Source organism: Rutidosis leptorrhynchoides, chromosome 7, assembly GCF_046630445.1.
Source record: "Rutidosis leptorrhynchoides isolate AG116_Rl617_1_P2 chromosome 7, CSIRO_AGI_Rlap_v1, whole genome shotgun sequence".
NCBI lineage: Eukaryota > Viridiplantae > Streptophyta > Magnoliopsida > Asterales > Asteraceae > Rutidosis > Rutidosis leptorrhynchoides.
In genome coordinates, this window is record NC_092339.1 from 7,667,443 (window position 1) to 7,726,691 (window position 59,249).

At 33.5% G+C, this 59,249-nt stretch overlaps 1 protein-coding gene across 1 annotated transcript; it reads right to left on the reverse strand.

Moving 5' to 3' along the window:
* Nucleotides 1–33,034: 33,034 nt before the first annotated feature.
* LOC139858873 (uncharacterized) lies at nt 33,035–34,714 on the reverse strand. Its single transcript, XM_071847710.1, has 4 exons — nt 34,605–34,714; nt 34,137–34,248; nt 33,544–34,006; nt 33,035–33,320 (listed from the first exon to the last, which is right to left on the reverse strand). The coding sequence occupies exons 1-3, from the start codon at nt 34,707–34,709 to the stop codon at nt 33,861–33,863; spliced, it is 363 nt and encodes a 120-aa protein (XP_071703811.1). The 5' UTR covers nt 34,710–34,714; the 3' UTR covers nt 33,035–33,320; nt 33,544–33,860.
* Nucleotides 34,715–59,249: the final 24,535 nt, after the last annotated feature.

The window sequence follows — 59,249 nt, forward strand, 5'->3', positions numbered from 1 at the left end:
AACAATTCTACTCGTATGCACCCGTATTCGTACTCGTACAATACACAGCTTTTAGATGTATGTACTATTGGTATATACACTCCAATGATCAGCTCTTAGCAGCCCATGTGAGTCACCTAACACATGTGGGAACCATCATTTGGCAACTAGCATGAAATATCACATAAAATTACAAAAATATGAGTAATCATTCATGACTTATTTACATGAAAACAAAATTACATATCCTTTATATCTAATCCATACACCAACGACCAAAAACACCTACAAACACTTTCATTCTTCAATTTTCTTCATCTAATTGATCTCTCTCAAGTTCTATCTTCAAGTTCTAAGTGTTCTTCATAAATTCCAAAAGTTCTAGTTTCATAAAATCAAGAATACTTTCAAGTTTGCTAGCTCACTTCCAATCTTGTAAGGTGATCATCCAACCTCAAGAAATCTTTGTTTCTTACAGTAGGTTATCATTCTAATACAAGGTAATAATCATATTCAAACTTTGGTTCAATTTCTATAACTATAACAATCTTATTTCAAGTGATGATCTTACTTGAACTTGTTTTCGTGTCATGATTCTGCTTCAAGAACTTTGAGCCATCCAAGGATCCATTGAAGCTAGATCCATTTTTCTTTTTTCCAGTAGGTTTATCCAAGGAACTTAAGGTAGTAATGATGTTCATAACATCATTCGATTCATACATATAAAGCTATCTTATTCGAAGGTTTAAACTTGTAATCACTAGAACATAGTTTAGTTAATTCTAAACTTGTTCGCAAACAAAAGTTAATCCTTCTAACTTGACTTTTAAAATCAACTAAACACATGTTCTATATCTATATGATATGCTAACTTAATGATTTAAAACCTGGAAACACGAAAAACACCGTAAAACCGGATTTACGCCGTCGTAGTAACACCGCGGGCTGTTTTGGGTTAGTTAATTAAAAACTATGATGAACTTTGATTTTAAAGTTGTTATTCTGAGAAAATGATTTTTATTATGAACATGAAACTATATCCAAAAATTATGATTAAACTCAAAGTGGAAGTATGTTTTCTAAAATGGTCATCTAGACGTCGTTCTTTCGACTGAAATGACTACCTTTACAAAAACGACTTGTAACTTATTTTTCCGACTATAAACCTATACTTTTCTGTTTATATTCATAAAATAGAGTTCAATATGAAACCATAGCAATTTGATTCACTCAAAACGGATTTAAAATGAAGAAGTTATGGGTAAAACAAGATTGGATAATTTTTCTCATTTTAGCTACGTGAAAATTGGTAACAAATCTATTCCAACCATAACTTAATCAACTTGTATTGTATATTATGTAATCTTGAGATACCATAGACACGTATACAATGTTTCGACCTATCATGTCGACACATCTATATATATTTCGGATCAACCATAGACACTCTATATGTGAATGTTGGAGTTAGCTATACAGGGTTGAGGTTGATTCCAAAATATATATAGTTTGAGTTGTGATCAATACTGAGATACGTATACACTGGGTCGTGGATTGATTCAAGATAATATTTATCGATTTATTTCTGTACATCTAACTGTGGACAACTAGTTGTAGGTTACTAACGAGGACAGCTGACTTAATAAAATTAAAACATCAAAATATATTAAAAGTGTTGTAAATATATTTTGAACATACTTTGATATATATGTATATATTGTTATAGGTTCGTGAATCAACCAGTGGCCAAGTCTTACTTCCCGACGAAGTAAAAATCTGTGAAAGTGAGTTATAGTCCCACTTTTAAAATCTAATATTTTTGGGATGAGAATACATGCAGGTTTTATAAATGATTTACAAAATAGACACAAGTACGTGAAACTACATTCTATGGTTGAATTATCGAAATCGAATATGCCCCTTTTTATTAAGTCTGGTAATCTAAGAATTAGGGAACAGACACCTTAATTGACGCGAATCTTAAAGATAGATCTATTGGGCCTAACAAACCCCATCCAAAGTACCGGATGCTTTAGTACTTCGAAATTTATATCATATCCGAAGGGTGTCCCGGAATGATGGGGATATTCTTATATATGCATCTTGTTAATGTCGGTTACCAGGTGTTCACCATATGAATGATTTTTATCTCTATGTATGGGATGTGTATTGAAATATGAAATCTTGTGGTCTATTGTTACGATTTGATATATATAGGTTAAACCTATAACTCACCAACATTTTTGTTGACGTTTAAAGCATGTTTATTCTCAGGTGAATATTAAGAGCTTCCGCTGTTGCATACTAAAATAAGGACAAGATTTGGAGTCCATGTTTGTATGATATTGTGTAAAAACTGCATTCAAGAAACTGATTTCGATGTAACATATTTGTATTGTAAACTATTATGTAATGGTCGTGTGTAAACAGGATATTTTAGATTATCATTATTTGATAATCTACGTAAAGCTTTTTAAACCTTTATTTATGAAATAAAGGTTATGGTTTGTTTTAAAAATGAATGCAGTCTTTGAAAAACGTCTCATATAGAGGTCAAAACCTCGCAACGAAATCAATTAATATGGAGCGTTTTTAATCAATAAGAACGGGACATTTCAAACGTGATTATATTACAGTAAGTCATGCTAAGTTTCTAAATAGAACGTGATGATTCACAGACCATACCGTCATCATGTGCCATGTTACATGACTCTGGTATTCTATTTAACCTCTAAAAATATCAAGAAAATATTTTCTTGATGATTCAGTCTTTTTCGAGGTATACTGGTAATTTGACAGATCAAGATCGTGCCATTACAATTTCCTTCTTAGAACATTAACTATGTTCATATCGAAATTCATATCTACGAATTCTGGACCATTACATACGGTGATTAATGACAAAAAGAGAAAACAAAATAATGAAGCTCTGAAATAGAAATTGGAGTATAAATCACAGCAAATAGCATTAACTGTGGATGACAATGATTATAGAAAACAGAAACAGGGGCTTTAAAATATAAGGGAAGATATAAAGCCCAACAACAACCTGGAAATTACAACCCGTATATATCGATGCATATAGCAACATAAAGACACGGGAGAACTAAAAACACTATAAAACCAAGAGTATAGTAGAAGTAAATAGATTCTTTCGGTGACAAATGAAAAAGAAGAACAACAGATATGAAAGTAAGGAGTATATCAAGAATCAACACTGGATGGAGCATATTGTTGAATACTTTAAAATATGAGTTGAGGGAGAAAGAATAGAAGATGTGAGTTGTAAAGAAACGAAGGAGGTGGATTTATAGTGAAATATCCAACGAAGAAATCGAGATGGATTATCGCATTAAATCGAAGAGGATCATAATTCCCTTAATCGTCGAAAATTCAAATCCTATATAGATTATAAAGATTTTCTTTAATCAGGAAATCAACTGTGATGACGTCAAAAGATAAGGCAAATCTCTATTTTCTCATTTCACTCTTTTACGATAGCTTCACTCATACGCTTCGAGAAATAGAATTATTTTATCCGTATTTCTTAATCATGATAAAACTCTATGTATCAGCTTACATTCATCGTAATAACATTCTTATTGTTAGTCATGACGAACTCGATCAAATTTCGGGGACAAAATTTCTTTAACTGGTAGGTACTGTGACAACCCGGAAATTTCCGACTGAATTTGAATTTTATCTTTACATTATTCCGACACGATAAGAAAAGTTGTTAGGTTGAATCTCAATAATTTTAAACTGTGTTCATACATTCATTTAACTTCGACCAAATACCGACGATTCACGAACCATTATATAAATGGATATGATTATACATATATGTATATATATTATAACTTGAAAATGTTAACAAGTATTAGACATATAATACTTTACATAAACGTATTTGTTTCTGTATATGTTTGATGTATTTATTGACGAAATTGAACGATTATATTAAATGATTGAGTTATCAAGATTCTTTGATTTCGAGTCTCTGTTGAGAAGTCCACTATGATTTAAAAAATCTGTCCTTTTTATCAGTATTCGAAATATTTGGAAATGTGATTTACAAAAAGTGTCATTAATGAAAGTTAGTCAAGAGTTAGTAAAGATTCCCATTTAAATTTCAAAAGCATACTTTACAGTGATTGCCTCGTGACCCTTGGTAAATTAATTATTTAGTTTTCGTATTACTCAAAACATTATTTGATATAATAACTTCTATTATTTAAACGAGTTTAAATTATAAATATAACTAGTTTTTGGAAAAAACTGAATGTTATGCTATTACATAAATATTTCAATTATAATTTATACAAGTTTATATTTTAAATGATATATATATATATATATATATATATACATATATATATATATATATATATATATATATATATATATATATATATATATATATATATATATATATTAAAAAATATAATATTAACTTAGATATAAAACGTTTTGAATTAAATACTTTGATAAATAAAGAGATGTTGATTTATAGAAGCAAATAACCAAAACACACAAATGTATAAATTACACTTCGTGTAATATGATTCATCAATTATTTTAGTCTATATTTGGACAAGGGTACGAGTCACGAAACGTAAAGTGTTAGTTTTCTAAGCGTACGAAAAGCCGTTCGAGAAACCGAAACTGAGACATTAGTTGAGTAACAACGTACGAGCCATTGGAACAAAAATTACATTTTAACAATGCACGTAAATATTATATAATATATAAATAATTATATTAATTATTATATATATATATATATATATAAACGGTGTCGGCAGCCAAAATTAGTGGGATGTGAGCTGGAGAAGGATCCCATGCGATCGCATGGGAATCACACTACCCAGCCATGAAATCGCATGGCAGCTAGGGGCAGGAAAGATCTATAAGTCTCGCTCATTTCCTGATTCAGTTTCATTCCTATCTCTCTCGCATATACACACATATTATTATATTTATTATTATTATTATTATTATTATTATTATTATTATTATTATTATTATTATTATTATTATTATTATTATTATTATTATTATTATTAAGATTAATATTATTATTAATCTTATGGTTAGGAATATTATTATTATTAGTATTATACATAAAATACTACGACGAGGTTCTGCTCGCATGATTTCAAAATGAGTTTTTCGAGAGGGATAGAGCTAAGGAAATTATGGGTTATAGCTATGGAGGTTATGGGTATTATTCGAGGGTATGCTCGTGAGATCAATCTAGTGTTTATCGTCTCCGTTGCGTCTACGTACTTCATGCAATATTGAATCTCAATATTGATACGTGAGCACTCATAACTTAACTTTTAGATATTAATAGTGTATCCCTGACTAGTGCTCGAGTATATATAATTATGCATGCTTGTATGTTTAATTTTGTCATTAGTTAGCTTATGATAAATTATGATTTTGATACATATGCGATTGAGATAAGGTATATATTATGCATGTCGTTGGAAAGCTGGTGAAAAATTAATAACTTTTCATTTAGATATCGAATGGTTTCGATGAACATATTAGAAGTTATAGTCAACTGATTTTTTTTATTATTGTTAAAATGATTATTATTACTATCATCGTTATTATCACCGTTATTATTATTATTATTATCTAATTATTATTATTATTATTATTATTATTATTATTATTATTATTATTATTATTATTATTATTATTATTATTATTAGTAATATTATCATTATTAATATATGTATCATTATTTAAAAATCGTTATTGTTATTATTATTATTGTTATTATCATCAAAAATTATTATTAATATTATTATCATTATTATTATAATTACTAGTATTATTATTAATATTACTATAATACTTATTAGTATCATTATCTTTAAAACTAATATTAGTATTATCTAATTATTATGATTGCGATTATTATCATTATTATGAATGCGATATAAAAGAGGATTAAAAACTATTAAACAAATCGATTAGGAAACAATGAGTATATGTATCATGATGAAATAAAAATATTGTAAGTTATTGATTTAGTTAAAAGTACCGTTTTCATTATTTTTATCATTATTATTATTAAAAGTATTATTAATATTAAAAATATTATTTTTACAAAAATTATTATTTATAGGAATATCATTGTTAATATAAAATATCATTATTATTATCATTTTAGTATTATTATTAATAAAAATTATCATTTTATCATAATATCATTTTTAGTAAATATAAATATTATTATTATTATTAGTAGAATAATAATAATAATTATTACAAAATAATACAACTTTTACTTACTATTGTTATTATTGATATTATTTTATCAAATAAATATGTGATACAAAGATATTTTACTACGTGTAATATAATTACATTAATAATACCTATCATATTATTTTTATGATATTAAATGAACTTTATAAATTTTATTACTTAAGATATATAAAAGTATATTTTTATTATATAAATTTTAATATAAAATTTTATTTATTAATAAATGAATTATACTTTTTTTACTCTAATAAAATCTGTTAAAAATATTTAAATATATAAAATGACTATATTTAAACTATATAATAATCATGTATAGATTTTGGAAGTCATTTTGGTCAAGATGACTTTTGTTGACTTTTGCATATTAGTCTCGAGCATTAGGATTGTGGTACACTATGACTTGACCTAAATTGGTAGACAAATATTGACCAACATATATATATATATATATATATATATATATATATATATATATATATATATATATATATATATATATATAATTATATATAATTAATATAGGTTCGTGAATCCGAGGCCAACCTTGCACTTGTTCAATGCCATCATAAGCATAATTACTACGAAATACAGTATTGTGAGTTCATTTGATTCCCTTTTACTCTTTACATCTTTGGGACTGAGAATACATGCGCTGTTTTTATAACTGTTTTACTAAATGCTTTTGAGATATATTTTTGAACTGAGAATACATGAAATGTTTTTATAATTGTTTGACGAAATAGAAACAAGTACTAAAAACTGCATTCTATGATAGAATTATTTGAATTCAGAGGTTCGACTTCTATAAAGATTGTATTATCGACCATCGGTGAGAAATTTTTGCATTGCACGATGCATTAGCTACCGAAATGGTTCGAATTAGTAGTTACTATCGGTGAGAAATTTTTGCATTGCACGACGCATTAGCTACCGTTTTAGCTACCCTCGGTGAGAAATTTTTGCATTGCACGATGCATTAGCTACCGTTGTAAAATTGTTTACGGTGAGAAATTTTTGCATTGCACGATGAATTAGCTACCGTTGTTGAAATTGTTTACGGTGAGAAATTTTTGCATTGCACGATGCATTAGCTACCGTTGTTGAGATTATTTACGGTGAGAAATTTTTGCATTGCACGATGCATTAGCTACCGTTGTTGTATTTCCCTCGGTGAGAAATTTTTGCATTGCACGATGCATTAGCTACCATTGGTGAAATAGTATTGTATTAACTACCACGGTGAGAAATTTTTGCATTGCACGACGCATTAGCTACCGTTGGTGACTTTGTTTTAAAAGGTTCTGGTGTTCTTCATATGAATAATTTTTACAGCAGTGAGCAGACCTGCACAGATTGTTTTCCAAATATGAGTATCTTGTGGTCTATTATATTATTGGAAATGATTAATTTTGATAAACTAATGAACTCACCAACCTTTTGGTTAACACTTTAAAGCATGTTTATTCTCAGGTATTAAAGAAATCTTCCGCTGTGCATTAGCTCATTTTAAGGATATTACTTGGAGTCATTCATGGCATATTTCAAAAGACGTTGCATTTGAGTTGTTGAGTTCAACAAGATTATTATTAAGTCATTGATAGTTTGATATAATATGAAATGGTATGCATGTCTGTTAACTTTCGATGTAATGAAAGTTTGTCTTTTAAAAACGAATGCAATGTTTGTAAAATGTATCATTTAGAGGTCAAATACCTCGCGATGTAATCAACAATTGTGAATCGTTTATAATGTATATGAACGGGTCCTTTCAGATGACATCCTTATTTACTCAAAGAATGATCAAGAGCACGAAGAACATTTAAGAAAAGTGCTAGAATTGTTGAGGAAGGAGAAACTGTATGCTAAGTTTTCAAAGTGTGCATTTTAGTTGAAAGAAGTTCAATTCCTCGGTCACATAGTGAGCAAAGAAGGTATTCAGGTTGATCCGGCAAAGATTGAAATCGTTGAGAAATGGGAAACCCCGAAAACTCCGAAGCAGATACGCCAATTTTTAGGATTGGCTGGTTACTACAGAAGATTCATCCAAGATTTTTTCAAAATAGCAAAACCCTTGACTGCATTAACGCATAAAGGGAAGAAATTTAAATGAAAGGATGAACAAGAGAAAGCGTTTCAGATATTGAAGAAAAAGCTAACTACGGCACCTATATTGTCATTGCCTGAAGGGAATGATGATTTTGTGATTTATTGTGATGCCTCAAAGCAAGGCCTCGATTGTGTATTAATTCAACGAATGAAGATAATTGCTTATGCGTCCAGATAATTGAAGATTCACGAACAAAATTATACGACTCACGAGTTGGAATTGGGTGCTGTTGTTTTTGCATTAAAAACATGGAGGCACTACTTATATGGGGTCAAAAGTATCATATATACCGATCACAAAAGTCTCCAACATGTATTTGATCAGAAACAACTGAATATGAGACAGCGAAGGTGGATTGAGTTGTTGAATGATTACGACTTTGAGATTCGTTACCACCCGGGAAAGGCGAATGTGGTAGCTGACGCTTTGAGTAGAAAGGACAGAGAACCTATGCGGGTAAAAGCTATGAATATAATTATTCGTACTAACCTTACTACTCAAATAAAGGAGGCGCAACAGGGAGCTTTAAAAGAGAGAAATTTGAAGAATGAAATACCTAAAGGATCGGAGAAACATCTTAATATTCGGGAAGACGGAACCCGATATAGGGATGAAAGAATTTGGGTACCAAATTTTGGAGATGTGAGAGAAATGGTACTTAGTGAAGCACATAAAACCAGATATTCAATACATCCTGGAGCGGGAAAGATGTACCGAGATCTCAAGGAACACTTTTGGTGGCCGGGTATGAAAGCTGATATCGCTACATATGTAGGGGAATGTTTGACTTATTCTAAGGTCAAAGCTAAACATCAGAAACTATCAGGTCTACTTCCACAACCAGAAATCCCGAAATGAAAATGGGAAAACATCACCATGGATTTCATTACTAAATTGCCAAGGACTGCAAGTGGTTATGATAAAATCTGGGTAGTAGTCGATCATCTTACCAAGTCAGCACACTTTCTACCAATGAGAGAAGATGACAAAATGGAAAAGTTAGCACGACTATACTTGAAGGAAGTCGATCTTGTTGTTGTGCATAAACTAGCATGAACTTGAAATGGGTTTGTTTAATCCTTGGTTTTGGTTGATTAAATGTTATTATTATGTTAAATTTCATGTATTAAATGTGTTACTAGCATCATTAGCTTCAATTTGATGTGTAGGTTGACTTGGAAAACTCCATTAACATGATTATTGATTTTGTGATTTTTGGTTAGGGTTTGATGAACTTTAAAATGAACTTTTGATGCTTTGAATGCTATTAAATGTTGTTAGTAAGTGTTTAGTTGTATTGTATGTTTAATTATCTTCGAAACGGCGTATGGTATGTGTAAATTGGATTCCCGAACCATGAAATGCATTTTATGAACTTGAAACTTTGATAATGAACTTTTAACGATCATTCGATGGGGATTTTGTTATTTTAAATGATGGATTTGATTGATGATATGTGTTTAGTTGTATTCCTTGTTAAATTACCTTTCCAACGATATAAGATACGTGTTTTGAGTGTTTACGATTCATAAATTGTGGTTGAAAGAGTTTTAGTTCGTGCAATTGAAAATTTCAGCACTTCAGTTTGCACAAGTGTGCAAGAAATTGCACATTTGTGCAGATTAGTGCATTTCGTGCCCAACTAAAACAAGGAGATTTATGATCCCAGTTTACCCTTAATTGCACAAGTGTGCAAGAAATTGCGCATTTGTGCAGGTTAGTGCTTTTCGTGCTCAGCATTTTTTTTAAACTTTTGTTGCACCGTTTAATTCCCGCTATGCTATACATGTCCGATTAACATGAAACTTATTCCAACATACTTATATATGATTATAAAGCGTAGAAAAATTGTTCGTTGCTCGACCCGGACCCATCGACTTTTGAGTTGACTTTGTCCAAGTTTTACTTTGGTCAAACTTAATCAATACTTTATTTAATTGTTATAGCCTCTCTCTTGTACTCATATCTTGCATGAAACTTGACAACTTGACTCACATGCTATGTAATCGAGTCGTAACGAGCCATAGGATTAATTGAACAACTTTGACCGACCGTATTTACCGGTATTGATACAACCTACTTGTTTAGGTCAAGACTAGCATTCGTTCTTGCACATGTTTACTTTGTGAAGTACCTTTATACTCGTGCACTCGAGGTGAGATCATAGTCCCATCTTTTCAACAACTTTTATATTTTTAAATCATGGGATGAGAAACATATACGTATCATACTTTTATGCTTTGAACACAAGTACGAAAACAAACATTCCACAACGAGTTAGAACAAAAATCCTCAATTCAATTATCACTAGTTGCTCTTGCAGGGTGTAAATGTGAACTTATGTTATGTGATCACATTGGCTTGACGAGCCCTCATTCGGACGGTTCGCTACCGTTAGCGGATAAATATATATTCGGGTATATTGTATGTTCTAACACTACGTAACAGGGTACAAAACAGTTAAGTCTTGATAATTGGGTGCTCGCGAACATACTTTTGGAATGCAAACGATTTGGATAATCAACTATACAAATTCTTGTGGTTCAAAAACAACGTTTACAAATACACCTATGATTTCACCAACGTTTTTCGTTGACAGTTTTCTGTATGTTTCTCAGGTTTATACTTGGCTACTTGATACATGCTTCCGCACACTTTGATTTCTTGCTTGGGGTCAAGCATACATGCATACGCTAGTGATAGCACCTTTAGATTCAAACTTAATGTTTACATGCATACGCTATTGATAGCAACTGTGATTTTCAACTTATTATGTCGTAAGTTATTTCATTTATATTTTACAACTTTTGTGAACTTAACTTGTTGTCGAACCGTTGGGTTACTTAAAACTTTGAAAGTCATGCACGTTTCAAATGAATGCGACATAATTTTGGTCAAACGCGTCTCATTTAAGGACTATGACCACGTAACAGGACCTAAGTTAACGACGCCGTCAATGATGATTTTGTCGGGTCGTTACAGATGGTATCAGAGCGTTGGTTGTAGGGATCTAGGATGTGCATTAGTGTGTCTGACAGAGTCATTAGGACACATTAGTGAGTCTAGACTACAACCGGATAGTTAACCATGGCATTCTGACTTGCATTTGCTATAGATAGCACTTACTTGACTACTTGTGCATTATACTTAAACCTTTCTTAGGTGAATCCCATAGTGGTACCAAACTTTCATCTTACGAATCCGTATCTGCCACTTTCTAGTAACACACATAAATTCATGATTCATACACGTAAGGATGACGACGACTTCGTTAGTTATACTAGTTCATGAACTCTGTCTCCTAGGTTTTTATTCACCACCGTCTCACCTTACTATCCACAAGTACCGTAAAGTTTCCACTATGGCAATCACTAACCACTATCGATGTTACACCAGTGTTCTTCATTATCTACCACTTCTTGTTACTACCATCACTACTCTCGGCGGGTATCTGTAGTGACCCGAACTTTTCCATGATTATATATTATATGAGATTCATATTTACATGATTAAATGTTTCCAATATGTTAAGCAATCAAACTTGTTAAGACTTGATTAATTGAAATGTGTTTCATGTAGACAATTGACCACCCAGTTGATCGGCGATTCACGAACGTTAAAACTTGTAAAAACGACATGACGATACATATATGGATTTATATATATTTAGCAAGATATTTTGATAAGTAAGTATCTCACAAAGTATATTAACAAAGAGTTATATGCATAAAATGGAACTACTGAATTAAAGAAACTCGAAACGATATATATAACGATTATCGTTATAACAACGTTTTAATTAAAATAAATACATGTGTATTGTATTAAGATATGAACACACTATGTTTAACATAATAAAATGATAATTAATTATATCATTAAGTGTATTAACAATGAACTACACAAGTAAGATGAGACTACTAACTTAAGGATTTCGAAACAATATATATATGTAATGACCCGGAATTTTCCGACCAAATTATACTTATGAGATTAATATTTACATAAATTAAACCATACCAACATGATAAGCAATCCAAATTGTTGAGACTTGTGTTTTTGAAAAGAGTTTTACACAACGTTTGACCGTCCAATATGACCGATGATATCACGAACTATATAACATACGATAATTATACGTTTGTGTATATATATATATATTTATATATATTTAACATGATCTAAGGATGGTTTAACATCTCATTGTGTACTAATGACAATGAGTTATAAGTATATTTTGAAACTACTAACTTAAGTTTTCAAAATGATAACTGTACGTAACATTCTTTGATATATATACTTATAATCTATAATGCTTATACATGTATCGTATATATAATGTATTTAATCACTTTTAAGGACTTAAATACATAAAACAATATAAGTATATTCACAAAAGATAGCTATATTTGAATTCTCGTTCCGTTTCCTCAAGATTTCTATACGTATATCTAGGCTATATGTACCCGTATCATACCCAGCTTCTATACGTATTTACTATTGGTATATACACATCAAATCAACATCCTAATCAACATTATTACTGCCCTAGATATGAGGTAACTAGAATTTGTCAAGTAGTATGAATTATTAGTAAGAAAACAAAATTAGGAATCCTTTTCTTTCTTTATAAACTAAAAACGTTTTTATAAATAAACACCATTTCTTCACTCCATTTTCTCATAACTACACCCTCATTTCTCTCTCAAAATACTCCTAACTTCATACTTGATCATCTCCAAGCATTTTTTACATCATTTAGCTTCAATTACAAGCCTTAAACACCATAAGAAAACTCTTTCAAGAACATATCAAAATAACCACCCATTTGAAGAAGTTTACTTCCAACCTTTTGATCTAACTCCACCACTCTTTGATTCCAAGATTATTTCTTATCTTTTGCAGTAACTTTGTCCAAGTAACTTGAGGTAGTAACCTTGTTCATAATCTTATTCAATTCATATTCATATAGCTATCTTATTTTGTGGTATAAAATTTTAACAACAAGAACATAGTTTGAATGATTTCAAACTTGTTCGCAAACTAAATAGATCCTTCTAACTTGACTTTTAAAACACTTCAAGACCTGTAATATATCATAATGATATGCTAACCTAATAAGATATAACTTGGTTTTACAAAGAACATCTTAAAAACTGAATCTACGTCGTCAGAGTGCAACCGGTGGCTGTTTTGGGTTGGATAATTAAAAACTATCTTGAACTTTGAATTGGAAGTTCATGTTCTGGAAAAATGATATTTCTTGTGAATATGTTAACACATAAAAATTTCATGGTTTAACTCAAATTGTAAGTATTTTTAGAAAAATGATCATTAAATGTTGTTTTTATTATGGAAAATGATCACTTTCATAAGTTTCACCAAAGTTTGACCTATAACCTATAATTTCGAATACAAATTAAGGTATTTTCAGTTCATATTCTTAAAATTTGACTCGATCCAAGGAAGTGGCAAGTTGAACTAACAAAAACGGAGTTGTAATGAAGAAACTACGACTAAAACAAGATTGAGTATCCGAAGCTAGTTTAGCTACGAAAATATTTGGAGAAAAAGTAAATTAATCATATCTTTTCTAATTAATATGATATTTTATATATAATTACTTATGATTTGATTTTATATATTTCAGGACCACCCGTAAACAACACGAGAAGATTAATCATAAGACCTCATGATTGTACACAACACGTCATTTGACAACACGGTACTTTATGTACGCAACACGTCATTTGACAACATGGTACCATGGGTCGAGATTAATTCTGATCAATACGAATACGATTGAGTCTTTATTTATTTTATTTAAGCAACTAATTGTGGACCACTAACATCGGACTGCTAACTACGGACTAAGAAAATATTAAAAGTATATATATATGTAACGATTACTTAAAAAGAAAATATGTTGATATATTATATATATGGTTAGGTTCGTGATATCTATCGGAGACCAAGTCGAATTAAATACCTTCAAGGCAAAAGTGAGTTTCATTTGCTCCCTTTTTAATTGCTTTTGCAGTATATATTTTTGGGCTGAGAATACATGCGCTGCTTTTATAAATGTTTACAAAATAGACACAAGTACTTAAAAATATATTCTACGTTGAGTTGTACCACTGGCATATTTCCCTGTAGCTTGGTAACTACTATTTACATGGGTATTGTAAACGCGAATCCTGTTGATAGATCTATCGGGCCTGACAACCCCAACCGGACTGGACGACCAGTATTCAACGGTTGCACAGTACTTCGTTTTGGTGACTACACTTGGTACGATGTAGTGAGATTTCATAATAAAGGGAATATGCGACGTTGATTAAATGTTAAGTATGGTTACCAAGTGCTCAACCACTTAGAATGCTTTACATACACTTACGAGTGTATTATGTTTATGATTATGAAATCTTGTGGTCTATTAATGTATTGAAATGATTGTTATGATAAACCTATGAACTCACCAACCTTTTGGTTGACACTTTAAAGCATGTTTATTCTCAGGTACGAATTAAGTCTTCCGCTGTGCATTTGCTCAATATAAGGACATTACTTGGAGCCGATCATCGCAATGGGACCAAATGTTGATGACTTCATCCAGGTGGATTACGACGGGTCCTTTCAGTTGGTATTAGAGCGGTGGTCGTAGCGAACCAGGTCTTGCATTAGTGTGTCTAACTAGTAGTTGTTAGGATGCATTAATGAGTCTGGACTTCGACCGTGTCTACATGTCAAAAGTTTTGCTTATCATTTCTAGTCGGAAATCATCTGCTTATCATCCTTAGGAAATTACCTGCTTATCATTCATAAGTCTAGACACGTTTTACTGCATTTACTGCATTGATAGTGTATAGACGAATTCTTATCTTAGCATATCTGTTATTGTGAACTTTGACTGATATCTTTTCAAAGATTCTCCGTAATTTACGGGATTTTGGTATTATATATACATATGTAAATTATGTATTGAAGAGTACCAAATCTAACTCCTATAATCAATTCCATACCAAAAATTCATTTTCCCCATTATACAAGATGGATTCCGCATCTAGTTCGAATTCTTCAGATTCCGACAGTTATGCCGATATGGATTTCCATTCGGGCTCCGAAAGCAGCGTCACCGGAATGGATCAACCAATTTCCCATCATCTATTCTGGATGAATTGGGGATGGGTTCGTAATATACTAAATCACTGGAGACAAGAAGAAGGTGATCCATTCCATCCACCAAATTGCCTTCTTGGCGATGAACCTGAAGCACTTACTGGCGAACCTATTCGAAACACCATTTTCTCTCTCATTTCTAGAGTATCTCGTTACGATTATATACTATCCCATATTACAAATCTTGTTCATTCGCTCGCTCCAACCGCCAATCATCCCGGTGTACTAGCAGAAGTTAACGAACTTCGCGCTCGCGAGACGGCTTTGGAGAACATGGTGCGAAGGTTGCAAACACCAGCAGCAGCACCAGCAGCATAATCAGCACCACCATTAATAACATCCACAATACCATAATCACCACTAACAAACAACATCCGCATCACACGTCTCGACATCATAATCTGTCCCACAAACATCAACATCATACGCACCATAGATACCAAGGAGTACCAACAATAATGAACGATGAAGTATTGATCCATAACTTCATTGATATTCTGCGAAGAATATGTGGTCTCAAAAAGTTTTAGAGATTTCTTATTCTAGCTCAAACCGAAAAGCAAATGAGATTAATATCATATTAACTCATTAAATTCATGATTTCATCTGAAGAAAATATATATGTATATATGTTTTCATAAAGATTGTAATTAAAAGTTCTTTTGTACAAAATATTAATGGTGAAATTTTTTTTTTAACGGGTAGGTAATACCCGAGGAATAATTAGATTTCATCTTAATAAGTTACATTGTACATTCGTCGAAGATGATTCAATAGTCATTTACTATCCTACTTACAACCATCGATATACGTATCCGTTCACCGCAGAATAACCATTTTCATTCAATTTCATATTTAGATTTTGACTTCCCAGAATCCAACAAGTGGCATATGAAGAAAACATGTGACAAAATAAAATCTGTTAGAAACAAACAAATTAACCATGAAAAATTTTGTAAAGAATCCACGCTAACTGTTCCAGCTAACTGTTCCTAGCTAACTTATTACATTTTATTTATCGCAGTTTATTTATCACAATTTAATTATCGCACTTTTATTTATCGTCATTTAATTTCTGTAATTATTTTATGCACTTTAAATATCGGGACACGTATACAATGTTTTGACATATCATATCGACGCATCTATATATATTATTTGGAATCACCATAGACACTCTATATGCAGTAATGATCGAGTTCTCTATACAGGGTTGAGGTTGATTCTACAATAATATATATAGTTTGAGTTGTGATCGAGTCTGAGAGGTATACGGGTCACGACACGTATTAATTAATTCGTATATTATATATTAAACTATATATGAATTATTGGACTGTTACTGTGGACTATCGACTGTTGACTAATGACATTGGACAATTAAAATAAATTAAAATATTGATTATAACATATGAAACTAAACATTTCTTCAAGATTGCCACTTGATTTCATCTTAAACCTCATTGTATCTCGACTATTACAATCAGCGTTCAAATCTATCATGATTCTTAAAAACACCTCAATCGAGAGGATAAACCAACCGCACTTCATCTACGGAAGAAAAGATTGATGCATATAGTTATGCACCTGAAAAACCCTCGGAAACTGAGTAAACGTTTGACACGTATCTGTTCTAGTTCCTTTGACATTGTTATTACCGAAGATCGTTTTGCAATCCCTTTCCAAAGTAGCTAATTTTGTCACAGCTCCAGCAAGTCAACTCTGACTTTTCATCCGAAACAACTTTATTATAACCGCGATATATATGCGTACTCTTTATTGTTACTGGGGAACCTTTTATATTCCACAATATTACCATCAGCGATTAATCATTCTAAAAACACAATTCTCCTTAAACTACCTCGGTTTGATAACCGATGACCCAGATCAGTTAACTTTGAAAATGCTGACGAAGCAGCATGTTGTAGATGATCTTAATGGCCAAAAGTTTGATGATAAAGAAAGGAGTGTTAGGAACGCTCGATAGAAAATTTAGTACCGAAAAGCGGATTATGTGAAACTATGAAGAAAGCCGTGGACAAATCACAAAGAATAAGTTTGCCTTCAAAGAATCCAAATGATTCTGTGCCTGCTGAAATCGTTAGCAAACATCTTATTTCTCATTCTAAACCTTCACAGACAAATCTTCTTCATCATCCATTGATATTAGAAATTCTAAGATATTCTCGTATGTTCTATTATAAATATCCTCCATATTTCTGGCGATATTTTCACAACTATTCTTATCTGAGATCATTTATCTCTCCGTAATATCCGCAACATAAAAGAAACTGTGTTAGTTTCTAAATTCTGAAACCTTCGAGTTTAAAATATGAATGTTTTGAAGTAGTGTTGGGAACTGAAGCATGGATTAGTATAATATAATGACACTTGATCAACGTCATTATATTACAGTAAGTCATGCTGAGTTTCTAATGAAGCATGATGATTCACAGTACCATCATCATGTGCCATTTACAAGACTCTTACATTCTATCTAATCTCTAAACATATCAAGAGAATATTTTTCTGGATGACTCGGTCTTCTCCAGGGTATTCTGGTAACTTAACAAATCAAAATCGTTCTATTACCATTTTCTTCTTAGAGCATTAGCTATGTTCATTCTGAATTTCATATCTACGAATTCCAGACCATTACTCGCTTGACTCGAAGTCGGGAAGAGAAAACGAAAGCATGAAGCTCCGAAAAATAATGAAGAATATAAACTTCGATAATAACCCCGAAATTACAAACCGTGAATATCGATACAGATAGCAATATAGAGACACGGGAGAATTAGAAACACTATAAACACAAGAGTATAGTAGAAGTAAATAGATTCTTCTGGTGGTAGATGAAAAAGAAGAATGACAGATATAAAAGTTAGGAGTATATCAAGAATTAGGACTGGATGGAGCATGTTGATGAATGCTTTAAAGTAAGAATCAAGGGAGAAAGAATAGAAGGTGTGAGTCGTGGAAAATAAGGAAACGAAGAGGTGAATTTATAGTGAAATATCCGACAGAGCAATCGAAACAGATTATTGCATATAATCAAAGAAGATCCTGATTTCCTTAATCACCAAAGAACCAAATCTTATTATGTAAGATTCTCTTTAAATCCCTTAAATCCCGGAAATCAATCATAACTATGTCATCGGTTAAGACGAATATATTTTACTCATCTCACTCTTTTACGATAGTCTCATTTATATTCTTCGCATAATAGAATCGTTTTATCTACATTACTCAATGATGATAAAACTCCATTATCACCTTATATTTTTCATGAAAACCTTCTTATTGTTATCCATAACAACCTCTATCAAATTTCGGGGACGAAATTTCTTTAACGGGTAGGTACTGTAATGACCCGGAATTTTCCGACCAAATTATACTTATGAGATTAATATTTACATAAATTAAACCATACCAACATAATAAGCAATCCAAATTGTTGAGACTTGTGTTTTTGAAAAGAGTTTTACACAACGTTTGACCGTCTAATATGACCGATGATATCACGAACTATATAACATACGATAATTATACGTTTGTGTATATATATATATTTATATATATTTAACATGATCTAAGGATGGTTTAACATCTCATTGTATACTAATGACAATGAGTTATAAGTATATTTTGAAACTACTAACTTAAGTTTTCAAAACGATAACTGTACGTAACATTCTTTGATATATATACTTATAATCTATAATGCTTATACATGTATCGTATATATAATGTATTTAATCACTTTTAAGGATTTAAATACATAAAACAATATAAGTATATTCACAAAAGATAGCTATATTTGAATTCTCGTTCCGTTTCCTCAAGATTTCTATACGTATATCTAGGCTATATGTACCCGTATCATACCCAGCTTCTATACGTATTTACTATTGGTATATACACATCAAATCAACATCCTAATCAACATTATTACTGCCCTAGATATGAGGTAACTAGAATTTGTCAAGTAGTATGAATTATTAGTAAGAAAACAAAATTAGGAATCCTTTTCTTTCTTTATAAACTAAAAACGTTTTTATAAATAAACACCATTTCTTCACTCCATTTTCTCATAACTACACCCTCATTTCTCTCTCAAAATACTCCTAACTTCATACTTGATCATCTCCAAGCATTTTTTACATCATTTAGCTTCAATTACAAGCCTTAAACACCATAAGAAAACTCTTTCAAGAACATATCAAAATAACCACCCATTTGAAGAAGTTTACTTCCAACCTTTTGATCTAACTCCACCACTCTTTGATTCCAAGATTATTTCTTATCTTTTGCAGTAACTTTGTCCAAGTAACTTGAGGTAGTAACCTTGTTCATAATCTTATTCAATTCATATTCATATAGCTATCTTATTTTGTGGTATAAAATTTTAACAACAAGAACATAGTTTGAATGATTTCAAACTTGTTCGCAAACTAAATAGATCCTTCTAACTTGACTTTTAAAACACTTCAAGACCTGTAATATATCATAATGATATGCTAACCTAACAAGATATAACTTGGTTTTACAAAGAACGTCTTAAAAACTGAATCTACGTCGTCGGAGTGCAACCGGTGGCTGTTTTGGGTTGGATAATTAAAAACTATCTTGAACTTTGAATTGGAAGTTCATGTTCTGGAAAAATGATATTTCTTGTGAATATGTTAACACATAAAAATTTCATGGTTTAACTCAAATTGTAAGTATTTTTAGAAAAATGATCATTAAATGTTGTTTTTATTATGGAAAATGATCACTTTCATAAGTTTCACCAAAGTTTGACCTATAACCTATGATTTTGAATACAAATTAAGGTATTTTCAGTTCATATTCTTAAAATTTGACTCGATCCAAGGAAGTGGCAAGTTGAACTAACAAAAACGGAGTTGTAATGAAGAAACTACGACTAAAACAAGATTGAGTATCCGAAGCTAGTTTAGCTGCGAAAATATTTGGAGAAAAAGTAAATTAATCATATCTTTTCTAATTAATATGATATTTTATATATAATTACTTATGATTTGATTTTATATATTTCAGGACCACCCGTAAACAACACGAGAAGATTAATCATAAGACCTCATGATTGTACACAACACGTCATTTGACAACACGGTACTTAATGTACGCAACACGTCATTTGACAACATGGTACCATGGGTCGAGATTAATTCTGATCAATACGAATACGATTGAGTCTTTATTTATTTTATTTAAGCAACTAATTGTGGACCACTAACATCGGACTGCTAACTACGGACTAAGAAAATATTAAAAGTATATATATATGTAACGATTACTTAAAAAGAAAATATGTTGATATATTATATATATGGTTAGGTTCGTGATATCTATCGGAGACCAAGTCGAATTAAATACCTTCAAGGCAAAAGTGAGTTTCATTTGCTCCCTTTTTAATTGCTTTTGCAGTATATATTTTTGGGCTGAGAATACATGCGCTGCTTTTATAAATGTTTACAAAATAGACACAAGTACTTAAAAATATATTCTACGTTGAGTTGTACCACTGGCATATTTCCCTGTAGCTTGGTAACTACTATTTACATGGGTATTGTAAATGCGAATCCTGTTGATAGATCTATCGGGCCTGACAACCCCAACCGGACTGGACGACCAGTATTCAACGGTTGCACAGTACTTCGTTTTGGTGATTACACTTGGTACGATGTAGTGAGATTTCATAATAAAGGGAATATGCGACGTTGATTAAATGTTAAGTATGGTTACCAAGTGCTCAACCACTTAGAATGCTTTACATACACTTACGAGTGTATTATGTTTATGATTATGAAATCTTGTGGTCTATTAATGTATTGAAATGATTGTTATGATAAACCTATGAACTCACCAACCTTTTGGTTGACACTTTAAAGCATGTTTATTCTCAGGTACGAATTAAGTCTTCCGCTGTGCATTTGCTCAATATAAGGACATTACTTGGAGCCGATCATCGCAATGGGACCAAATGTTGATGACTTCGTCCAGGTGGATTAGGACGGGTCCTTTCAATATATGTAACGATTATCATTGTAATAGTATTTTAACACACACATATATATATATATATATATATATATATATATATATATATATATATATATATATATATATATATATATATATATATATATATATATATATATATATATATATATATATATATATATATATGTGATATTAAGATATATTCATACACCATATTATTATGTTAACATAACAATTTAACATCTCATTTAAGTATAATAACAATGGATTAATTACAGTTAACAAGATTGTTAACTTAAAGGTTTTGAAACAACACTTACATGTAACGACTAACGATGACTTAACGACTCAGTTAAAATGTATATACATGTAGTGTATTAAGATGTATTAATACACTTTTGGAAGACTTCAAGTCACATATAAAAATACTTGTACTTAACAAAATTAGTTACAATTGCATTCTCATACATTTTCATCAAGAATTCTACTCGTATTCGTTCGGTACTCGTACACTTACAATACCCAGCTTCTAGTTGTATATACTATTAGTATATACACTCAATGATCAGTTCCTTAGCAGCCTTAATGAGTCATAAAACATGTGGGAACCATTCTTTGTAATCTAGTATGAATTATTTAGCAAAATTATAAAAATATTATAAATCATTCATGAATTATTTACAAGAAAACAAACTTACATATCCTTTATATCAAATCCATGAGTCACGACTAAAAACACATACAACCACTTTCATTCTTCAATTTTCTTCAACTAATTGATCTCTCAAGTTCTATCTTCAAGTTCTAAGTGTTCTTCATAAATTCTATAAGTTCTAGTTTCATAAAATCAAGAATACTTTCAAGTTTGCTAGTTCACTTCCAATCTTGCAAATCCATTTCAAGTGATCATCCAACCTCAAGAAATCTTTATTATTTACAGTAGGTTATCTCTCTAATTCAAGGTAATACTCATATTAAAACTTTGATTCAATTTCTATAACTATAACAATCTTAATTCGAGTAGAAATCTTACTTGAACTTGTTTTCGTGTCATGATTCTACTTCAAGAACTTCCAAGCCATCCAAGATCCTTTGAAGCTCTAGATCATTTCTTGTCATTTCCAGTAGGTTTACCTACTATACTTGAGGTAGTGATGATGTTCATAACATCATTCGATTCATATATATATATATATATATATATATATATATATATATATATATATATATATATATATATATATATATATATATATATATATATATATATATATATATATATATATCTTATTCGAAGATTTAAACTTGTAATCACTAGAACATAGTTTAGTTAATTCTAAACTTGTTCGCAAACAAAGTTAATCCTCGGAACTTAACTTTTAAAATCAACTAAACACATGTTCTATATCTATATGATATGCTAACTTAATGATTTAAAACCTAAAAACACGAAGAACACCGTAAAACCGAACATACGCCGTCGTAGTGAAACCGGGGGCTGTTTTGGGTTAGATAATTAAAAACTATGATAAAATTTGATTTAAAAGTTGTTCTTCTGGGAAAATAATTTTTCTTATGAACATGAAACTATATTCAAAAATCATGGTTAAACTCAAAGTTGAAGTATGTTTTTCAAAATGGTCATCAAGATGTCGTTCTTTCGACGGAAATGACTACCTCTTACAATAATGACTTGTAACCTGTATTTCTGACTATAAACTTATACTTTTTCTGTTTAGTTTCATAAATTTCAGTTCATTATGAAACCATAGCAATTTGATTCACTTAAAACGGATTTGTAACGAAGAAATGATGGGTAAAACAAAATTGGATATTTTTGCTTGTTTTAACTACGTGAAATTTGTAACAAATCTATACTAACCATAACTTAACTAACTTATATTGTATTATACATGTATTCTAACATATATTATGTAATCTTGATAGACCATAGACACGTATACAATATTTTGACATATCATATCGACGTCATCTATATATATTATTTGGAATAACCATAGACACTCTATATACGGTAATGTTCAAGATAGATATACAGGGTTGAGGTTGATTCCAAAAATAATGTATATACTTTGAGTTGTGATCGAGTCTGAGACTTGTATACACTGGGTCGTGGATTGATTCGAGATAATATATATTGATTTATTTCTGTACTACTAACTGTGGACAACTAATTGTGGACTCCTAACGTTGGACTATTAACTTAACAAAATTAAATCACAAAAACGTAATAAAAAATGTTGTGAATATATTTCAATCATACTTTGATATATATGTATATATTTGTTTTAGGTTCGTGAATCGACCAGTGGCCAAGTGTTATTTTCCGACGAAGGAAAAATCTGTGAAAGTGAGTTATAGTCCCATTTTTACTATCGAATATTTTTGGGATGAGAATACATGCAGTTTTTATAAATGATTTACAAAATAGACACAAGTACTTGAAAATTACATTCTATGATTGAATTATCTTATTGAATATCATCTCTTTTGCTTGGTAACCTAAGAATTAGTGAACGCCACTAATTGACGCGAATCCTGAAGATAGATCTATTGGGCCTAACAGACCCCATCCAGGTTATGGATGCTTTAGTACTTCGATTTTTATATACAGATGAGTGTTCCTGTATATTTGGGGATATTCTATATGCATTTTGTTAATGTCGGTTACCAGGTGTTCTTCATATGAATGATTTTTATACAGATGAGTGTTCCTGTATGTATTGTGAAAAATGAAATCTTGTGGTCTATTAATATAATTTGATATATAGGTTAAACCTATACTCACCAACATTTTCGTTGACGTTTTAAGCATGTTTATTCTCAGGTGATTATTAAGAGCTTCCGATGTTGCATGCTAAATTAAGGACAAGAATTGGAGTCAAGCATGCTTGTAACATATTTTTTAAAAACTGCATTCGGTGATTTAAATCGATGTGTAATATTATTGTAAACCATTATGTAATGGTCGTGTGTAAAACTGATATATTTTAGATTATCATTACTTGATAATCTACGTCATGCTTTTGAACCTTTATCGATAAAATAAAGGTTATGGTTTGTTTTTAAAATCGAATGCAGTCTTTGAAAAACGTCTCATATAGAGGTCAATACCTCGCAACGAAATCAATTAATATGAAACGTTTATAATCAATATGAACGGGACATTTCAGTATCGTCGTCACTACTTATCACTACGGTTGCGTACTATTCGTTATCATGATTCGTTACTCTTTTCGTACCTAACTACATTATCGGTTGACTTGAACCGCATTGACGTGAACAACCAGTTATACACTTCCCTCGGGAAATGCTTCTTCAGAGTTGCACTAATTCTTTTGATTCAATACGAGTCACGTTAGAGACGTCGTTACACTTTGTTCATTTTAAAACTTCACGATTACACAAACTTAGTTCTATAGAGTGATGTGGGAATGGAGGCATGAGTTAGCGTAATATAACGACACTCGATCAATGTGGTTATATTATGGTAATTCATACCAAAGTTCTAATTACTCGTGATGGTGATTGGACTCGATCAACCTAATCACCACCATGTGCCATGTACATGACTTCATTTTTCTTGTTGGACATCCGAAAACTCCGAGAATATTGATAACAACCATACCAAGGACACACCTTTGATTATTTCCGAACCATATTTATGCTTCCGAATGAATGACAAATTCTTTCGACTTCAAAACATATGTTACACGTGTATACTATCTCTTTTTCACACAGTTTTATCGACGAACTACAATATGCTTGTTATGCTCACATCGAGGCGGAAACTTCTCTCGCATTAAACTCGTACTTCCGTATAAGGAAATCTTTATTCTAAATTCTCAATGGAGAGAGAGACTCTTCACGTTATACTAGTATTCACCACGAGGGTGAATAGTCCTAACGAACGTTTTCGGAAACCGATAAATCTTTCGCGGCGCGAATTGTTCAAATATATCTTAAGGAAATGTACCTCGTTTCGGATCGAGATGCTCGTTTCACTTTTAGACTTACAAAAAGCCTTGGGACCACGTTTAGACATGAGTACAGCGCATCAACCACAAATCGACGAACGAAGCAGATGTATGATTCAAACCTTGGAAACCATGATACGAATTTGTGTTATCAACTTCAAATTTACTTCAGAAAAGTATTTTTCTTTAGCCAAATTCTCTTACTACAATAATTATCATTCGAGTATTAACGCCACACCTTTTCGAAACTTTATATGGCCACAAATATCGTTCTCCTATTTGTTGGGCCGACGTAGGCAACAATCAAACCACCGAACCCGAACCCATTCATGGAATGACCGTTGAGATCGTTCAAATTCAAGAAAGTCTCAAGACGGCCTGTAGTCGCCACTGTGCCAATGTTAGACGTAAACCTCTCAAATTTCCAAGTGGTTGGCCGCGTAATGGTAATAGTCACACCTTGAAAAGGTGTAATCCATTTCGAGAAACGTAGAAAGCTAAATCCCAGATATTTTGATCCTTTGGAAATCTTGGAGCTTATTGGACCCGTTGCTTACCGTTTCGGACTCCCAACTCGATCGAATTCTGTTCATCCTACATTCCATGTATCAAACTTGAAGAAGTGTCTTGCTGAACCCGATGTCGTCGTCCCTCTAGAAGAGCTTATCATTTCGAAATATGAGTATCTTGTGGTCTATTATATTATTGGAAATGATTAATTTTGATAAACTAATGAACTCACCAACCTTTTGGTTGACACTTTAAAGCATGTTTATTCTCAGGTATTAAAAAAGTCTTCCGCTGTGCATTAGCTCATTTTAAGGATATTACTTGGAGTCATTCATGACATATTTCAAAAGACGTTGCATTCGAGTTGTTGGGTCCAACAAGATTATTATTAAGTCATGGATATTTTGATATAATATGAAATGGTATGCATGCCTGTTAACTTTCGATGTAATGAAAGTTTGCCTTTTAAAAATGAATGCAATGTTTGTAAAATGTATCATTTAGAGGTCAAATACCTCGCGATGTAATCAACTATTGTGAATCGTTTATAATGTATATGAACGGGTCCTTTCAGATGACATCCTTATTTACTCAAAGAATGATCAAGAGCACGAAGAACATTTAAGAAAAGTGCTAGAATTGTTGAGGAAGGAGAAACTGTACGCTGAGTTTTAAAAGTGTGCATTTTGGTTGAAAGAAGTTCAATTCCTCGGTCACATAGTGAGCAAAGAAGGTATACAGGTTGATCCGACAAAGATTGAAACCGTTGAGAAATGGGAAACCCCAAAAACTCCGATGCAGATACGCCAATTTTTAGGATTGGCTGGTTACTACAGAAGATTCATCCAAGATTTTTCCAAAATAGCAAAACCCTTGACTGCATTAACGCATAAAGGGAAGAAATTTGAATGGAAGGATGAACAAGAGAAAGTGTTTCGGATATTGAAGAAAAAGCTAACTACGGCACCTATATTGTCATTGCCTGAAGGGAATGATGATTTTGTGATTTATTGTGATGCCTCAAAGCAAGGCCTCTATTGTGTATTAATGCAACGAACGAAGGTAATTGCTTATGCGTCCATACAATTGAAGATTCACGAACAAAATTATACGACTCACGATTTGGAAATGGGCGCTATTGTTTTTGCATTAAAAACATGGAGGCACTACTTATATGGGGTCAAAAGTATCATATATGCCGATCACAAAAGTCTCCAACATATATTTGATCAGAAACAACTGAATATGAGACAGCGAAGGTGGATTGAGTTGTTGAATGATTACGACTTTGAGATTCGTTACCACCCGGGAAAGGCGAATGTGGTAGCCGACGCTTTGAGTAGAAAGGACAGAGAACCTATGAGGGTAAAAACTATGAATATAATTATTCTTACTAACCTTACTACTCAAATAAAGGAGGTGCAACAGGGAGCTTTAAAAGAGAGAAATTTGAAGAATGAAATACCCAAAGGATCGGAGAAACGTCTTAATATTAGGGAAGACGGAACCCGGTATAGGGATGAAAGAATTTGGGTACCAAAGTTTGGAGATGTGAGAGAAATGGTACTTAGTGAAGCACATAAAACCAGATAATCAATACATCCTGGAGCGGGAAAGTGTACCGAGATCTCAAGGAACACTTTTGGTGGCCGGGTATGAAATCTGATATCGCTACATATGTAGGGGAATTTTTGACTTGTTCTAAGGTCAAAGCTGAACATCAGAAACCATCCGGTCTACTTCAACAACTAGAAATCCCGGATGGAAATGGGAAAACATCACCATGGATTTCATTACTAAATTGCCAAGGATTGCAAGTGGTTACGATACAATCTGGGTAGTAGTCGATCGTCTTACCAAGTCAGCACACTTTCTACCAATGAGAGAAGATGACAAAATGGAAAAGTTAGCACGACTATACTTGAAGGAAGTCGATCTTGTTGTTGTGCATAAACTAGCATGAACTTGAAATGGGTTTGTTTAATTCTTGGTTTTGGTTGATTAAATGTTATTATTATGTTAAAGTGCATGTATTAAATGTGTTAATAGCATCATTAGCTTCAATTTGATGTGTAGGTTGACTTGGAAAACTCCATTAACATGATTATTGATTTTGTGATTTTTGGTTAGGGTTTGATGAACTTTAAAATGAACTTTTGATTCTTTGAATGCTATGAAATGTTGTTAGTAAGTGTTTAATTGTATTGTATGTTTAATTATCTTCGAAACGGCGTATCGTATGTGTAAATTGGATTCCCGAACCATGAAATGCATTTTATGAACTTGAAACTTTGATAATGAACTTTTAGCGATCATTCGACGCGGATTTTGTTATTGTAAATTATGTATTTGATTGATTATATGTGTTTATTTGTATTCCTCGTTAAATTACCTTTCCAACGATATAAGATACGTGTTTTGAGTGTTTACGGTTCATAAATTGTGGTTGAAAGAGTTTTGGTTCGTGCACTTGAAAATTTCAGCACTTCAGTTTGCACAAGTGTGCAAGAAATTGCACATTTGTGTAGATTAGTGCAATTCGTGCCCAACTAAAACAATGGGATTTCTGATCCCAGTTTACCCTTATTTTCACAAGTGTGCAAGAAATTGCGCATTTGTGCAGGTTAGTGCTTTTCGTGCTCAGCATTTTTTTTTAACTTTTGCCCCACCGTTTAATTCCCGCTATGCTATACATGTCCGATTAACATGAAACTTGTTCCAACATACTTATATATGATTATAAAGCGTAGAAAAATTGTTCGTTGCTCGACCCGGACCCATCGACTTTTGAGTTGACTTTGTCCAAGTTTGACTTTGGTCAAACTTAACCAATACTTTGTTTAATTGTTATAGCCTCTCTCTTGTACTCATATCTTGCATGAAACTTGACAACTTGACTCACATGCTATGTAATCGAGTCGTAACGAGCCATAGGACTAATTGAACAACTTTGACCGACCGTATTTTACCAGTATTGATACAACCTACTTGTTTAGGTCAAGACTAGCATTCGTTCTTGCACACGTTTACTTTGTGAAATACCTTTATACTCGTGCACTCGAGGTAAGATCATAGTCCCATCTTTTCAACAACTTTTATACTTTTAAATCATGGGATGAGAAACATATACGTATCATACTTTTATGCTTTGAACACAAGTACGAAAACAAACATTCCACAGCAAGTTAGAACAAAAAGCCTCAATTCAATTATCATTAGTTACACTTGCAGGGTGTAAACGTGAACTTATGTTATGTGATCACATGGGCTTGACGAGCCCTCATTCGGACGGTTCGCTACCGTTAGCGGATGAAATATATTTTCGGGTATAGTGTATGTTCTAACACTACGTAACAGGGTACAAAACAGTTAAGTCTTGATAATTGGGTGCTCGCGAACATACTTTTGGAATGCAAAGGATTTGGATAATCAACTATACAAATTCTTGTGGTTCAAAAACGACGTTTACAAATACACCTATGATTTCACCAACGTTTTTCGTTGACAGTTTTCTATATGTTTCTCGGGTTCATACTTGGCTACTTGATACATGCTTCCGCACACTTTGATTTCTTTCTTGGGGTCAAGCATACATGCATACGCTAGTGATAGCACCTTTGTATTCAAACTTAATGTTTACATGCATACGCTATTGATAGCAACTGTGATTTTCAACTTATTATGTCGCAAGTTATTTCATTTATACTTTACAACTTTTGTAAACTTAACTTGTTGTCGAACCGTTGGGTTACTTAAAACTTTGCAAGTCATGCACGTTTCAAATGAATGCGACATAATTTTGGTCAAACACTCATTTAGGGACTATGACCACGTAACGGGACCTAAGTTAACGGCGCCGTCAATGAAGATTTTGTCGGGTCGTTACATAATATATATAGCACCTTGATACAGACGACTTCTGTTTTTCTGCCGGACCACAGTCTTGACTTGAATCGGCAAACAACTGAACCCTTGGGGGGAAGGAACTGACTTTTTCTAACTCGGAATGAATTGCCAATAAAATAACATTATATACCATATAAACCATCTTCTGCACCAAATGAATATACCATATAAATACAATACTAGTCCAATTCTATTAATACAATTTCAAAAACATTAATAGCATAATAAAGCAGCTTTCCATCTTCTTCCTCCTCCTCATCTTTGAAATCAGCATCACATCACACATCAAACAAACTGGAACGACACACATTACATTATTTACAAACAATGACAGCAGGTGCTAATTTTCTTTCATAAAGCCTACATCAAACACCACACGTTGGCGTGGATTACCAATTAGATGATACAACTTCTCCCGTGAACATCATATTTGAATAGCTTTCACCATATACATGTTCTTGGCCTAGTTTCCTCACAATCATTTCAAACAAAGTCACCAAACTCTGTTGTATTTCCATTATATAGCATAAACTGTTATGAAAGGTATTATTTTCTATGTTTCTTACCATATAACTAACGAATTGCTCAATCTGTATTAATATAAGAGTATTTCCATGTTGCTTAATGGCGCCAATACTATACTATTCCTAATAAATCGACACTTAAACTTATGAACCGAGAGGTGTCTCGATTATAATTAAAAACGCATCTAATAACCACAGCAAAAACAGTAATAACTTCACTTCATCTGATCGAAAACAACTTGTGAAGACATGGTTAAAACATTAAATCAATAAAACTCCATGTTTAGGGCATACTCTAAATCATAATCTAACATTTTTTGAAGTAAATCCAATGCATTATTGTGGAACCCATAACTAAAATAGAAAATGAAAAACATCGAAACAGAACAATTCATCAAAAACTTACTTGGTCAGAATTAATAAAACTTGACACCTCCACCACAATCAGCAGTTCAACACCACCTCCACCACGCATAGGACGGTAAAATAACTTCGCAATGTGGTGGCGTCATCACCAAATGTAATATCTCCAGCGAAAAGGTAAAGAAATATGCAGAGGTGATGTATCTCATATGAGCACAACAATGTAGAGAAAAAGGCGGTGTTTTTGCTGTTTTAATGTGCAATTGTTACTTTGAAGGAAGTATACTTAGGGTTTGATGACTGTCATGAAGTATTTAACAGAGGGTGAAGTTGAAAAGCTAGTCTAGAAACTACACAATATCTCCTTTCAAAGAAAGCGTGCTTAATGCGACATGAGAAATCGAGAAGGTTGTCTAGGAAATAGATTAGATACTGACACTAAAATTACAGTATTAATTTTCACAAGTTCCCATCTTTTTTACAGGTTTTCCTAAATATATTAAAAAATTAAAATAATAGATAATAGATATTAAATTAAATTATTTAATTATTTAACCGAATTTAAAGTTGATGACATCATCAAATAATTAAAACTCATTCTAATAATTTAACACTCCACCCATAGTGATGTCCGACATCACCAAATTATATATAAATAAGATTATTACCTCTTATATACTAAAGGAGGTGTCAAACAATGTCGTTTGGGCCTTCTTTAGTTTTACAAACAACGACAACAACCCATTTACAAAAACTAGCCCCAACTATGGTCTTCTATACAATTTTTTCAGTGGTATAAAACGTAAAATTATTATTTTATTAAAAATCTTAAACAAATTCCACCCAAATTTTTAACAGGCCGTATCTTCCCGCTTTCCGCGCGTTAAATTTTTCCGACACCACTGTTTAACTAGAAATAATTTTACGAAAAAAAAAGTAACTAGCTGCGTTCGAAACGGACATCTTCTATAAAACGTTAAACACGTCGACATTTAAAACAGGGCTTAACAAACGGTCCATTATTTGCTTCTGTAAATACATAACGCTACGTTAATTATGAGCACCGAACCCGAAAGGACCCGCCGCAACGCGCGGGCCAATCCGGATCTCGTTATAGTACAAGCATGCAATGTTGTCTGTGTATATTGATGTCTTCATTGTCATTTTAAACATCTGGCTTATTAATAATAATTACTCATCATATACATTTCATTTCACTCTTAAAGCTTTTTATGCTGGTGTATGCGATTACAACGTGAGATTAAGGTTTTTCCATTTTGTTGGATTTTGTTGGTTTATGTTCGTGACTATGCGATCTGGGTGACAAATTACAGTTTAATCGCCTAATTTTATTACTGATTTAACTTTTGGGAGTTTCACGACGTAATCAATGAAAGGTTAGGGTTTCATTCGCTTAGGGTTACTGACTTTTGTTGACGATTCTCGATCAGGGTTACTGGTTTTTGTTCACGATTCCCGATTAGGGTTACTGATTTGTCGATTGTCTACTTGTTACTTATATATACTACTAAAAGAACCCCTTTAAGTGTGGAGTTTGGAACACAGACGAAAACAAATCCATAATTTTTTTGTATATTAACAAATCTATAATTTTTTTGTATATTTCTTTTTTCTTTTGAATGTAATACTTTTTGCTTTTTTTTTTATTATTATTCAAGTGAAACGATAGTCACTTTGTACTACAATTGATAAACAAAATGTCCAATTTTTTTTTTTCAATGATAAGTGTATTCTAATCGTAAATTATTAAAACAATATTTTTAATATATAGACGACAGACGATTTTCCACCAACATCTAAATTATGTGTGGGTAACGTGGTCAACTGAATCCATTTAACTATTACGGAGTAATTCATTAACTATACAATTCTTCATCATCAGCAGGAGCAACAGCGAGCATGGATCAAACAGCAACCATATTCCCCTTGGCCAACAACTTCTTCATATTATGCCACCTCCTCGCTAAGTGTTAACCAAGGTTATAAATAAATAAGTAACAAACAACAGCCACCATTAACCACATTCCCTTGCCCACCTTCTTCGCCTTTTCATTCCTTTGCTCACCTTCCACATATTCATCATCATCATCATCATCAATGTCATATTTATCATCATCATCAATGTCGTCGTCATCATCATCATCATCATCATCATCGTCGTCATCATCATAATTTGTAGCAGCAACTTGCTTCTTCTTCCCCCTAACATCTTTGACATTTATTTCACTTGCTATCTCCCCATTTATATCACTTGTAATAGAGCTGATGATTGCGGAATTAGTGACAGTAGATATGTTGTCAAGTTCATTATGTTTACCAGGTTGTTCCACTCCAACTGTTTTAGATGTTGTTGGAGTATTCGTCTCGAGGCACCGGATCTCCTCTTCTGCCAGTGAAGCACCAGGTAGTATTTCTGAATTTCTGGCAGTATCACAAACATACATATAGTAATCAAAATACATACATACAATGCACGTAAAATACTCTAGTAAAAGTAATAACACACACACACACATACGAGTAATCACAAACAAATAGTAATCAAAATACATACAATGCACGTAAAATACTCTAGTAAAAGTAATAACATACACACACACACACATATACGAGTAATATATATTGATGATGATAAAAACCCAACCTGGATAGGACGTCAGTACTAAGTGTCCAAGCATGAGGTCGAACATGTTTAATGTGGCTGTTGTTATTATTATTAGCAGAAGCAACAAATGTATCAAGCAACCTCGCCCAATAACCGTCGTTCCGTTCCTTTGGAAAGAAGTTGACAACATCAACAGCTATACCCTGTTTTTTTAAACCCTTTCCAAAAGCCTCCGCGTGTTCAATAAGAAGTTGACAAATAGGACTGGCAGGCAATTATTAATTAAGATCAAACATAACATACTATTATTAGCCTTTACGAGTAGATAGATACATAGTAGCAGTCGGGTGAAACATTTAAGCATAACAAACAACAAACACATACCCTCCAAGAAAGAAAATAATCCTTTTTAGGTATTTATCATCAGGATAATTAGAAAGTTCGAACCCGCAACTAATCAGCGCTGACATAAAATTCAACTCACCACCTATTACATATCGAGCTGAGAAACAAACAAGGTGAAACTGAGTCAAATAAAATGATCCTAGCCTACAATTACAACTAGAATCAGTGATATATAAGATATAAAAAACAAGACCACTAGTAGGAAAATTTAAGCATATAAAGCTAACCTCCAAGGTAATATTTAAGCTGACGGAAAATTATATCAAGATCACTAGTAGGTTCAAACGTCTTCATTTTACCACCCATTGCTACTAAGCCTATAACATTCTTCGGATTGGACTGTAAAAAAATAATTGCAACATTTGGTGATATGTCCAAATGCACAATGAGCTATTACCCTAAATTAAAAAATAATAAATATTTTAAAAAGTAAAATAAAAAACCGGAACCAAACAGATATACAGGATGTTTTATACATGAAAAAAACAACTTTATTGTAGTATAACTTATATTATGGCTAACCTGATAAACCATTGGATCCGGATATAATTAACTAGGGCTCTCTTTTATTTAAATTTAACACAAGTCAGATACAGACCAATATATGATTCAGATTGGATGATTCAATGTACAGAGTATCGACTATAATTTGAACATAATCAAAAATATTATGAGGTCATTCATAAAGAATATACCTTGAGTTTAGCACGGCAATACGATCGAACACAATTAAGTTGAAGATTATAGCTATATTCATTGTCCAAATGCTCCATATATTTAGATTTGTCGATACAGATCATAATAGCCTCCTAGAATATCAGCCAACCAGGTTTTATTAGATAAATCTATAGTGGGTTGGTAGGATTTGGGGAGGTGGGTGATGAGTTGCACATGAAGAAACAAACCACCTTAGATAAACATATCTGGCATGATCAAGGAAAAGGTCAGAAATGGTCGCAGAGGTACTTGGTTAGGTATTTACATCTAAAGAAAATAAATGTTCACTCTCTCTGAGTAACTTGAATAAGGAAAACCACCTCCAATATTTGTTATACAAAGAGGTAAAGCTATTGGTTTGTATGTGCTCAAACATATGTGCTAGGGCACCTTGAGACCAAGACCCACAACATGACCAACTCAATTAACATGAACCATAAGAAGGCCAATTGATTGTGGTTTAATGTATCAACTAGCACCTTGAGACCAATTCGCGAAGTTGTTGGTAGTACTATCGAAAGTTGGGACCCCCCTCCCCGTGACCTTCCCAAATCGCATTGATGTTGGCAGTACCATCAAATTCTGAAAACTCCCTGCTTGGAGTGAGAATCGAATCTGGGTTTGCAGTACTCCAAGTTGGATCAAACCTCCATACCACTCAATTTAAACTCAGGTAAATCACTAAGGTGATGAGTTCTCAAAAAAAAAGTGACGATGTTGGAGAGTGGGTTGTCGTAATTAATAAATACACTTATAATGATGATTTTTTTTCAAGTAAATACATATAATATATATTTACGGTGTAATTAAAGAACATCTGTAACACCCCAGCTTAACATGACCACAATATTGTCCGCTTTGCCCGCAGGCGCACGGCTTTTTTTTTTGGCGACCACACACGAGAATCACTTTTCCAGGAGGTCACCCATCCTGGTAGTGTTCTCGCCCGAGCACGCTTAACCACAACGTACTCACACATCTGCTCTGCCTGTGGTCCCAAAACGCGTTGTGCCATTTAAGCGTGAGTATTACCTTATAATCTCATTATCACTCATGTGTGTGGGCAATGTGGGATTTGCCTAGGGTGTTACATTCACCCCCCCCCCCCCCCCACAGGGACTCATCGTCCTCGATGAGGTTTGCCCCACCACCCCCACCAGCACATGAGTGGCTCTGATACTATTCTGTAACACCCCAGCTTAACATGACCACAATATTGTCCGCTTTGCCCGCAGGCGCACGACTTTTTTTTGGCGACCACACACGAGAATCACTTTCCCAGGAGGTCACCCATCTTGGTAGTGTTCTCGCCCGAGCACGCTTAACCACAACGTACTCACACATCTGCTCTGCCTGTGGTCCCAAAACGCGTTGTGCCATTTAAGCTTGAGTATTACCTTATAATCCCATTATCACTCATTGTGTGGGCAATGTGGAATTTACCTAGGGTGTTACAACATCTTAAGTAACTTGATTCATAATTATATTTTATGATTGTATATAATAAATTATATTTATAATTATTATAATTAAAGAGCTTGCTTCTTTCAATTCACTTTAAACCTCTAATGGATGATGAAATTAGGGTTTCGTGTGTGAAATTCGGAGTAAAAACTGCAGCTCTCTTGAAAAATGACATATCTTTTTCCTTTTATAGTGGTGAAAATTCGGGTTGAAACAGCGTCAGGAGCGCCACTTTTCCTTCAGGAGCGGCGCTTTTGGCTTAAAACATGAGCGGCACTTTTGACTTTGGTGCGTCGCTTTTGGCTTGACAGGAGCGTCGCTTTTGGCTTGACAGGAGCGACGCTTTTGGCTTGTAGAATGGCGCTTCTGCTCACTGATGAAAAATGAAGACAATCATGCATGAGAGCGCCGCTTCTCCTTCAGGAGCGGCGCTCCTCCACATGAGTGGCGCTTTTTGAGCTGTTCCCTGCACTTGTCATTTTCTTTGCACTTTTTGAGCATTTCTTGATCAATTTTACACCAAGTTAGGAATTTTGCCTTGAGTCGACACTTTGGCGCAGGAGAACAACTTTTGGGCCCAACGAACATCAAAACCGAATGAAATGAGGGCGATATTGCGTAATAAAAAAATATATATATATATATATATATATATATTGAGCAATATCAGCCTCCCTTCCACCAATAGTTCAGACCCAACATTTACCGCCGCCAAACGGAACTCTCAAACTGTCTGTGTACGGACCAGTGAGATTTCGATACAAGACTTCAGGATCAACTCAACGTTACCAAAGGAACGCACGCACACTGAGAGGTGCGCCCACAGCGTCGTCCATCACATCCGGAATTTATTTCGGCTCCCGTAACAAAGCTACATCTCTGAAAAATCACAGCCTTTATCGCCCAAAGATTCTCAAAACAAATCGTCTCGCCACTCGCAACATCAAAACCGGAACTATCTCATAAAACTGCCGCAACTTAAAAAAATCGTATCTCAAGATCCAACATTCCGATCATCATCAAAGTTTTAATACTCTTAGATGAGTACTTCTGGAACCTACAGTCCAATTTTCACGTCGATCCAACGATAGACGAACCCTCTATGATTTTTCTCTCACTGCAGCTCCAAACCCGAACGACTGCAATTTCAAAAAAAAAAAAATATAATTTCAAATCTAACGGTCTGCTCACTGTCAAATTTTTATCACGACTAGATATGTACGTCTTTTGCTTACACTTAAATTTTCAAGGCGATCCGACGGTTAAAAAACCCGTAGTGATTTTTCTTCTCTCACAGCTCCGTAATTAAACTTTGAACAGAAGCATTCGAAAATTATATCTTGAAATCTAAAAGTCCGATCATCCTCAAATTTTTACGGTAACTTGAACTATGTATCTCGCAACTTCGATAAAAATTTCAAACCGATCGAACGGTTAACGAACCTATCATGATTTTTCTTCTGCAACAGTTTATGAACATCCGAAATTTAGAAAATCTCTAGACCCGTCATTTGTTCACCATACTTTCAATTCGCCATTGTACCCGATCTTCAAACCTTTAGCTCTGATACCACTTGTTAGGAATTCGATAGGCCCTAACAAGACAAGTGATTGATCATAATCACTAACCCACAAACGAAAAACGAATAATTAAAGCGTAACGATAAAATAAGTACAAACGACACAGGTATTTAACGTGGTTATATCCCAACTCCAAAACACAGAGAAGATTTTACTCCACGGGCGCAAGCCAGAGATTTTCTTATATTATTGTGCACACATTATAATGAGGCTAGGGGTTACAATTTATAGGAAGAGTTAAACTTGTCCACCAAGTTAAACTTCTCCTTCAAGCAAAAGACATTCCATAAATATCTATTACTTGCTCCATACTCCATTCCTACCAGAAGACTTAATTAAGGCAACAAAATCCCTACGACTTGTTCACCAAGTCAAGCTCCCTACGACTTGTTCACCAAGTCAAGCGCCTTGTTCATCAAGTTATGTCTTATTCCTTTGATCAAATTCTTCACATCTTCAACAATCTCCCACTTGAAGACTTTGAGCAAACTCTTCACTACTCAACATCCACCTGGGAAGGTAATTGTTTGTGCTGCCTTGTAAGTTATGAGTGGCAGGAGATAAGTATTTTGATCTACTAGTTTGTATATCAATCAAGTCTGCAATTACAATGCCTGATGTAAGTTATGGTTTGTTTCAAGTATGCTAATGTAAGTTATGGGTGGGGGTATTTTGGTTCTGTAGTTAGTATATCCAGTTCCGTTCTTAGACATCTTTAACCAGGACGTTGATTTCAATGATCATTTACATTATGATTTCTATCAATCAATTTGCTCATTGGAAGCTTAGAGGTTTGATACTATCTGACTTCTTTTTTCAAAAACTTTTAAGTTACTGAGAAAAGGCATGATTGAGAATTTTTGTGAGCTTCGTTAGTTAGCCTCTAATTGTATGAATTTTGAAGGATCAATTCAGGATTCACTGTTTAGAAAGGCAGACCATTTGTAATGTAATAGTGGTGGTGACATGACAAGGTTTTGAGGGGATAACTGTAATATGTGATGACGGTGATGGAATGAAGGGAAGTAGTGTGGAAGGTGTTATGGGGCATGCTAGGAATGAAAGTTGGTTCTAATAGTGGAAAAGAATGTAGTAGTAAAAGGAGAAAAATATTAATAAGATAATTCATCATCTTCTATTTTTTTTCCCTGCTTCCAGCACCATTTGTCGAGCACCTTGCCCAACACGCCCCACTTACATGCTTGCTTGGGGTGTGCTCCTAGCATACTTGATTGATAATATGAGTTACGAATCGTCTAGTACATATGTAGAATGTGCTGCTGTTGTGTTACTTTAAAGTCTCCAACACTACGTTATCACTGAAGTACACCATAACTTATATGGATTTTAGGCGACAAAGTAAGATCATTTGAGTGCAAGTAAATAGAATTGGCCAAGGTGTTGTAGATAAAAATGATATGCGTGCGCAGGTGAAAACAAATAGAGTGGCTGATGTTAATTGTGGTTGGAGTTCGGGGTTTGTGTTCTTTATTTTTGTTCATATTTCTATAACCCGTAAGTCCGTAACCCATTACTAGCAAATTTGTGGTGAATTCAGGATGTAAATTCAATGGGATCCTAAAAAACGTTTTCAGAGCTAATTATATTTGAAGGGTATTTAGTGGTTGTTTACCTTAAAAAATCATAGATTTTAGAAATAATGCGGTCCCATACTTATATTTAATGTCGTTCAATACAATTTAATAGTATAACATATAAAAGATTTCTAAAGTAGTTGGGTCATAAAACCCACCACGCAACACGTAGGATCGCCCGTGCAATGTATTAAAATCATAATTTAACATGAAAAGATAGAGTAGATGCTATATAACACATACAACAACAACAACAAAACCCAATACCACATAAGTGGTGTATGAGGAGGTGAGATGTACACAATCCTTCCCCTATCCGAGAATAAAGACATGTCATTTCTCCACTCAGAGTGAAAACACTCTCAAAAGTAGAAAAAGTCATCTCTCTCTCTATTTGACGGATAGAGAAATTGTTTCCGAGTGGACCTCCGGCCAATAAGTAGGAATTTTTTTTTTATATAATATAATAAAATTGAGACGCCGAGAAAATGGTAAAATCAAATATCCATGGGTTTTTTTATCCTACCTGAAAATTATTTTGTGCTCTAAGAGTCAGTCAAGTCACCAATAAATCGACGCTTGCTGTTGACTCAATAACTAGAGCCGTATGCGAAATAACACATGTTAACCAATTTTGATCATTTTGTTAGACAGAAGTCGATAGTAGCCAAGTTCAACCAAATAAGTACCCAAAAAAGCGTTAAGGATACACGTAATTATTATCTTTTGCAACAACTCTACAATTTTGTAGAGCTCGGTTCATGTGAGATCTATTTTTAGTAAGAACTGGTATAAGTCGCCGGATGAGATAACATGTACATGACTGAAAAAACGTGTTTTGGAGTTCATCACATTCACGTCAATTTTCAAAATGGAGGTAACATTGCAAAACATTAAATTCATATATACATTCATTTTGTATGTCGCATAACATAATGTAAGTAATATCGTTGTATCTTAGTCACAAATTTCAATATACTGGGTCAGTGTGTGCAATATTTTTGATTAATGTAAAAATACCATTTTCAAACTAATTAACAGTAAACAAATTCTGCAAATTTACTAGCTGCAAATTTACTAGTGTTGCATAACAAAAAGAGCATATGCATATCCTGAACACTAAAACCAGTAAAGCCAAAGGATAAGGAACACCAAATTCATAACTATATGTCGTGACAGAGGCGTCTTTAGGCAAAAGCAAGGTCGGCAATCGCTTAGGGCCCAAAAATTTTGAATGACTCAAAATTTTGAATATGTATATACTTTTTTCAAGATTTTCAATTTAATTCAATAAAAATTGTCAATCAAAGTTATAATACTATAATTTTATTTACTCAAATAAATTGTAAGTAATAAATAGAAAAAATTAAGTATTAAAAAATTTAACGAGCATGAGGGTCCATTTTTATTTTCGCACAGGGCCATCGAATTGTTGAGACGGCCTGTGTCATGATGCTCAAGTTCCATACTAAGAACAACTTGATATTTACAATACATTAAGTCGAGCCGAGAATAGCCTTTATAACTAGTATAAACTAACCATGTGAATGTGATCACCACCAACACAGTGGGGATACACATGATTAAACATAAAACGATCACCAAATATGTTAGATTCATTGTTTTATTCTTTTAAACCACGAGAAAACTAACGAAGATGACGGCCAACCAAGAAAAAAGAATCAAAAGGCTGCGAGAGCAGTGTGGGAGGGGGTTTTACCGCTCATGTCCTCGGATTGTTGGTTTGAAGAATAATAACTAAAAATCAAGCACAATTGGTCGATTCCAACTAGCAATATTTTCACCACGCACACAAGGTTTTCGATCACATGCCGCTCTGGAATTACTAACCAAAAGCACGCGAAGAATGTACCCAAAACTTAGTCCTCTACAATTACCCTTCATTTTGCAGGAGCTTTTTCAGCTTTATTTGCTCACGTTTTTCTCAGTCATCTCAATCTGACATGCCTTGTTTTACCATTTTCATCAACAGAACCGTTCAGGTACAACTTACTTTAACATTTAACAGGTTCATAGTCGCAAATGCACTAAATATATATGCTGATTATTTCATTGGGTAAGTAAAGCTATCACCTTTAAGTTTGGATTCACTTAGGTATATTAAAAAAAAAAATCATCTTTTTTGCAGATATAAACTTAAGTTTTAATTCTTTTATGGTAAACAAGGTTATTGTTTCTTTGGGTTTGAAAAGTTTTACTCCCATATATTAAACAGGGTGGAAGATTGTGTGCTGATGGACTTGAGAAATGTTATTTTCTTGGTCCTAAAGGATTTTCAGCTGAGCTTTCAAGAAGGACGTGTTGCGAGTATGTAATCAAGTTTATTGATATAGTTTTGTGTAGGTGTCTGTACTTCTGGCCGGGATACTACATGTTTTACTGAGTAGTTTTTATAACATTTAGGGTGTTAGGGTTCGATCACCGAAAAACGACACCGTTTGATATCCATTTTGTATGAGGATTGTAACACAAATTTTTTGTATCAAGTGAAAATAGATAAGACCAGTTCATCTGCTGCGGTATATGAATATTTTAGTGCCAAACTATCGAAAATGAGTTTTTTACTCCGACATGAAAGCAATTGGAACACTTGGTATTTCCAGCCATACGTATCTAAAAAAAAAAAAAAAAAAAAAAAAAAACCTTTAGCCTTGTCCGCCAAAGAGGCAGAGTAACAACAAAATCCGTTTCCTTAGAAGTCTCAAGTAACCTGTTAAAACAAACGATGCAACCATACGTTCCCAACTTATAGACATAAGAAACCAAAACCATATATGCTTAAACACAAAAGGCATTTTATCAACAATAACCCACACAACGCTCAAGACCCTGAACCGCAGAAGAGTTAAGTTGGGGTTTCAAAATACACTCGGTTTTGGTTACCTATGACACTCTACGATCGGATGAAGAAGCACGGGAATTAGGTCATCCCACATATATACCTCGACCGAAAATACCTGAGCCATTAAGCTTGGATACAGCTGCAGGAGCACACACTGGTTTTCGGTTATTTCGGCTTCGTTCCCAAACACGCTACTAAGCATATATCTCTAGTGCATTTTTCAATCCTACCAACAAAAACCGTACACCCATAAACATTGGGCTCCACAGGCGTAGAAACAGACACCAGTATTGCCTTGTAACTGATCTGGCGAATTATTGAGCACAACCTCCATGGCCAGGGCCAACGTTGCCACCATCCTCGGACAAGAAACCATCACCTAATGAAGAAGTAAAAAAAGGAAAGGATGAACAAATAGGACTTGTTATGCAAAGGATCCCCGAATCTAGAAAGGTAGGAAGAAGGTTTAAGGAAACAAGGGTTGAGAATGAATTTATTTAATAGATTTGAAATGGTGGTTGAGAATGAATTTAATACACACACACAAAGACTAGACTGTTGCTTATGGAATCAAAGATATATTGCTGCAAAAACTTTTTGGACCACCTATTTTAAAATTAATTAATGCCATTCAATGTAAGCTTTCAATAATTTCTCAGCTTAGTAAATCATAATTGTGAAAGTCAGTAGTTTTTGAAATTCAGAGCTGCATTAAGTTGAAGTTGTTACTTATTTCAATTCCGAGACAAAATTAGGATGGTTGAGTTCCTGATTCATTCTTAAACCTTAAACTCTATAATTATTGGTTTGAAGAATAACTTAAAATGTGTTTATTGACAGACCTATGCCAGTTTGGTCATGATCATCAACAGTGTTAATTAAATTTGATGAATCAATAACTTCACAGATAGAAATATTGACCATCATTTAATGCTTACATGCATGCAAAGACCAAAAACTTGTATATAACCATTCCAAGTCTTCCCCAAAACTTATTATTACATTCAAACTAATATTAGTACTAAATTACTTCTCTGTTTTCTTTTCTGGCCTTTGGTGCTCCGCCAGGACACTAACCGCAGATGCTACGCTACAGATGTGGAAGCAAATGCATATAATATTGGGTTTTGGTGGTGGTGGACCTGGTGGAGATGGAGGTGGAAGTGGTGGACTGATTTCTATCTTTAGTGATATAAATTAGTGAAAACGACCCATTTTGAAGTAATGATGATTATATGTGCATGTAAAATTGATAATGATGCAGCAATTAGAAATTAATAAAAAGTACGTAGCTAACCTGGGATCTGGACCAGGACAGGTCAAGCACATCATCATCATCCAAACGTACGTCGTCCTTCTGGCAGTACCCTAAAATATGATCCAAACTCGTGGACTTTCGGATTATTACTAATTGATAACCTTCCTCTTTTCTTCTTCTTGTCGATTTGGCTATCCAAATTCGGTGGTCCATTTGACAACAATAACACATTCAAATTTACATCTTCTTGCTTATCAAGTATGCAACAAACATCACCTCCATTTGTTTAACTAATACCAAAGCTAATTTTAATATATAGGACCGGATGGCAGGCAATTAATTAAGAGCAATTAAACATAACAACACCATTTCATAATATATCCCAACCAAACAAACACATGGCTCCTTTTAACACACTAACCAATAGCTAGCTAGCTAGCTAACAAACAGCCACATATGGTTTACTTATATATAGGTCCATATTATGATCTGTTGTTTTTCAGATAACAACTGAGCGCGCGCGCGCGCGCACACACACACACACATCAACAATACAACTCATCATCAGCAGCAGCGAGCATGGATCAAACAGCAACCATATTCCCCTTTACCAACAACAACTTCATATTTTCAAGTTCCTTATTGTCAACTTAATTCAATTCAATACAGTGTTTAATTACCAAAGATAAATATGCATCGACAATACAATTCAACAGCCAACATGGATGAAACATCAACCACCTTCTTCCCCTTTTCATATTGAGACGCCAATGTATCTACAGTAAGTAAAGGTAACAGAAAAAGAAAAACCATTCACTATTAACATAGAGAAGACAGATGATGAATTGGTACAAACATGCCCATCATTCATCTAGATAATAATCTATCATGTACAACGTCATACAGGATTTTCGTTTTGTTCTATAATGACAAAACCTTTCCCGTGTGCAACGGCTAGGCTCGAAAACAGTAAGACAACCCTAAAACATCTGAGCTAGCGCTAACTACTACCGAGCCTAACCAACCAAAAAAAACGCGGGAATACAACAGCAAAACACCGTGCCCACACTACATAACCACAACAGAACGAGGACCTAACAAGCACCTATCGACATAAAGCAGTAAACAACTGAACAAAAAAGTTCAGACAAAAACATAAGGATGCCTGCAAATACCAACTAATTAAGTATAGAAGCTTCTACAAAACGTGTATCAATGCCACCAACAATTGTGACGACGACCCCAACATTTCTTCGATAACTACGTCCCATCATCATCATCCTCCTCCTCATCTTCTTCTTGTTCCCCAGCTTTCTTTGAACACTCGCCTTCATCCTTCTTTGCTGCCGCCACATTCACATTTGATGTCTGTAGAAAACAATTCTCAGTTATGAACATTCCCATTTAGGTTGTAAAATGCACGGTCGATACAATACAACCTAATCTAATTTAATTTTGTTTATACATAAGACATCAGATGGCTTACTTTGGCACTTTCCGATGCTAACATGTCCTCTATGGCCCATATAAACTTTTGATACTGTTTGATCAATTCCCCAATTTTCAATTTCAAGTCCGACCTCAACTTTTTAGCTTCCTCCACCTCCGCTTTTGGTCTTGTCAACTCCGACTTCGATAATTCAGAATAGTAGTATGTAACTTTCTGTCCTTTTGCGTAACTTTCGAGTTTTTTTTACCCCTTCCAAGATATCCCTTATTGATCTAAAGTCACTAAACTTTGTTCTTTCAATAGTACCTTGAAATTCAAAGTTTTTCTTCAAGTTTGTACATCTTCGGTTATGTTCCTCCGCATAAACTCGGAGTTGTTCATAGACATGAACCAAGGTGATCCCTTTCGGCAACCTGATGGACTTGACTCCATCTTGTAAAATACCATCAATAGAGTAAGATGAAAATACATTCCATTCAATCCTGAAACGAGAGTAAACTAAGAAAAAGAAAAACGCCCAAACAAGCGCTACAAGCAACCTTAACGCGTACGGGGTAATGGTGATGGTGTCCATGGTTGAAGATTCTCTTTCCTTTTTTTTTTTTTTTTCGTAATGTAAACCCTAACTACACATAAACCCTAATTAACCAATAAATGCTCGGCACATGACAATAAATGTGCTTACTTAGGTTTTAATAGCTAAACTAGGCTCTTAATTCGTATAAACCCTAAAACGCTTTTTTCAATATGAGAATAAGAAAAGAAAGACTCACACACATTAAAGAAGGGCAAATGAAGAGACGTGATATTGAATTCGGGTGAGATGCAGTTCTGTGATGAGAAAATGAAGAATATGAGGAACGTGTTTTCAACTCAAATCTAAACCACCGCAATCAACAGATAAACTTGATACGGCTTCTCCTAAAAGAAAATGTTAAAGCGTATTTGGTGATGGTGTCAATGGTTAAAGATTTTTCTTTTCTTTCTTTTTTTTCTTCCCGTAACTTAAAACCCAGATAAAACCCTAACGAATGATCTGCTCGAGCAAAGGAGTGGAGTGGGTTTTGATTTTGTTTAGGGCCATAAGTTTCCGAACACAAAAGCCCATTTAAAAGTCCGTTAAGAAATTAAATAGGGGCGGTGAAATTACATTTGATTTTCACCGTATGATGTGTCATATGTACTTGGTACAAAGACCCATAAAATCACGAGATTTTTAATATATATTTTTTAATGATGATACGTTATATAATCAACGTGCAGATAAAGTAACGAAATTCATCAAGTTATATGAGATAGAAAACAACAATGTTTAACCAAATTGTTAAAAGAACGACAATTAAAAAAAAAAATCCAAAAGGATAGTCTTTAAGTTACAAAAACATGAACAAACAAAATGAAAAGCATGTTAAGAATTCATTACTTTCAAAAATCATCACATCTTCTTTGTAGTAGGAAGCTCATTACTTGTCAAGTTCACCGATTCAAAACTTATACGAAATTTTCAGAAACATACAAATGTGTGCATGTGGAACGCTCCTTTTTTGATCTTCCATAGTGTAAACAACAGCGATGAAAATGTAAAAATTAATTAAAATTGGCAATTTAAAAAGTTTGACAAATAGTAAATAAATATTATATATATTTAACTATTTTAAATTATATAAGTATGAAAAGAAGTATTATTAGTACTTGTTTCAAGCTCACCCAATACATGTTTTTCTTTTTAATCTTTTATGAGGCTATTTAACTTCACTTTAAACATCTTAAATAAGTTATCCTTTTTGTCCTTGGGTCTTATAATCTTATTTTGTAAGAAAGAGAATATTGTAGGCCAATTTGAATTTAAAGTGACAGTTATGAACAATTCTGGATATCCAAAAGCTTTGATTAAAAATTAATCTTGATTGTATTGTACTTTTGACCTTATGATATGTCATATGTATATCGTTATATCTATCTACTATAAATTTAGTAATATTGAAGGTGATGCATGTACTGATATGGATCAGGGCCCAAATCAAACAAGAACAAGCTCAAGTTCAACAACCCTTTTAGCTGACTATTTGATGGGCTTTGGGCCGAATAGCATAAGAATTGGAATCGGTTAATTAAGTGTGAGGCATGCACGTGAGATTGAAAGTCAAGAGTTAGGATCAATTCAATTTCTAGTTGTTCTTATCTTATTTTTAAACTTTATCTTTTGTTTCCGTATGCTTATGTCAACTTAGTTTGGGATTTAATATTAATGTTTATCTATCATGTTAGGTATTAGTTTAGATATATAGTATTTAAAGGACGTATCTTATGTTTTTAGGGAGTTGAGTTTTATATTGAATATTATTATTGTTTTACGTGAGTAAACAAAAACAAATCGTGAAGGTTTTTGTCTTTCAACCGAGAAGGTTGTTTTTCTGCTAAACCGGGAAGGTTAGCACCATTCTTGTTTAACCGAGAAGGTTGAACTATCTATCCTTTCTTTATTTTAGCCATCGATCCTTTCATTCCGCATTATGGTGACAGGTCAGCGACATTAAAGGTAGCCGAAACATTGTAATGCCCCGGAAGCGCGATCTTATAAGCATTATCATTAAGACGTTGCACAACACAGAAAGGACCATCGGCACGAGGGTTAAGCTTGCCAAAACGACCCCCTGGAAACCGTTCTTTGCGTAAATGGATCCACACAAAATCACCCACTTCGTACACACGTTTCTTGCGACGCAAATCAGCCCTGCGTTTATAGTCAGCATTCTGTTTAACTATCCGGTCATGGACTTGTTGATGGATAGTCTTAAAATGCTCCGCGCTATCAAACCCATCAGGCGGACCATCACGATGTATAGGCTGTGGAACCAAATCGAGAGGTGTCAAAGGGTTTTGACCATACACAACCTGAAAAGGACTCCTTCCCGTAGTGCGATTAACGGATCGATTAAATGCAAACTCGGCTTGTGGTAACACCAAGTCCCATTGCTTCGGGTGATCACCTACTAAACTCCGTAAAAGATTTCCCAAACTACGGTTGACCACTTTCGTTTGACCGTCCATTTGCGGATGGTGAGAACTACTAAACTTCAATGTGGAACCAATTCGTGCCCATAACGTACGCCAAAAGTGACTTACAAATTTCACATCACGATCGGAAGTCAATGACTTTGGAATGCCATGTAGCTTAACAATTTCCGCAAAATATAGGTGATGTTTTAGCAGAGTGGTATAAAATAGTTATTAATTTTAGCAGGAAATACTATTAAATACGATACAATTTTACACAAGATATTTATTTATTTAGAGAATGGATATACTTAAACCTTGCTACAACACTTATAGGCAGTGTACCTAATCGTAAAGTAGTGTAGTTTTTAGTAAGTCCGGTTCGTTCCACAGGGAATCTTTTTAAACAAAGCTTAACGCTATATTAGTTTACTTTTATAAAAATACAAATATATATATATAAGTAAAATTATTATTATAAATGGGGGTTTTTACCGTTTAATGACCGGTTTGTCGATTTTAAAACTTTAGTCGCAGTTAAAACCAAATGTAAAATATTAAATATAAATACAAGACTTAAATTAAAGCGTAAAGTAAATAACGATAATGAAATTGCGAATAATAAAAGTGCGATAAAATAAACTTGCGATAATTAAAAAGTACGATAATTAAAAGTGTAATTAAATAAAATAACAATAAAAATGCGATAATTAGAAGTGCAATTAAATATAAAATAAAGGAAATTAAATATGAAATAAAAGAATTATGCTTATTTAAACTTCCGTAATCATGATGTTTGACGTGTTGATTTTAGTTTTATGCCCATGGGTTAATTGTCCTTTGTCCTGGATTATTTAATATGTCCGTCTGGTTTTTGTCCATAACAGTCCATCAGTCATAAATATAAAGTGCGAGTGTCCTCGTCAAATTATCCTTATACCCGAAGTTAAATATTCCAACTAATTGGGGACTTAAACTGTAACAAGATTTTAATACTTTGTTTAATAATTACACCAGGATGTCGACTGAGAGTAACCCAAGATTTTAATATTTTGTTATCAATTATACCAAGTGTCCTTGTACATAATTTCACCCCTGTTTTAATTATTCTAGTGGCTATTAATCCATTCCCGTGTCCGGTTAAATGAACGATTATTCGTACATATAAATACCCCGCCCATCGTGTCCGATTGAGTGTATATGGTAAATTATAGGGACGCCTAATTGTAAATCTTTATATTAACATTAACAAACTATCATTTAGTTAAACAAATATAAAGCCCATTAATAGCCCATAGTCTAATTTCCACAAGTGTCGTTCTTTTGTCCAAACCCCAATTATGGTACAAAGCCCAATTACCCAATTTTAGTAATTAGCCCAACATCATGATTACTTCGTTTTAAATAAGCATAATAATAACTTAGCTACGAGACATTAATGTAAAAAGGTTGTACATAACTTACAATGATTAAAAATAGCGTAGCGTTACACGGACAGAATTTCGACTTACACCCTTACAATATTCGCTAACATACCCTTATTATTAGAATTATAATTAAAATTAAAATTAAAATATAAATTATAAATATAAATATATCGTATGAATGAGAAAAGAGAAAGATAGATGGTTTATTTTGGTTCACCAAAGCTCGATTTTTATAGGCATGTGGGCTGGAACTGGGGCTCATGCGATCGCATGAATTTATGCCTTCCAGGCCATGCGATCGCATGGCCAGCTGGGGAGGCTCATTTTTGGTTGTTTTCTTCTGCCGACGGTTTTATAAATAATATAATATATTAAATAATTATAAGAATTATTTAAATATTATATTATATTTATGTGCATAGTTGACTTGTAATTTTTAGTCCGTTGCGTCGAGCGTTGAGAGTTGACTCTGGTCCCGGTTCCGGATTTTCGAACGTCCTTGCGTATAATTTAATATCTTGTACTTTGCGTTTTGAATCTTGTACTCTTGTAATTTCGAGACGTTTCTTATCAATAATTGGAACCTCTTTGATTGTATTTTGTACTTTTGAGCTTTTTGGTCGTTTGCGTCTTCAATTCATCGAATCTGTCTTTTGTCTTCACCTTTTATTATTTAAACGAATATCACTTGTAAATAGAACAATTGCAACTAAAAGCTTGTCTTTCTTGAGGAATAATGCTATGAAATATATGTTCGTTTTTAGCATTATCAAATATTCCCACACTTGAGCGTTGCTTATCCTCAAGCAATATCGTCTTGAAATACTAGAATCACTTCTTTATTCTTCACACTTTGTACATCAGTGATTTCTATATGGCGGTATAAACAATGATAGTAACGATAGAACCATGGTTAAAGGTGGGTTTGTCATCCACAGTTGCCTTGGGTTTAGGTCAACGACACTTGCAATCAAATAGCCGATTTACTTTCGGTTTCCAAAGCAAAGTGCACATTTGAAAGGCGGTTTACAGTCCCACATGACTATGAAAATGTAGATCCTTAAGGAAATTGGATCTTTATGAAAATATTTGATCTTTTGAAAATTCAAGCTAGCTTTTACCCTAGATAAGTTTTCCGGAATAACCCTTTACCGGTGTTTGCAAAATATTTTTGTGGGTTTGGTGGGTTTCAGATTTGAAAATTTTAGCTCAAAACTTGCAGTTTTGTGTCACCCACTTGCTAACCTTGTATTTGGAAAGCAACACGTCCAGTTTACTTGTCCCGTATATTACCTTTCGATAAACTACCGTCCGGTTGTAAAGGAAAGCGTTGAACAAGCAACTGTTAAGGCAATGTCCCCTGACATACTTTTAATTATGGTCTATAACGTGTCGGATGCAATTACTATCCTTGGTAGGAGCAATAGTAAAGCTCACCCTTATGATTTTTCGGTCTGGCACAAGGTCCTGTCTTTGACCACTATGCAACCACCGTTCTTACGGTTGACACCCGATTTGGTTCAGGTGACCTAATGAATTCCAGGTGAATTCCTAGGATTTTACGTTCAATGGTAATGAACGCATTGAAAATAGGGTTTTCAGAAAACAAATCGGTTTGTAATTTTGATCAAAATATTTTCTCGTTCAAGCTCGAGTTTAGATATCATTGAATTCCATGAGTTTGAATTCTCAATCTTTAAGGTCAATCTCAAGGATTGAGTAATATCAGGCTTAAAAGCTGATTTTTAATCTTTAAGGAGATTATCCTTTCTGGGGATCTGATTCATTAGTCTTATCCAGCTAATTTGCACGGTGCCCCCCCATTTTACGAGATAAATCCTTCTCATGGTTAGGATAAATCTGACCACTTGGCGACCCTGTTTAATGCTGAGATCCGTGGATTTCCTGCTGATTTTAGAGATGACTTTTCTAGATTTTTCGTCAACCTACAGCTGGTCTGGACGACAACTTATTGACCTAAATCAAGAAGCGCGTGTCTTTTTCGGAAGACTTTACTTCCTTTTAATGATGGAATTGATTCACCGTGTAGATCCATCTCTTCTTTTCTTTCATCGGGTAAAATGGTTTAGTTTAGTCCAAAGCAAAAGTATTTTCAGTTATTTGTTACAGATATATGTGACATATGTTTAAAATAACTTGGTAAATTTTCCCACACTTGGCTTTTATTTTCCTTTTTATCGTCCTCTATTCCATTTTAAATGAATTTTAACATTTTGGTTTGTTTCTCAATTTATGTCCTTTCCGAGGTTACAATAATTTCGGTGTTAACACCTAGTTTTATCGTTCATAAATATGTATAAACATGATTTTGAGTTCATTTAATTGAAAATTTTGAAAAATTTTACTAGAATTGGGTAGTCAGTATATAAGACTAGGGCTGTTCTTTATTATCAGAGAGCACTAGATTCTAATACAACTACTACGTTACTAGTATTTTTAATGGTAACCAAGTGTATAAAGATAAAAATTTTAAAAATCCGAACGAATTTAACCCCTTCCCACACTTAAGATCTTGCAATGCCCTCATTTGCAAGAAATCAGTACAATTTAAATTATTGAGGGTGATTAGTGTAGAAATGATTAAATTTTACCAAAGTTTCCAAACATATTGGCGTTTGTTTGCTGAATGATAAATGGTGCATATCATTTGTTCATTTCGTCTGTTGTTACATCACATTTATTTGTCATCTTGTCGTCAAAATTAGTAACTTTTGCTGAACTTAATGCCAGTCTTTGAAAATGCGCTGTTTTACCCTGTTTTGTACAATCGACAATATACATACATACAAATATAATCATGCATGGCAATTTGAAATGGGACTTAATATCCCAATTTCAAATTCTAAATATGAAATATTAGTACACAATAGTAATAAAAATAATAAAAATTACACAAATATATCCAATAACATAAGTTTAAACATGAAAAAGTCAAAAGATAAAAACATAAAAATCATAAAAATAACCAAATAGAACTAAATCAGTCTGGATAGGGGTTCCAGTTCATCTCATCGGGTGGGTTCCATTGTTGGTTATAGGTGTTCTGATAGGCTTGGTCATAGTCATACCGGTTAAAGGGTGGTCGGATATCGGGGCTATGTGGCGGAAAGTGAGCAGGTCGAGTAGGTACATAGTTATTTGGTACCTGATATGATAGCTGGCTCATGATTTGGTGCTGATGAACTAACCAGCTATCGTGTTGGCGTCGCCTATAATCCTCGTATACTCGCTCGGAGTTCCACTGCTCATACATACTATGTCTTGCCGCGTTCGTCATTGCTTTCTCATCTATACGAACGTGGACGTCAAGAATAGCATCTCGAAAGACATCCCTAATGTCTTCCGCCTCCTCCATTTCCTCATCTGAGCCTCTCTCTACCTGAGGATGAGATCCCTCATAGGGTACTGCCTGGTTACGTCTACTTTTCAATACCTTAGCACCCACATAAACTTTCAATCCTAAGGGCTCAACCTGTTCTCTACAAATCTGTAATGGACCCCCTTGGTTCCTATCAACACCTAAATACTCTCCAATGAGAGTAACAAAAATACCTCCTCCTATTATACTCCCGTCCTGCATTCCCTCTACCATTTTAGATAAATAAAAAGCAACACAGTAAGGGATATTGACAAAGCTTCTAGGATCCCGAATACACTTTAGGTAGAATAAATCATATAAGGTAATTTTTTCTTTATTATGACCTCTTTGTGTAATCGAGTTAGCCAAAAATCTATGAATAATACGAAGCTCGGCTCTGTCAATATGTGTATAGGAGTGTCCTCCTGCTCGTGTAAAAACATCAAAATGTGACATACGCCTCCAAATGACGTCAGCGTCAAAGTTACTATCTACCCGTTCACCATAATGAATCAAGTTTGTACAATCGGGTAATAGCAACTCACCAGGAGTATATATCTGTAAGGCCCTGGCCATGTCCAGCATGGACATTCTGTACATCCTACCGCCAAGGATAAACCTAAGAAATCTTCTATCATCTATTCTAACTATATTTGTATCAAGTGATACAGTACTCATCAACTCAACACACCATTCCTTATATACAGGTCTACGAATGGTGAAAAGACGTTCCCAATCTGTAAAAGAAGAACTGCCATACCTTTGAACTAAAAGCTGTCTAACACGGTCAGCTAGATGGACCGTTTCCAAAGGGGCCCAATCAATTACCCTTGGCACCTCTACATTTTTTGTTACCAATTTGAATTTGTTCCTTTGATATGTCTCGTAATCTCTCCATCTTCTATCAAATCTCAGATTAGGATGTAGAGTGTGCTCAGGAATCGTTGGGAATTCTACTGGCGGCCTCATTGGGAATACTATGAATTCATCAACAAACTGTACCGGATCATAATAAGGTATGTGCTGATCAGGCTGTTGTTGTTCCTGTTGCGGTTCTTGTTCGTGTTGCATTTCGGGTTCTGGTTCTGGTGCTGGTGCTGGTGCTGGTGCTGGTCGTCTAGATGATGATGCTCCTGAACCTCCAGTGTCGGCTCTCTGTAAAACACATTAAACACAAAAATTGTGCATCCAAATATGCATTAGTGTTAGCCAAATAACAACTTAAAACAATCACTATAACATGTTAAATCAAAATTAAACTTATACACATTTTCACAATTTTTCACAATTCTACACTTTTCAAATAAGCACATATGAAAATGTATACAAAATTCATAAGCATTTAACTCAAATAACATGTCAAAATATTCATTACTAATAATTAAACAAGTCTCAAATGGCAAATATATCAAATAAATCAAGTTCATGAATTTTGGACTTAAAAAGTCCACTTTAATTTCCAAAAATCATGTTTAGGATCATTGTTTGGATCATTTAACTATCTAAACATGTTACACTACTCAATTTAGCAATAATTTATGACAAAAATCGGCCATAACCTGTTTATATCAAAAAGCCCCAAATTGCTCAAGAACACAAACCCTAGATTTCTAAAAATTTTGAAGTTTTTGGCTTCAAATCATGTTAAATAGCATCAATCTAGGTTATACATGCATAAAATACTAACAATTTAACACTAATTACACTAAAAATTAACAAAATTGCATTAGGTAAAAAAATTGGTAATGATCACAAAAACTAGGAATTTATAGAGTTTAGGGGTGTAATTTTTACCAATTTGCTGAGGAATGAGAATCTAGGCATGATTAGAGCAAGAAAAATGACGAATTACGGTGGAAAAATGGCGAAAATTGGTGAATTTTTTGGGTGAGTTTCGGGTGTATGTGTGTGTGTTGTGATGAAGAACAGACCCGCTGCTGTTATTTGTTTCTGACCTGCATTTGGTCCCCATGCGATCGCATGGGTTCCAAGTGCAAACCCCATGCGATCGCATGGGGTGCCGGCTACAGTGTTTTCTGCTTTTTTTTTTTTATATAAAACCTTATGCTTTATAAAACTTATAATTAATTAAATTTTAAAAATTTTGTTTTCCTTTAGGAGCGAGGGCGTTTCGGATCGTTTTCCTAGTCTGTCCCTCGACAAAATTTTAAAATTTGTCAAATCAAAGCGCGGTTTTTAAAAGTAAAGATTTTTGGGTTTTTTTTTATGTTTTTGGTATACTTTAATTCAATAAGATTAAAAATAATGATAATAAAAGTTCTCGTCCCTTCCTCGGGTAAAGCAATTTCGGTTCAAAGACCTAGTCTTCAACTTACGACGAATTTTAAAAATCATATTTTTAACTTAATGAGATAAAGTAAATTTTTGTTTTTAAATTTATACAACTTAAATATAAAATTCAAAATTAATATTAAAAAATCACACCAAACTTAAAATTTGAAATGCATAAAATTAAAAATTCATATTTTAAAAATTAAAAATTCACACCAAACTTAATTTAAAAATTCAAATATTTACAATTTTAAAAATATTGTTTTTTTTACAAAGTTTACAATATTAATTTAAGATTTAAATATTAATTTTAAAAACATGGTAAAAATAAAATTAAAAATCTTTTTGGCTTTTTATCCCACTTTAATCAATCAAATATTATCAAAAATATGCGCCCCTCTTTTCGGTAAAGTAATTTCGGTTCCAAGACCTAATTTAACTCATGACGAATTTTTGAAATATTTTGGGTTGATTGATTAAAGATATTTATACCTTAAGAATAAACGTTAAATTTCGCAGTGATGTAATAAATTTTTGAATGATATCAATAATTTCGGTCGCCAAACCTAATTTTATTCAATACCAATTTAATACTTTATAGCGAACAAATTAGCATTTATTATCAAAAGGTTAAAAAAAATAAAAATAAAAATAAAAACTGTACAGACATACCTGTGAAATAGATTTCTTAGTTATATGATCTATCCCATTCATAAGATAGTCGGTTTAATTGGTTTTCCATAGCTACATAGGCGTAACCTCGAGCATTCAGTGTCTTTTCTTCTAAACATATGAACGGTCCGTCTCTGCATAAAGTAACAAATTCGGTGTTTGAATAGGTTTGATTATTTGAACATTTACCTCCATGTGACCATTTTCCGCATTTGTGACATCGTTCTAGGTGTCGTGCTCTTCTTTTTGCTGCGGATTTTGATTTTCCTTTACCAAATTGTAACTTATTATCTTCGCATCTGGATTCTTTTCTAACTCCGTCCATTCTTTCTCTGATTACTGATACTATTTCACTCGGAAGTGTGTCATTATTACGTTTAGTGATCAAAGCGTGTAGCATTAGACCATGGTTTAGTTCACAGGCAGTCTTCATTTTGTAAAAACCTAAAAAAAAAAAAAAAAATTCAGAATGGGGGGAGAAGACTAGTTCTTTAGGGTCTGCTAGGGAAAGACCATTCGGGTTCCATTTTCGAGAACTACACGAAAACAGACAATCTAACTCTAACAAAAATACATATTATCCTTTAAAGACACGATTCTCCCCACACTTAGTTAGCTGTGGTGTCAAAATTGTGATTAACTTCGTTGTCGACTTCCATCGGACCATGTATGTAATGTTTAACTCTGTGACCATTAACTTTAAATTCAATCCCATTTGAATTTATTAATTCTATCGTTCCGTATGGAAAAACTCTTTTGACTATGAATGGTCCAGACCATCTTGATTTCAATTTTCCAGGAAATAGCTTGAATCGTGAATTGAAAAGAAGAACTCTGTCTCCTTCTTTAAATTCTTTTGAACTTCTGATTCTTTTATCATGCCATTTCTTCGTTCTTTCTTTATAGATTAACGAATTTTCGTATGCTTCATGTCTTAATTCTTCTAATTCGTTTAGTTGACTTAATCGTAGACGTCCGGCTTCATGTAAATCAAGATTACATGATTTCAAAGCCCAAAATGCTTTGTGTTCAATTTCTACTGGAAGATGACATGCTTTTCCATAAACAAGTCTAAAAGGTGTGGTTCCAATTGGAGTTTTGTAGGCTGTTCTAAAAGCCCAGAGTGCATCCTCCAATTTAATGGACCATTCCTTCGGATTTGATCCTACGGTTTTCTCTAGAATACGTTTTAAAGCTCGGTTGGTATTTTCAACTTGTACACTTGTTTGTGGATGATATGCGGTGGAGATTTTATGAGTTACTCCATATCTTTTAAGAACTTTCTCAAGTTGATTATTACAGAAATGAGTACCCCGATCACTTATTAAAGCTTTCGGTGTTCCAAACCTTGCAAAAAGACGTTTTAAAAAGTTGACTACAACTCGTGCATCGTTAGTTGGGAGAGCTTGTGCTTTCGCCCATTTAGATACATAATCAATGGCTACGAGTATATATAGATTATTATGAGATTTTGGAAATGGACCCATAAAGTCAATACCCCAAATGTCAAATACTTCACATACTTGGATGACATTTTGTGGTATTTCATCACGTTGACTTATTTTTCCGGCCCTTTGACATGCATCACAGGATTTGCAAAGAAGGTGTGCGTCTTTGTAAATTGTTGGCCAATAGAATCCAGCATCATAAACTTTTCTTGCTGTTAGTTGAGGCCCATAATGCCCTCCTGTTGGTCCTGTGTGACAATGGTTTAATATTTTACTAGCTTCATCTCCAAATACACATCGGCGTATTATTCCATTGGGACAACTTTTAAACAAATGTGGATCTTCCCAGAAATAGTGTTTTATATCACTGAAGAATTTCTTTCGTTTTTGGTACGATAATCCTTTTCAAGGAATCCACAAACTAAGTAATTTGCATAGTCTGCAAACCATGGGATTTCTTTATAATCTATCTTCAATAGATATTCATCAGGAAAGTTGTCTTGTATGGCTGATTCATTTAGAACTTCTAATTCGGGATTTTCAAGACGAGAAAGATGATCAGCGGCGAGATTTTCTGCTCCTCTTTTATCTCAGATTTCAATATCAAACTCTTGTAAGAGTAAGATCCAACGGATTAATCTTGGTTTAGCATCTTGTTTTGAAAATAGGTATCTAAGAGCAGAATGGTCGGTATAGACCACCGTTTTTGCTAGAACGAGATATGATCGAAATTTGTCAAAAGCAAAGACAATAGCAAGGAGTTCTTTTTCAGTAGTTGTATAGTTCGTTTGTGCTCCTTGTAACGTCTTACTAGCATAATATATAGGTTGAAATCGTTTTTCAATCCTTTGTCCTAAAACGGCTCCCATTGCAAAATCACTTGCATCGCACATTAGTTCAAATGGTAGATTCAAATTTGGTGTTATCATGATCGGCGCATTAGTGAGTTTTTCTTTAAGAATATTAAAAGATTTGATACACTCATCTGAAAAGATGAATGAAGCATCCTTATCTAGGAGTTTATTCATAGGAGTGGCAATTTTAGAAAAATCTTTTATGAAACGTCGGTAAAAACCGGCATACCCTAGAAAACTCCTAACTCCTCTAACATTGGTGGGATGTGGAAGTTTAGCAATTACATCTACTTTAGCTCTATCCACTTCAATTCCTTCTTTTGAAATTTTATGTCCAAGAATGATGCCTTCTTTAACCATGAAATGGCATTTCTCCCAATTAAGTACTAGATTTGATTTTTCGCATCTAATTAGCATTCGTTCAAGATTAACTAGACATGATTCAAATGTATCACCGAAGACTGAAAAGTCATCCATGAAAACTTCCATGCATTCTTCTATCATGTCATGAAAAATCGCCATCATACACCTTTGAAAGGTTGCAGGGGCGTTACAAAGTCCAAATGGCATGCGTTTGTAAGCAAAAGTACCATAAGGGCACGTGAATGTGGTTTTCTCTTAATCTTCGGGTGCTATTGGAATTTGAAAATATCCGGAAAATCCATCTAGAAAACAATAGTAACTATTTCCGGCTAATCTTTCCAACATTTGATCTATGAAAGGTAAGGGAAAGTGATCTTTTCTGGTGGCGTCATTTAATTTTCTATAATCAATACACACACGCCATCCTGTTACAGTCCTAGTAGGAATAAGCTCATTTTTCTCATTTGTAATGACAGTCATGCCACCCTTCTTAGGTATGCATTGAACTGGGCTTACCCATGGACTATCAGAAATTGGATAAATTAGACCTGCATCTAGCAGTTTAATAATCTCTTTCTTAACTACATCTTGCATATTAGGATTTAGTCTTCATTGGCGTTGCACATACGTTTTATGACCTTCTTCCATAAGGATTTTATGTGTGCAATACGAAGGACTTATTCCTTTAATATCATGAATCTTCCATGCAATGGCTGGTTTATGAGCTTTCAACACAGAAATGAGTTGTGATTTCTCATTTTCAGTAAGAGAAGACGATATTATTACAGGTAATTCAGATTCACCATGTAAATAAGCGTATTCCAAATGGTTTAGAAGTGGCTTTAACTCTAATTTCGGAGGTTCTTCTATCGATGATTTGTATCGATATCTGTCTTCTTTTTTTAGCATTTGAATTTCTTCTGTTGTTGGTTCATATCCATTAGCTATAAGTGTAGCTAACATTTCAGCTTCATCAATTG

Excerpts from the sequence above, each read along its gene's own strand:
- LOC139858873 (XM_071847710.1), bottom strand. The coding sequence starts at position 34,709 with ATGATCTGTATCGACAAATCTAAATATATGGAGCATTTGGACAATGAA. Across the intron at positions 34,249-34,604 it reads ATTGCCGTGCTAAACTCAAG|TCCAATCCGAAGAATGTTAT; the intron begins GTATATTCTTTA and ends ATTTTTTTACAG. Across the intron at positions 34,007-34,136 it reads GCTTAAATATTACCTTGGAG|CTCGATATGTAATAGGTGGT; the intron begins GTTAGCTTTATA and ends TTTGTTTCTCAG.